Source organism: Protobothrops mucrosquamatus, unplaced genomic scaffold (assembly GCF_001527695.2).
Source record: "Protobothrops mucrosquamatus isolate PMUCROS unplaced genomic scaffold, P.Mucros_1.0 scaffold1852, whole genome shotgun sequence".
NCBI lineage: Eukaryota > Metazoa > Chordata > Lepidosauria > Squamata > Viperidae > Protobothrops > Protobothrops mucrosquamatus.
This window is the reverse complement of record NW_015387982.1, coordinates 42,828-113,313: the sequence shown is the minus strand read 5'-3', so window position 1 is coordinate 113,313 and position 70,486 is coordinate 42,828. Positions and strand designations below refer to the sequence as shown.

The window sequence follows — 70,486 nt, the reverse complement described above, 5'->3', positions numbered from 1 at the left end:
ATTATTTCAGGAAAGGTGGCTATAACACAGAGTCTGCCTTCCTATTTTTGCATATCCATATTCTCCTTCCTTGTGCAGAAAGATTTCCAAAGCCAGAGTATTCCCAGTAGTGGGATGTTGACATTCAATTCACCCCACCCATTCTATCATCTCCTACCTCACTGCTAACACAAGTGGAAAAACAGTTATGAAAATCGTCGACCTGCCTGCCTGATGTCAGATAGCCTAAAAGCAAATAAAACAGCGTCTTTCTTCTCAGCCTTTGGTCCTTATTTATTTAGCGGCCATTAGCCCTCTCTTTCAAGTGGTCTTCTGTGGTCACCACCCACTTCCCCCAAAAGAAAGACTATGGAACATGATAGCTGTTTTTAAAAAAAAGTGCAGAGAAGAGCAACTAAGATGATTAAAGGCCTGGAGACTGAAATATATGAAGAACGGTTGCAGGATTTGTCTAGTCTAGAGAAAAGAAGGACTGGGGGGGGGGGGAGACACGATAGCAGTCTTCCAGTATCTGAGGGGCTGCCACAAAGAAGAGGGAGTCACACTATTCTCCAAAGCACAAGAGGGGAGGACAAGAAACAAGGGATGGAAACTGATCAAAGAGAGAAGCAACCTGGAATTAAGGAGAAAATTCCTAACAGTGAGAACAATTAACCAGTGGAACAGCTGGCCTCCAGAAATCGTGGGGGTTCCATCACTGGAGGTTTTTAAGGAGACTAGACAATTGTCTGTCTGAGATGGTATAGGTTCTCCTGCTTGAGCAGGGGGTTGGACTAGAAGACCTCCAAGGTCCCTTCCAGCTCTATTTTGATTGAATCTCTTCTTGAAAACCTCCAGTGATGGACCATCCAAACTTCTGAAGGCTTCCTTCCTTTTTGCATTCAAAGCTGTGGATTCTGCCTTCTCCAGTTTGGTATCCTCATCATGTTTTGACCCTATAATTAAAGGATTTTCCATATTTAATCAAAGTTTGATTCTACCCTTCTTAAGAGGGACACATTCGGAAGGATTTTAATGCTGAAGCCTCCAGTTCTCCACAATTTCTCCACAAGATAAAACAAGAACCAAACCCCTGCCATCTGGTCTGTCGCACTTGCCACCTTTTTGCTGGCTGCATTGTCATTTTTGTGTGTGTGGCTGTTGTGAGCTGCCCAGAATCATGGGGAGTCGCGAAGCACGTTAAGTTTAACAAATGATTATTCTTATTCAACCCTGAGCTTTGGGGGATCAGCGTACATCCAACATGGCTTGTTGCTGGGGTGTCAAGGCAGGCCCATGGTCCCCAGCCAATCGGATTTTCCACTCCTAAAACAACCTCTTCCCCCCTCCACAAGGCTGTCTCCTAAAAGAGATAAAGAGGGATTTTTTAGAGCTTCTTTCACACCTAGGAAGTGTGAAAGCTCTCCAGACCAGGCCCAAGGAATGTTTGTGTCACGGGTTCCTCCCCCACTGTTGTGGTCCTCGCTGGAGGTTGCTTTCCACCCAAGGAAGATCACTTTAAAAGGGAATCTTCTCCTGGCTCCAGGGTCTGAGATTCTTCATTGAGTCAGGGTGCTGGAATGTGGGGTCCATTCTTCAAGCATGAGCTTTGCCGCCCTAAAGATATAAAGATAGAGGGCATGGAATCGACACGACGACAACGGGCAGAGTGCGGAGACAGGCAGGTTCCTGGAGAAGATGATGGGTTCAACGATTCCTTTCCTGTTCTCCTTGTTCCTTACTGCTCACCTCCAAGGTCCATCTGGGGCCCAGCCCATCTCTGGGTCAGAACTAGCAGATTTCAAGGTAAGATCCATCTGGGGTTGGGTCAAACCTGAGACATGCCTTGGCTAGCTTGGGGAGAACTTCACGTTGTTGATGGCACACTTGCTTGGCATCCCAAGATCCTTGTTCTACCGAAGGGTCCAGAGAGCAGGTGATGGGAAGAAACTTTTCTTGAACCAATAGTCTAGTTGGCCTTCACCTTCTAAGTACAATCAGAATAGAGCTGGAAGGGACTTTGGAGGTCTTCTAGTCCAACCCCCCCGCTCAAGCAGGAGACCCTATACCATTTCAGACAGGTGGCTGTCCAGTCTTTTCTTAAAAACCTCCATTGATGGAGCACCCACAACTTCTGAAGGCAAAATTGTCCTCACTGTTAGGAAGTTTCTCCTTAGTTCCAGGTTGCTTCTCTCCTTCATTAGTTTCCATCCACTGTTTCTTGTTCTGCCTTCTGGTGCTTTGGAGAATAAGTGGACCCCTTCTTCTTTGTGGCAGCCCCTCAAATACTGGAATACTGCTGTCATATCACCCCTAGTCCTTCTTTTCTGTAGACTGGTCATACCAGTCTAAAAAAAAAAGGTAACACTGATTAATCAGACAACGCCCAATGCTATGACTGCTGTCTGACCTTCAAAACCATGGACATAGTCACTGGAAGCTTGTATTCAACCCAGAAAGGACCTCTACTCAATGGATTAGTGTCTAACAAACCACACGACTGTTTATGATACATGTGTGAATTGGTCCAAGATAAGACCAATGTCTTAGTGCAGTTGAGAAAAAGACCATTCATTTTGATCTTGCCTTGCTTTCAAGTCTTTAGTCATCTTCTCTTGACTCAGCTTCAAGTCTCCAAATCTACTACTCAAGGGCAGGATTTCCAGTTGTAAATATTTATTAGATCAAAGCAGACGTAGTTATGGGATCATCGATCCTGCTCCTATTCACCAGCACTGAAAATCTGGCTATGACACCTTGATAGGAGCTACAAAAGTATCTTCTCTTTCCCAAACTAGTACCTGAAACTGAAGAACGGTTGAAGGAATTGGGTACGTCTAGTCTAGTGAAAAGAAGGACTAGGGGTGACAGGATAGCAGTCTTCCAATATTTCAGGGGCTCCCACAAAGATGAGGGGGTCAACCTATTCTCCAAAGCACCACAAGGCAGAAGAAGCAGCAATGGATGGAAACTAATCAAGGAGAGACGCAATCTAGATCTAAGGAGAAAATTCTTGACAGTGACAACAATCAATCAGTGGAACGGCTTAACTCTAGAAGTTGTGGGTGCTCCATCGCTGGAGACTTTTAAGAAGAGACTGGACAGCCATCTGTCTGAAATGCTATAGGGTCTCCTGCATAAGTAGGGGGTTAGATTAGAAGACCTCCAAAGTCCCTTCCAATTCTGTTATTCTGTTAAATTAATCAGCACAGCCTAATGCTGAAAAAAAATGTTGAATTTTCACAACTAATAAGTGGTTGAAGACATACCTGGACAGCCCTAGCTTATTTTTTTTTCCTGGCATATCTCTCCATACCCTAGTGGGAATACAGACCACCACTTCAGTAGAGACCAACTTTAAGAGAAGAGTCTGCAAAACGTGTTTTTTCGTTTCCCCTTTTGCTCTTAGGATCTTCTGCAACGGATTGAAAGTCAAGTGGTGTTGGCAGAAAAGGAGGAAATTGAACGCGATCTGAAGGAAGCCAACGAAGGACCGGCGGGCGATGCAGACCAGCTTATCTCATCCTGGGATGGCGAATACTCAAGACCCTCCAGCGAAGGCGGTGTTGGCCACGTCAACTGGCAAGCCCCCGAAAGAGCCCCAGGGGCAGCCGTGCGAAACAAACTGGGCGGTTTTTTCAGTGCCCCCCGCAGGTTATCCAGCTGCTTCGGACAACGGCTGGACAGAATAGGGTCAGTGAGCGGACTTGGGTGCAACAGAAGACACGTAAGTTGGCAACCTGGAGAGTTTCCACAATGTCAGTTAAATGGCTGGGGGGAGAATCAGTCCAGCATCTGAAGCTCTGTTGACTAGGAAAGCATCCAAACCAGGGTTTGGTCAAGTGGTCAGTATCAACTCCCAAGAGTTGATGGACCAAACCCAGGAGCAGTTAAATGGGAGTTAAGAAGTGGTCCAAAAAGGATGGAAGGGCGAGCTGGGGTCAATTAATCTTCTGTAGTCCCTGGTCCTGCAGATGAGGTGTCTACATCCAAACTAGACTGTATTTTTTCTCTGGGCCACGTATGTGTGTGTATGTGGGTATATGTATAATTTATTTATTTTTGTCATGTTTATGCAGTGTATATTGGAGGTGGTGACCCTTTGAGAGCTGTATGCAACAAAATCTCATTTTAATGTATGCCAATTAGTGTGCATTAAAGTGACAATAGAGTTATTATTCTATTCTATTATAATTCTATTCTATTCTGCATTCTATTGTATCCTATCCTATCCTTCTATTCTATTCTATTCTATTCTATTCTATTCTATTCTATTCTATTCTATTCTATTCTATTCTATTCTATTCTATTCTATTCTATTCTACTCTACTCTACTCTATTCCATTCGATTCCCTCTTCATTCTATTCAGTGGTGGATTCAGCCGGTTCGCACTTCAGCAGAACCAGTAGCTAATTTTTTGTTGCCCAGGCCCAGAATGGACTTCCGGAAGCGGCATCCACACAGAGAACCAGTTGTTCCCATATATGAATCCCACCACTGATTCTATTCCATTCCCTCTTTATTCCATTCCATTCCATTCCTATCTGTCAGGCTTGGTGACCAGATATGGATGTTCAGCTGCCAGCAAGTTTGGCCTTGTCTATATTATTATCCATAGCACTGTTAGTTAAAGTACTATTTATTACATTATTTTCATATAATAAATGTTTGAGGGTGTGTGCGAACAATCTGAAACTCCAGAAAGGATCAATGAGCAGAATTTGGGGACCCCGGGTCTAAATGAAGAGAAGAGTGTTACCTTAAAAGCGTTTGCATTTATAAATTTATCTATAAATGTCAGCTTTTAATGGGTATCTCTCTTTCCGGATAAACGAAAAATGATTGTAAGGAGGGTGGGAGGCCTTGAAAACTAGCTTCGAGAAAGGCAGGGGGAAAAAAGTCAGTTTTCGGCTCCATATTTAATCCTATTATTCATGTGTTTTGATTTCTAAACTGCCTCCTTCCTGTAAAATAAATTCAAAATCTAACTTGGCCACAGGACTGCAATTTCCAAACATGGTAGTTAAGGTAAAAAAAATATTTTTTTTTCTTCTTCTTTTGCAGAAGTGAAACTGTGTGGAAGAAATTACCTCATAAGTCACCCAAAGGTGTTTTTGTTTCATTATGACAAAGATTCTTCCTGCCAACAAAAAAAATTATTACACTGATTCCAGAGTATCAGGATTTTGCTCCAGCTGAAATATACCCCACAGTGCAGTTGTGAGGTCCAAGCAAAACCACACAGCACCTGTAAACCAGCCGTTCTCAGGTCAAGAAGAGGAAACAAATCTAACATTTTACCCTAGTCACATGAATTTAAATGAATTTAAAGACCTACATGCTTTCCCCTCCGATCTATGCATTCAATCTCCTGGATAACTCGCAACTAGGAATTCTTAAATTCAGCACCAAGGACAGAGACAGCGTGAGTTCTTTCCACCCTGCCCAATTTTTATTGATAAATTAAGAGAGTATAACAATATCTTACTTTCTTCCCCATAAATAAAACCACTGAAGTATGAAGATAAGAGACTGTAACGGGGAAAAATATTGTTTTCCAAAATTGTGCAGGCCAAGAAAACAACCTTAAAATGGCTTGTTGACAAAATTCTGTACTAAGGTATTTGTGGGAAAATTTGAACGATTGTGCCTCCTCGTACTTTGAATTATTAAAGGAATCGATTCTGAGAGATTTTCCATCCCTTCTGGTTTGAATGGACGCATGAACAAGCATTGGGCAATTGGTAGGATACAGTGAGAAGATATTTAATTATGGGCTTTATTTAATCTGCACGCAACAAAGGCTTTGTGGAACACCGGTATGATTAAATAAACAAGACTTTAATGACCTTTGTGTGTAGTTATCTTTCTTGTGCGTGTGTAAATGATTTGTGTAAGTCAGCATCTCAACTGACTGTGAATTTACATTTTAACACAGATAAAACAATATATGTGTGTGTGTGTGTGTGTAGAATAGAGCTGGAAGGTACCTCAGAGGTCATCTAGTCCAGCTCCCCGCTTAAGCAGGTGAACCTAGACCATTTCAGACAAGTGACTGTCCAGTCCCTTCTTAAAAACCTCCAGTGATGGAGTGACCACGATTTCTGGTGGCAAGCTGTTCCACTGGTTAATTGTCCTCACTGTTAGGAAGTTTCTCCTTAATTCTAGGTTGTTTCTCTCTCTCTCTCTCACACACACACGTGGGAATCGCAAAAAACCCCCACTTTACTTAAAGTTGTTTGCTCTTTCAGAGGTATCACTAGGATATATTGTTCCTCAGAAGGGAAAATTCCAGTTGACAAAAACTAGGCTCAGACACGCCAAAATGTCTTCAAAGCGGTAACAAAGAGGCTATTTCTGAGACAGAGCATAAAAACGACAAGATTATAAATTTTAAAAAAATAACTATCTTTGCATTAAGTGCTTATTCAGGATGACAAATGACCCAGCAATTGGGCACGCATAATATAGAAAACTCGGCTATAGTAGTTTTAAATGTCTGTCTGTGTGTGTGTTTTTTAATGCATTGGGAATTTAATGCCTTGGGCAAACTCCGGTGTGGACTGTTTTGTGATTTAACATTTGTGCCAATCCACAGAATGGGCTCCTGACGTTCAGGGAGTTAACGATGTCTTACGAACACAAGGTTGCCAGTAGCAATGGGAGAGAAATTTGTTCATTGATGGAAAAACACAGCCGGGTGTATGATAAACCTGTTGCTGTTGTCTCTGGCTAATGTCCATGTGAAGTAAAGTCCAAATGCATCTGGGAGAAAATGAAAGCAAGCCTGCATGTTCGGAAGCACGCTACCTTTAAATATTGTATCGTGGAAACTAAGAGAAAGTTGTCACAGCTCCGGTTTTTTAAGCATTCCAATAAGCTTTAAAATGTCTCTGGGTAGGAAAATTCTCGTTTGCGAATACAGGAAAGAAATAACCAATGTCTCCTTTTTTTTTTTTTTTTACTTTTCCTCCATTTATTGGTAAATAAAATAAAAATGCAACAAAGCTGAACACTGGGGGGTGGGAAGAATAAAAAACAGCAAGAAAGACTCAATGACAAAGATCTGGGCGGACCCCAAAGACATAAAAGAGGATTTTTATTGTGGTGTTGTTTTTTTAAGAGAAGAACCATGGTTATAGTGTTTTTTTTAAAGAGAAGAACCATGGTTATAGAATACAAGTGCTCAAACCCAGAATGCTTTGAAACATTATTCAAAACAAAACAAAACAGTGACGCATACACAAAAAAAATCAGCTCCCCGTGATTTGACTCGCGACAACAAAGGAAAGTGCAATTGGAAATGAAAATATTGATAAGAGCTTATAAAACCCAAGGAACGTCCCGTGTGCTTCTCCCTCCGGGATGGATATTAATACTGCTGAAGTGACGAGAGAGCAGAAATAACGAGAATTCCTAGAGTGTCCCAGGATCCATGAAAATCCCAGAGGGGCCTATCAACCGGGAACTGGCCGGTGAGGTGGGCCCAGCCAATTCCATGTGGAAATGTTAATTAAATCAGAGTCGGGTGGGAAGGCGAGAAAAACCTCTTCATCACCGTAAAGACAGAAGACAATTCTCAACCACAATTGGAGAGATTGGGGTCATTTTATGGGAACCGCTTTCTCTTCATTCAATTCTGAGCTATGATTTTAAGGGGAGGACTGAGCAGGCGTCCCACCACTTCTTTTTACAAACCTGAAAGGTGGAACTGGATTTTTTTTAAAATCTTTGATTATAGTGCACACATTAAAACACGCATATCGACGACCCCTGGGAGAAAAGAGAGATTTGTCATCTGGATCGTGAAACGAAAACAGGCTAACAAAGGTGGCACCTTCTTTTTGACAATGTAGTGTCGCCTGAATTTCTAGGGCTACCTTTTTAAAAATAATATATACATTTACCCCCCAGCCTAGCCAGATGCCAACAATTGGGCAATACAGAGGAACTCAGCCGAGAATGCAAGTTTTTCACCTTCTATTTCTAGAAATGAGGAGGGAAGCTATAACTGGCCAGCAATCCTATAAAACCGCCCCAAAATATTAGCTTGGCATTTTTTTCCTCATCCACTTTTAAAGCATTAAAGTAGATATAGAATGAATTACTTTTATTTTCCTCTCTCTCTCTTTCTCTCCCTCCCTCTCTCTTTCTCTGAATTCTGGAATTCTCAAAGCAAAGTAGAGCAAAACAATTTTAGCTTCCTGGGAAAATAAGAATATCGGTTTCTTTCCCTCACACAAGCACATGGCCATTTATAGACCAAACTTTAGAATCAAACGCCCATCTGCCCAGCACAACAAAGTCAAAAAACCAGCCAGGATAAAGTTGGTCTTGCAGAAGTTCAAAGTTGCAAAGGGAATGTTTGAGGGCTGATGCCATGGAAGACAGGCCTGCCGGGAGTTGCTAACAGCGCTGAAACAGGACCTGTTCTAACCAGAAATGGTTGTACAGAGGGCCGGGGAAGGTAACACCTTGGGAAATGAAAATGACATATATATTTTTTTTTAAGGTCAAGAGCGGGAGGGGGCAAAGGAGAGCTGCAATCTTGTTTGCCTTGAGAAGGGAGAGAAGAAATATTAGAAAAGGGGAGGGGGGCAGATAAAACTGGGTATCCCAGAGAGGTGAACGTGAAAAAAAAACCCTTGCAAAGGCATTCCTGTCTTGAGTAGACAGAACCAGTATTCAATAATTGGACTTCCGCTCGGCGCCCAGACCAGGTCACTCCAAAATAGGTAGGGATAATCTATTACTGGAAAGCAGGAGGAGGGGAAAACAAAACAAAATAAATACGGCATGGGAGACTTAATTAGCATCAAAAGGCATAAAAGCTTTGTAGCCTAAGCCGGGAATTGCTGATAAAACCAGCAGGCAAATAAGCCAGGAATCATTTAAGTTTTGTCACCTTACAAAATTTGAAGTCTTTCCAGATTGCAACCAAGTGCCGTCCCAGCCCCGCTGGTATTTTTGGGGAGAATCTGGCCAGATTTTGAGTGAATGAGCCCCCCATACAGGCATCCTTCTCCTTCTTCTTCAGCAGAGACCCCCTGAGGGCAGTGGCATGGATTAAGTCCTGTAACCAGAGGGGGTGGTGGAAAAATCTAGGCTCTCCCTACAAGCATCAACAACTGTGCTTTATCAAGGCTGCATCAGCTCTCTTCCCAGTCTGAATTTCTGCTTTCCCTCGGAAAGAGATTTATGCAAAGGTTAAACACACACACACACACACAAGCGCACACAAAGCCCGAGCTACAAAGACAGGAGTCTGCCGGAGTGGCCTGTGCAAGAGCCAGTGGGATGAGGCTAGTTAGGAAGGCCAGACCGGTCCCAGCCGGCTCAAGCCTTGTGTGTGTGAGCCAGCCAGGATGGAAAAGCTCTTGAACGTAGCCGCCCCGGACCCCTCCCGGATCCATTCCGGTCCTACCTGGGTATTCCTCATCATTATTAAATGAAATGTTGCAAATTACAGTCCTTCTGCAAAAACCAGATTTGGTGAAGGTGACAACCTGGGGAGAGGGGAGGGGAGGGCTGTGCAGGGAGGGTCATGCCAGGGCAAGGAAAACAGCCACCACCTGCAGAGAACAAAGGTGCCTGGCATCAACAACAACACCTCCCCCCCCAGTCCCCCCCTTCCAGGCAATGTCTGGCTGAAAGGACAGGAAAAGTCAGAAGTTATTTGGGGACACCCTTGCGCAGGGCTCAGATTTCGAAGAATTGGGAGAGGAACAGAGGAAGGGGGACGGGGGGGGGGCTGGCAAATAGCAAGAGAGGAAGCACAGAGGACATGGGGGGGGGATGAGGAAGTGGGGGATCAGCCAAGCTGGAAAACAGCATGCAAAGAGGGGCTGGGTAGCAAGAGGAGCTGAGAGGGACTGAATTGAACATCAATAAGTACCGGTTTGGTCCTGCCAGACAATATGTCCCCCGCCCCCCATGGCTGAAAAAGCTTGGTTCCTTCTGCGCAATGCACTGCCTGTGCATCGGATTAAAAACAGGGCTCAGTTTGAAGATCAGCACCCAAAGGAGGGGAAGGTGCTCGGGAATCAGGTTAAACAGCTCCCCCGTTGCAGCAAACAGCAGCTCCGACGGGATTCCCCCACTCTTGCCAAGATTTCGAGGGGATCCCGAGTCAGGATCCTGAGGACCGAGGGGGCTCCATCCGAATCTCCCCGAAAGCAGAGACTTCCTTGGGCACCCTGGGGTGGAGGGTTGGGGGTTGAACCCAGAAAGACGTCAACAAAAGAGAAAGATGGGAGAGGGGTGCCAAAGTCAGAAGCCCTAGTCGGAAAAATCCAATTTTTTTTTCTGCTTTGTCCTGTTTCAACCGTATCAAAGGTTAAGATGCCTTCATTAAACCGAGAAGCCGGTGGCTCCGTTTGGAGCAGAGATACGGAGTCCCAACCAGCCCAAAAGAGGGAAGTCTGCAATATTGGAAGAAAAGAAAAAAAGTCAGCAAGAGGAAAGATGAGTCTCTTTCTCTCTCTCTCTGGAATAAGGTAGAGATGTAATCCTTTCGGATGCCCGCAGGGTTGGGCAATGAAGCACTGAGATGGTTCGGTCCCAATCCACTGAGAAGGGCACGGCTGCCAGGACAGGACAGCCAGCGTTCAAGATTTTCCACATATTATGCTTCCTCCCCCCCTTAGCTTGAAGGATGTACAGTTTACGGCTCCAAAAAGAGGGCAACAACAGGCCTATTTTGTTGGCTAAAGTGCACACGATGGGCCCAGGAATCCCCAGAAGGAGGAGGAGGAGGAGGGGGGGGCACTGGAGATGGAGGAGGCGAGAGACTGAGGTTAGGAGGTGTGGTAATGCTGGCGCAGCCTGGCCTGGAGGGACTCGTGGGTCAAGTTGTGTCGAGTAATAATGCCCACAATCTGGAAGAACAGGAAGGGGGGGGGGGAGAGAGAAAAAGGCAAGTGAGTTTGTCAAGCGTGAAAGCAAAAAAACAAAACACAAAAAAACGCCAGAGGCTTCGGCTTTTTTGAATCAGGCGGGGGGACATTTTTCCAGCAGGCAGGAACCCTGACTCAATTGCCTTCTGGTTTCGCCCTGCCCCGCCCTCTGCAGTGTTGCAGAATATTCCTTCCCCCCCCAGCAACTTTTTCTAAACTAGCTGGCAAGAAAACAGGGACAGTAATTTGTCAAAATTTGGCTCAGAGGGGATGGCAGTCCTGTTCCGTTGAGGTCTACTCCCAGGAATGGGACAAGGGAAGCCGAACCCATCAAACCGGGGCAAAAAACCCACAGGAAAAGGGCACCCAAATACTCTTCCCTAACCCCCCACCCCCCAAAAAAAGTTATTTTGAAATTTCAAAGCATGCTCTTCTCTCAATCTGAAGCAGGGCTGGAAGGGAAGAAGCAAAGTGGATTCTGCTATCCAGCAACATTCCTCCTGTTTTAGAATGAACCTAAGGTGAAGTAAAGACTCCAAAGCAGCTGTGTTGAAGTCCTCAAATCTTAAAAGTTGCCGAGGTTGGACACCCCTGCAGTCTAAAGTGGCCTTTGCAGCAAGTTCAACAAGCGGTTTCAGGAAGAGTTACAAGCCAGTGACTTTTCTTCCTAGGCCACCTGAGAGCTCCAGCGCCATTTGTGGGCCTGCAGCGCCATCTGGTGGGGAAACCTCAACCTTTTTCACACACACACACACACACACACACACACACACACACACACACACACACACACACACACACACACACACACACACACACACACACACACACACACGGTTCAACTTTAAGCAAGCGCAAAGTACCAATCGGATCAGAAAAGAGGCAAGTTTTGTCCAAACAAGACAAGACTCACCTCCCCGACGGCGTTCACCACCGGCAAGTGCCTCAGCCCCATCGTCCGGAAGAGGTTGAAGACTTGGGAGATGTGAGCATTGGGGGAGATGGTGAAGGGAGAAGGGTTCATGTAAGGCGTGACGTCCTGTTGGGGAGAAAAACGCTTGTGACCCTCGGGTTCAAATTTTGATCAGTTTATCCAAATGTAAAATACAAAAAGAAATGAAAATGCTTTTTTCTTTTCTTCTTTATACCCTCTACCAGTGATGGCGAACCTTTTAGAGACCGAGTGCCGAAAAACCGCCCCGCCCCTTGCCCACAGGGCCACCCGCCACCTCCACCCAGAAGGCCCAGATGGCCCAGGCGGCCCTGCAGCACCATGGCAGCCATGCCCTCCACCTGCACCCCACAGCATCATCGCGAGACAGGGCGCGAGGGCGGAGTCTTGTCCCTACTGCCTGGCTGCCATGTCCTTGGCTGCGCTGCTCCACGTGGGCTGCACCTGGGGCGATTCTCCTCCGGGGGGGCCTGCTGGTGAGGGGGGGGACACAGGGGGAGGTGAGGCTGGGGCAATGGTGCGTGTGCCCACAGAGAGGGCTCTGAGTGCCGCCTCTGACACGCATGCCATAGGTTCACCACCACTGCCTTATACTTTTTCCTCTTCCCCTTTTCCTCCCGTTTTCCCCCTTTGTTTTCAAAAGCTTGCGACTTTCACAGAGGAATTTATTTAGGCGAACGAAGCCTCTCCAAAATCGGCATTCCAAGTCTCTCAGCATTTGTCCTCTGTAGCCTGTTCTGGACAGGCAACCTCCAAAAACAAAACAAAACAAAACAAAACACAGAGGTATGGAAAATAGTCTGGAAAAAATCCAAGATGTGCAGAAGTGTCTTTTCTAGGAAACAAGGTAGAAACTGCAGCAACTGCGAGGAGGAGGCCTTACCACAATCATGCGTGGATTCAGGAGCGTAAGATCCAGGTCATGGATGTCCGGATAGCGTGGGTAATCTTCTGACATATCTGCATACGAGAGACGAGGCTGGTTGGCGCTCTGAGACGGGGTGAAACAAGAAGAAATAAAGACAGCGCTTCTCTTAACGTGCTAAAAGGAAAATCCTAACAGGGCTTCTGGTTGAAAAAATAATAATAATGCAAGGATCTCTCCTGTCCCAGAAAAATCTGCTGGATTATCATTTATTCAGACAGCCCAGCCACTTCTTAGTCAGAACTCACCGACTGACTCTCTGCATAGCAGATTCCTCGGACAAGTAAAGTGACCAGCTGTGAGCGCAAGATCAAGCCGTGGAACGTCAAAGGCCGGAAGCGTTCTTCCATCGTCCACTCCTCGCTGGGGGACTGGTCTGGATACAGATTGGGATAGGGAGTGTATCTGGAAGGAACCACACAGCTTCATTATGGATGGCTGGAGGGAGGGAGAGAGGGAGGGAGGGAGGGAGGAAGGAGAGAGGTGATGGAAGGGGAGGTAAGATGGATGGATGGATGTGATGGAAGGATGGATGGATGAAGAAAGGGGAGATTGGATGGATGGATGGAAGAAGGAAGGAAGGAAGGATGTAAGAAAAGAGAGATGTGATGGAAGAGGAGGTGAGATGGATAGATGTGATGGAAGGATGGAAGAAAGGGGAAATGGGATGGAAGGAAGGAAGGAGTGATGGAAGAGGAGGTGGGATGGATGGATGTGATGGAAGGATGGGGAGATGGGATGAATGGATGGATGGATAGGAGGGAGGGAGGAAAGAGAGATGTGATGGAAGGGGAGGTGGGATGGATGGATGGAAGGAAGGAAGGAAGGAAGGAAGGAAAGAAGGAAGGAAGGAGAGAGGTGATGGAAGGCGAGATGGAATGGATGGATCGTTTGCATTTATCAGCTTCTAAGAATGTCCACATTTGTTCCTTGCGCAGTCAAGCAAGAGCCTGAAGGAAACTTGAGCAAATTAGAATCCATGAAAGATCTATCAAAAATTAGCTGGTTTTTAACTGCCAAACTCTTTGATATATAAGAAGGAATCTACTAATCCTGCTGGCTGGATGTGGTGGCCCAGTGGTGGCAAACCTATGGCACGGGTGCCAGAGGTGGCACTGAGCCCTCTCTGTGGGCACATGCACCATCGCACCAGCCCTGCCTCCCCCCATGGCCCCCTCCTCACCAGCAGCCCCCCCTGGAGGAGAGTCACCCTCGAGCATGGCCCACCCGGACCAGTGCAGCCAAGGACATGGCAGCTGGGCAGCAGGGACATGGCACCGCCCTTGCTCTCTGTTGCGCACAGTTGATGCTGCTGGGCGCAGATGGAAGGCCGCCTGCGGGTGGGGGCGGAGCTGGGGCAGAACGGGCAGGGGCGGAGTAGGGCGGGCGGGGATGGCCGGCTTTTGGGCGCTCGGTCTCTAAAAGGTTCGCCATCACTGCGGTGGCCTCTCCACACAGGCAGCCAAGGGTCCGCACACCTCCGCTTTTCCAGGGCTTTAGTACTTTCAAAGAGGGACCGCGCCGCCTTCCCCATGCTCACTTCCGCTCCAACATCTGCTGCAGCATGTCCTCCGTCTCGGGGGGCTCCTCGGCCGCACTGTGCTCATCGCACACATTCCTCAGCTCGCTGGAGGGATAGGACTTCATGGACTGGCTACGTTTACGCTGCTCGGCCGCCCGGGTGAGGATGCTGGATTTCTGGAACAGGGAAAGCGGGACTCCGTTTACCCAAGGGTCATTTCAGGGGAACATCCAGGATTGTTTCACTCAAGTCAGCCCCCAGAATCAAAGACAAGATCGGCCCATCTAAACACACTGCGGCCATTTTAATTACGCCTAAAAAGATAAAAACGACCCCATTTTGACTGGGCTTGACTGGCACGACAAATGTCCTTTCTCTGCAACACAACAGAGGGGTTTTACTGTTAGATTTTTCTTGAGAATCTTTTCAGTTGAGCCTGGAGATCTGAAATTCTCTCAGAACGGAGCTTGGAATCTCAATTTAAACGAGCTGAAACCCTGTTTGGCTTTCATTTTGCTGATGTCAAACAGGCAACATTCATGCACAACTAACTGACCGAGTTCTTCAGAACTGGGACATCCCTGTGAATGCTGGTTAAGCCCCCCCTGGTTAGTCTCACGGTTTTCCCAGTTGCAATGTATGGCTGTGAAAGTTGGACCATAAGAAAGGCTGAGCACCCAAGAATGGAGGCCTTTAAACTCTGGTGCTGGAGAAGACTCCTGCGAGTCCCCTGGACTGCAAGGCGATCAAACCGGTCAGTCTTAGAGGAGATCAACCCCGACTGCTCTTTAGAAGGCCAGATCCTGAAGCTGAAACTCAAGGACTTTGGCCACCTAAGGAGAAGGAAGGACTCCCTGGAGAAGAGCCTAATGCTGGGAAAGATGGAGGGCAAGAGGAGAAGGGGATGACAGAGAAGGAGGGGGCTGGATGGAGTCCCTGAAGCAGTAGGCGTGAGCTTCAATGGACTCCAGAAGATGGTAGAGGACGGGAAGGCCTGGAGGAACGTTGTCCATGGGGTCACGATGGGTCGGACACAACTTCGCAACTAACAACAACAGTTAGTCTCACAAGCTCACAAACTGAACGCATACTAACACATGATGCAAAATGTGTAAAACTAAAAAAAAATCTGTTTTATCGAAAGCTGAGCAACGGACTCATTAATCGACATTTGCCGCGGTTTCTGCTCCAGAGGAACGAGGACACCATCGATCGAAGCTCACCTTGAACTTAACATTGTTGCTGATCAGCTGGTCCCACTTCATAAACTCTTTCTCGTAGGCCCGGTTCTCGGTCACCACTGGGAAGGCGTGATGGACCGTGGTCCGGAGAATGCTGACCAGGGACTGGATCCGGGTGTGCGGGTAGACGTACATCAGGTTGGGCTCCATGATGTCGCTCGCCCTGAGCCTTGGGTGACAGAAAGGTTGGGATTAAATCAAAAGCAGGCTTCCGAAGTAGCCAGACAACTTGAGTCCGACCTGGCAGAGGTTCCCAGCCTTAAGATCCGCCGACATTACTTGTCCATCTCTGTTCTGACTTCCCACTCCAGCAGGGGGACCCCACGCAAGGCCACGTAGATGTCGTAAATCCCTTGGTTGAAGAGGTCCCCGGTCCACTTGGCCACCTGCAAACAGAAGGGGGGACAGGCTAGAGTTGCTTCCTTCCAATGACTCTCTGCCAGCTCCAATTCTCATTTTGATCGAAGGAGTTACTTGGATGAGTAACAAAATGCCTCAGTTTGAATAAACTTGGGTCCAGTTGCCCTGATTTAATCTGCGCTGTGCTGGCACCATGGTTTAAAGTGCAGATGGTTATGGTTCCGGCTAATGAAACACTTCAAAGAACTTCCAGGCATTAACCCCAAAAATACCAGACAGTTCTGCATATTGTCAAAGCAAGAATATACAGTTATTTGCAGCATTGACAGCGGTATTGCAGGCTGATTCTGCTGACTGCCAGCTGCCAGCAGTTCAGGTCTCACCGGCTCAGGGTTGGCTCGGCCTTCCGTGGTCGGTAAAATGAGGACCCAGATTGTTGGGGGGCAACAGGCTGATTCTGTAAACCGCTCAGAGAGGGCTGTAAAGCCCTGTGAAGCGGTATAAAAGTCTGAGTGCAATTGCTATTCAGATATTTTTGGCCTGGCTGATTGAATCCTTACTTTGATTTTCATTTTGGGGACAACCCCCCCCCCCAGTCTGTATGGCTAGAATTGGCTCATTCCAACAACCCTCTGACTCTCTGCCTACCCAATCTGGATGAAGAAGTTACTTGGATAGATAACGAAACGTCTCAGTTTGAATAAACTGGGGTCCAGTTGCCCTGATTTAAGCCTTTTCAGGTAAGGGAGACAGGTGTCCCAACACGGCTTCCGTGACATAATATAGTTTGATGATGCTGGCCCGTCATTGTTCCCATCTGGGAGGACTTTATAATAATAATAATAATAATAATAATAATAATAATAATAATAATAATAATAATAATAATAATAATAATAAAGTTGGAAGGGACCTTGGAGGTCTTCTAGTCCAACCCCCTGCTCAGGCAGGAAACCCTATACCATTTCAGACAGATGGCTGTCCAGTCACTTCTTAAAAACCTCCAGTGTTGGAGTATTCACCACTTCTGGAGGCAGGTTGTTCCACTGGTTAATTGTTAATTTCTCCTTAGTTCTAGGTTGCTTCTCTCCTTGGTTAGTTTCCCTCCGTTGCTTCTCGTCCTGCCTTCGGGCGCTTTGGAGAATAGCTTGACTCCCTCTTCTTTGGGGCAGCCCCTGAGATACTGGAACACTGCTATCCTGTCCCCCCTCGTCCTTCTCTTCATTAAACTAGACATACCCAATTCCAGCAGCCTTTCCTTGTATGTTTTAGCCTCCAGTCCCCTAATCATCTTTGTTGCTCTTCTCTGCACTCTTTCTAGAGTACTCGTGTTTCCCAAAAAATAAGATCGGGTCTTAGATTAATTTTTGCTCCAATAGACACATTAGGGCTTATTTTCTGGTTAGGGCTTATATTTGGGGAAATACGGTACTAAATGCGTCAGGCTGGTTGATGATTTTAACTGGGGCTTATTTTGAGGGTGGGGCTTCTATTAGGAGCAACCTGAAAAACCATGCTAGGGCTCATCTTCCGGTTGGGTCTTATTTTCGGGGTACATTAAGTGGCTCATAGAACATACAATAACAAGGTTAAGGGGGGACCCTGGAGGTCTTCTAGTCCAACCCCTTGCTCAAGCAGCAGACCTTATACCATTCTGGGCAAATGGTTGGCCAACCAACGAATCCAAAAAGGCCCAGGGGCAAGTCCTAGCAATCCCCAGGTGGTTAAAGCTACCCAGACATTCACGGCTTCAAGGCCCCGAAGGCTGCAGGGACTCACCATCAGGGTGATCATGATGGGCAACCCATAGGTGATCTCGTTGGTAGACTCGATCAGGATCACGGTGAGGCTGATGGACATGCGGACCACCCCGCCCAGGAAGGCGGCTGCTCCAATCAGAGCAAAGGTGCCGGAGTAGACGTGATCCAGGCCGATGTAGCTGGGAGGGAGGGAGGAAGCAGAGCAGAGCGGTTACCAGGGAGGCCCCCGGAGCCGAGGGGGAGCGCGGCGGGGAAACGCAACCCACGAAAGCCGGAGAGGGCACCTTTCCAGGAGGTTGGCCACTAGGCGTCCGTAAGAGGCCCCGCAGAGCAGCGACGGGACAAAAAGACCGCTCGGCACAGAAATCCCGTAAGTCCAGCAGGAGAGCAGGAAGTAGAGGAAGAAAAAGAGGGAGAGGGTGACAGGGCTGAAAGTACCTGGAAAACAGGGGAAAGAAACAGGAGGGGGGTTGAGCAGCAGCCGAAGACAAAAAGCCAAGCCAAGCCAGCCCCTCCCTCCCCCCTCTTTTAAATGTGGAAAGGGTCTGCGTGGCAGGGGTCCAGGTTACTGGCATTGGCCCGTGCCATTCATGCCAGGAAGACCCTCCCCAGGGGTCTTCGGTTCTAAGGTCTGGTTTTAACTCTTTATGTTTTAGATTTGATGTAACTGTAAGCCGCCCAGAGTTACCCTGTGCTAAAATGGGTGGCCAATAAATTTTATGGATGGATGGATACAGATAGGTGACAGAGAGAGAGAATTAGATCTGTGTGAGACCAACAGATGGACGGACGGGTAAATTTGAGAGATGATAGATGATGGATACAGATACATGACAGATAGAGATAATTAGATGTGTGTGATAGATAGATAGATGACAGATTTGAGAGATGATAGATGATGGATACAGATACATAAATAATTAGATGTGTGTGTGATTAGATGGATGGATAGATAGATGGATAGATGGATAGATGGATAGATAGATAGATAGATAGATAGATTTGAGAGATGATAGATACAGATACATCACAGATAGAGATAATCAGATGTGTGTGAGATTAGATGGATAGATAGATACATAGATGACAGATTTGAGAGATGATAGACACAGATACATGACATAAATAATTAGATGTGTGTGAGATTAGATGGATGGATAGATAGATAGATGATAGATTTGAGAGATGATAGATGATGGATACAGATACATGACAGAGATAATTAGATGTGTGAGAGATTAGATAGATAGATAGATAGATAGATAGATAGATAGATAGATAGATAGATAGATAGATAGATAGATAGATAGATAGACAGATTTGAGAGATGATAGATGGATGGATAGATGACAGAGAGGTAATTAGATGTGCGTCAGCCAGCCAGCCAGCCAGCCAGCCAGCCAGACTGATTGATGAATTGATCAGTTTGCAGGCGGCTGAGGCCAGCAAAATTAGACTTAAAGTGGCACTGGTTCAAACTCAGTACGCACATAGGTATGGGTGGAAGCTTATTAAATCTAGGATAAATTCAATCAACAGTTTCTCTTTCCACCATCATCTCCCAGCCAAGAGGGCGATCTGAATGGATCTCCATGAGAAGGCGGACAACGTGGCCATCTCTACAGAAAAGGTCCGTTCTCGTGCAAGAGAAACCAAGACAGGGTAAAATTTAATTGCTAGCCAAGTCCCACAGAGGCAGGAGAGGACGACTTAACCACCTCATTAATTCCGTTTTCACACTCCGTCCAAACGTGAGAATTTGAGATGCCCTCAGCGCGTGTGAACTGCCTGGAAGCTGCTGGCCACCTTGGAGAAATTTATTTGCTCCCGAAGTTTGTTAAAAATGCACATCCCTCAAGCACAGATTCCAAGGCCGCGAAAACCCCAGCTCCCTGAATTTCACCTCAGATTAGACGTCTCCCGATTTCTGACCCAGACCTCGGGAGCCCCTGCCCAGTCCAGCAAGGATAAAAGCGGGGAAATGAGACCCTTCTCTGCCTCGCGGCTCCGGTCGGACACTCACCCTCCTGGTGGAACAGCTGCAAGATGGCGGACTCTTGTGGGTTGAAGAACAAGGTGGCCATGTCATTGTAAGTGTTATTGTGACAGAAGAAGGTCTTGATGCTTGAATTAACCTCCTCCGAGGAAGAATCCTTGACAAAAAGACAAGTGCCCCTTTTGACTCCGGTTCCAAAATCATGTCAAGCATCCCCCAAATTTACTTCCCTAAATCCCAGGCTGTTGACTCTTCAAGATGGCGCCTTCCCTCGTGGTCGTTCTGAGGTTTCCACCTCTTGGTCTTAGTTTCAGTATTTCCCCACTAAGTGGAAGCCCAGATAGTCCTTGACTTACAACAGTTCATCTAGGGCACGGATCAGCAACCCGCGGCTCCAGAGCGCATGTGGCTCTTTGAGCCTTCTCCTGCAGCTCCCAGTCCTCCTCCGCCATTTGCAGAGAGAGAGAGACAGAGACAGGCACTTGCGCTTCCTCTCTCTCTCTCTCTCTGTGTGTGTAAAAGAGAGTGACCTCACACTATTCTCCGAGAAGCTGACAAGCTTATTGGGTGGGGCTCCTACCTTTGCTGCGTCTCCGCAGGAAGCAGCAGAAAGCAGCAGCTCTCTCTCTCTCTCTCTCTCTCTCTCTCTCTCTCTCTCTCTCTCTCTCACACACACACACACACACACACACTCACACTCACTCACTCACTCACTCACACTAAGTGGGGGAAGAGGACTGGCAGACCAAGGGCAGGAGAGAGCCAGCCCAATAAGAATGTGTGTCAGCTTGTCGGAGAACAGCGTCAGGCCAGCTGGGCAGGTAAGCAGATCGGAGAGAGGGGGAGAGAGAGGGGGGGAGGAAGAGAGAGAGAGAGAGAGAGAGAGAGAGAGAGAGAGAGAGAGAGAGAGAGAGAGAGAGAGAGAGAGAGAGAGAGAGAGAGTGGGAGAGGGAGGGAGGGAGGGAGGGAGGGGGAGAACTCATGCACAGCAGCCTCTGTTTCTTTTTAATTAAACCCTTTGATCAAGTGCTTCCTCTCAGGTGCACAAGTTTTGCGGCTCCCAGTGTTTTCTTTTCTGTGGGAAATGGGTCCAAGTGGCTCTTTGAGTGTTTAAGATTGCCAACCCCTGGACTAGAGACTGTTCAAAATTACAACGGCACTTGAAAAAAGCGATTTGTGACCGTTTTTCACACCGTTAGAGCATCCCCATGCTCAGGTGATCAAAATTCAGATGCTTGGCTGCTGGCTCACATTTATGAAGGTCGCGGTGTCCTGGGGTCATGGGATTGCCTTGGAGTGACCCTCTGACCAGCCAAGTCAATGGGGGAGCCAGGTTCACTTAATAACCGTTTCGCTAACTTAACCACCGCAGGGAATCACTTAACAGCGGAAGCAAGGAAGTTTGCGGAAGGGGGCAAAACTCATTTAACAATTGTCTCACTTAGCAAAAGAAATCTGGGGGTCCTCTGTGGTCGTTAAGTCAAGGACTACCTGTATCTATCCTCTAAAATGGAGTCCCCCCCAGTCTCTGAGGGAGACTGTGGGGTTGTGATGGGGCTCTACAAACACTTCTCTGGTGACCTTCAAAAACGGAAGGAAGGGTTTCAAAAGGACTTGGCAGGTCTCGGGAAGAGAAGGACCAGGGGAGACATGACAGCAGCCTTCCAATATTTGAGGGGGGGTCTCACAGAGAGGAGGGGGTCAGCCTATTTTCCAAAGCACCCGAAGGCCAGACAAGGAACAACAGATGGAAACGGATCAAGGAGATAAGGAGAAATTTCCTGACAGTGAGAACAATCAACAGTTTGCTTTTAGATGTTGTGGGAGCTTCATCACTGGAAGCTTTCAAAAAGAGACTGGACTGCCCTCTATCAGAAACGGTGTCGGGTCTCCTGCTTGGGCGGAGGGTTGGACTAGATGACCTACAAGGTCCCTTCCAGCTCCATTCTATTCTACTGCAACCAGTTTTGGTCACCACATTGTAAAAAAGATGTTGAGACTCTAGAAAAATGGAAAGAGAAGAGCAACCAAGAGGATCAGGGGACTGGAGGCTAAAACATAGGAAGAACGGCTGCAGGAACTGGGCATGGCTGATCTAGTGAAGAGAAGGACCAGGGCAGACAGGACAGCAGCCTTCCAATATTTGAGGGGCTGCCACAGAGAGGAGGGGGTCAACCTATTTTCCAAAGCCAGACAAGGAATAACGGATGGAAACTGATCAAGGAGAGATTCAGCCTAGAAATAAGGAGGAATTTCCTGACAGCGGGAACAATCAACAGTTTGCCTCCAGATGTTGTGGGAGCTTCATCACTGGAAGCTTGCAAGAAGAGACTGGACTGCCCTCTGTCAGAAACGGTGTCGGGTCTCCTGCTTGGGTGGAGGGTTAGACTAGATGACCTCCAAGGTCCATTCCAACTGTTAGTCTGTTACTTCAAAAAAACCAGAGGTGACAGGGCGACGCGCGTCCTTCTTTCGAGGGTTCTCCTCTCTGCATCGACATGAAACGTTCTCCGCTCACCTGCGGGCTGAAGGAGGAGCTGTTGTCTCCATGGTCCGCAGAAGAGAGCGGCCGGCATTCCCCAAGAAGCATCGAAGCGACAAATATCACAAGGGTGGTTGTCAGGCACACCAAAAGGCTCTCCAGGACTCTGCAAGCAACACAAAGCACACGAGAACCGTTCATGGTCAGGAACCCCACACGGACGTCCTCAAAGCCACGGAGGCTGAGACACCCGCCGTCCCCTCTGCCGCTGAGCCAGGGGACCCCAAAAAACCTTGATTTGAGGCACAGGCAGCCCTCGACGTACGAACACAACTGAGCCCTGAATTTCCATTGTTAAGTGAGACGCTTGTTAAGTGAGTTTGGCCCTGTTTTACGACCTTGCTTGCCACGGTCGTTAAACGAATCACTGCAGTTGGTAAGTTAGTGACAGGCTGTGAAGTGAATCTGGCTTCTCCCATTGACTTTGCTTGTCAGAAGGTCGCAAAAGACGCCACAACGGTCGTAAGTGTGAGTCAGTTGCCAAGCATCTGAATTTGGATCATGTGACTGGGGATGCTACAAAGATCGTTAGGTGTGAAAAATGATCGTAAATTGCTTTTTTCAATGCCGTTGTAACTTCGAATGGTCACTAAATGAACTGTTGTCAAGTCGAGGATTCGCCGTCCTGAACTTGAAGATGCACGGATGATTTTTCTCCTTGTGGCGCCCGAAGCAATCTGAGAATGGTGTCCCTCACGCTGACCCACAGGCCCCCCCTTTGCACAGAAAACAAAGTACAAGGCAGTCCTCGACTTACAGCCATTTGTTTAGTGGCCATTCAAAGTCACAATGACTTACGACCATTTTTCACACTTACAACCCATGGTCACCTGATTCCGAATGCTCGGCAACTGATTCACATTTACGGCGGTCGCAGTGTCCCGGGGGGGGGTTTCCTGCGATCCGGGTTCACTTTAGAACGGCGTTACTCACTTAACAACTGTGATAATTCACTTAACAAGCATGGCGAGGAAGGTCACAAAATGGGGCCAAACTCACTTAACGTCCTGCTTAGTGACAAGAGATTTGGGGCTCAATTGTGGTTGTAAGCCGCAGACTAGCTGCGTGGCCCTTTCCCCTTCATCCACAGCCAGTGTCACCCCCACACACCCTGGCACCCCAACACCAGCTATTGTCACAAACGGGTGTCCCATCTTCTGGTTTACACGGAGTGAAGCCGATGCCCATCATGCACAGCAAAGGCCCCGGTACCTGACCAGCTTGGGCTTGGGGTGGACGTTCCTCATGCGGTATTTGGCCAGCCTCTTGTTGATGCAGTTGAAGGTGGCCCCTAAGAGGCCCCCACCGACCCCCATCAGGATGAAGAAACCCAGGTCCACGACGGTCCACAGGTGGCATTTTTTGTTAGACTCTGGACACTGGAGACGGGGTGGGGGGAGGGGGGGACACAGGGAAGACAAAGGAGGGCGGTGCAAATTCCTTGCATGTTTTAGGGTCACAATCCAGCTTTGTCTAACCTGGCCCTGGAGACCTGCATGGAGGCTCTGAGGAGCCACTGTTGCTTGTCTGGAAGGCCCTGTCATGGTTACGACTGACGAACGCAACCAAGCAAACATTCTGATCTCTTATCGTAAAACTTTATTGAGTACATCAATTCGGCAGGCATGAAAGCGAAACCAGCTCTGGCAAACCCCAAGCCAAAACCCTAGAGTAAAAGTATAGAATTCCCCCCTCCCATCGCTGCACAGGTCACATTGCCCCAGTTAGGAGCTATTATACTGTTATGAGAAACTGTCTCTAAGTCGAGTCAGACATCTGGTGAATCGTCCTTGATTCTCATGGTCTGCCTTCTTTATCTTTGTAGCCTGCATTATATTTCCCCATCTCCCCCTCCCCCAAGTTTGTTGGCAAGCTAAGAAGCAATAAATGTTGCACCAGCAAAGTGAGCTTCAAGCTTGACAGGCCCCCGATCTGGAAACCCCAGCGGAAGGAAAGAAGGCTAAATGACTCTTAGCTGAGAACATTTTTCTAAATTTGTTTTAGGAAAAAACGAATGGTTTTCTAATCAAGGGAAAGAGACTCAAAGTCAAGTAAGGCCTACCTTGAACTCTCCAAAATTCAGCAAGCCCGGCAACTGGAAAGACCCCCAGCTTCCAAACTGAATGCCGGAACGGAAAAAGTTGAGGGTGAAGGTGGCGGACATGGAGCAGAAGAGCTGGAAGGAAAAGACACACACACACACAACCCAGGTCATTCCCAGGTTTGAGGTCCAAAGCTTGCCTACAGATCCTCCTTGACTTACAACAGTTTGTTTAGTGACTGTCTGAAGTTACCACCGCACTGAAAAAAGTGACTTATGAGCATTTTTCACACTTAATTCATCGTTGCAGCATCCATTCGTGGTCACATGACCAAAATCCAGACACTTGGCAACTGGCTCATATTCATGAGCCGGGGGGGGGGGGGGTTGTGTGCGTGTGTGTGTGTGTGTGCCACGTGTTCCCCTTTTGCAACCTTCTGACAAGCAAACTCAATGGGGAAGCCAGATTTCGCTTAACCATCGTGTTAATAATTTAACGACTTTAAGAAACGTCGTAAAAGGGGGGCAAAATTCACTTAACGAATGTCTCGCTTAGCAACAAAAACCTGGGGCTTAATTGTGGACGCAGGCCAATGTTCAGAGTGAAAAGGCTTGCTCAGAGCCCACCAGGAAGCTGTGAAAACGGGAGGGCAGGGTCTCCCATCGCAGCCCCAGCAAGACACCCCCCCCACACACACACATCCCAGGCGGAGCTGAGAATTTGGCCTCACCACTTTCCACGTGAGGCCCTGATTCCAAAAGGACGACCCCTCTTCCAGGCTGAACAGCATCCCTCCAATGGGGGCCCCGAAGGCTGCAGCCACCCCAGCGGCTGCACCAGCAGAAACGAAATCTCTTTTGTCCCTAGGAGGGGGAAAAAAAACCACAGGCAGCGTCTCAGGCAGAAAGAATGGACACGGGAGCAGCATCGTATTTTCCATTTGGAAAGGCAACAGGCATGTTTTAAGAAGATAATAATAATAATAGTAGTAGTAATAGTAGTAGTAGTAGTAATAATAATAATACACGCCTTGGGTGCAATCCCAAAACAACTGGAGCACCACTTGAACACCATTGGCATTGACAAATTCACCATTAGTCAATTGCAAAAGGCGGCCTTACTAGGAACTGCTTTCATCCTGCGACGAGATCTGTAATACCATCAAACATCCACATCTGCCTATCCCAGGTCCTTGGGAAGGACTCGATAGATAGACAAAAATGCCAAATCCAGTCTGAACATCTGGCTGACTGTGCGATGATCAATAATAATAATAATAATAATAATAATAATAATAATAATAATAATAATAATAATAATAATAATAATAGTAATAATAAAGTTGGAAGGGACCTTGGAGGTCATGTAGTCCAACCCCCTGCTCAGGCAGGAAACCCTACACCATTTCGGACAAATGGCTGTCCAGTCTGTTCTTAAAAATTTCCAGTGTTGGAGCATTCACCACTTCTGGAGGCAGGTTGTTCCACTGGTTAATTGTTCTCACTGTCAGGAAGTTTCTCCTTAATTCTAGGTTGCTTCTCTCTTTGGTTAGTTTCCACCCGTTGCTTCTCGTCCTGCCTTCAGGTGCTTTGGAGAATAGCTTGACTCCCTCTTCTTTGGGGCAGCCCCTGAGATATTGGAAGGCTGCTATCATGTCCCCCCTCGTCCTTCTCTTCCTTAAACTAGACATACCCAATTCCAGTAACCGTTCCTTATGTGCTTTAGCCTCCAGTCCTCTGATCATCTTTGTTGCTCTTCTCTGCACTCTTTCTAGAGTACTCGTGTTTCCCGAAAAATAAGATCGTGTCTTAGATTAATTTTTGCTCCAAGGGACACATTAGGGCTTATTTTTCCAGTTAGGGCTGTCAGGCTGGTTGATGATTTTAACTGGGGCTTATTTTGAGGGTGGGGCTTCTATTAGGAGCAACCTGAAAAACCATGCTAGGGCTTATCTTCCGGTTGGGTCTTATTTTCATGGAAACACGGTACATTAAGTGGCTCATAGAAAATACAATAACAAGGTTAAGGAGGGACCCTGGAGGTCTTCTAGTCCAACCCCTTACTCAAGCAAGAGACTTTATACCATTCTGGGCAAATGCCTCCATCTGGCTTATTAACTGGGGCTTATTTTGGGGGTAGGGGCTTATATTACGAGCGCTAGGGTTTATTTTCCAGTTGGGTCTCATTTTCGGGGAAATATGGTAGTAGGGCCCTGAAAAACCAAGGGGAAAAAAATCCAGGTGGTTTTATTCACCTGTGGACTAGCTGGAGACTTTTTAAGAGGCAAGCAGATTGCCCAATTAGACATTTCAAAAAGAAGAGGAAGATAAAGAACTCCTCCATCCATCAGTGTCAGTCGTGGCCCGCTGGCTGATTGGCAGCCAATAACGAAGGCACCCATTGATCTCAACCGCTTCTCTAAGAGACCCAGCATTACAACCTTATCCCACAGCAAAAAAACAGCTACATTTTCACCACTGGGCAAACAGCAAATTCATCCTTCTCCTACAGAGATCTGTTGTCTTCTCCACTCAAGGAGCCAGCATACCTGTCACTTCGGAAATAGGGGAAGTTAAACTGGATCTTCCTTAAAGAGATACTCTGGAACTGCAGAACAAGAGAGAGAGAGAGAGAAGGAAAATGTGAATAATTCCTGTTTTGCCAAGTATTCTGCATTTATTTATTTATTTATTTTTGTCATATTTATGTAGTGTATATCGGAGGTGGTGACCCTTTGAGAGCTGTATGCAACGAAATTTCATTTTAGTGTATGCCGATTAGTGTCCGTTCAAAGTGACAATAAAGTTATTATTCTATTCTATTCTTCATTCCTATTATTCTATTGTATTCTATTCTACTCTATTTTTCATTCCTATTATTGTACTGTACTGTACTCTGTTCTACGTCCTATTCTATTATTCATTCCTATTATTCTATTGTATTCTATTGTTCTTCATCATTCCTATTATTCTATTCTATTGTATTCTACTCTATTCTAGTCTTCATTCCTATTATTGTATTGTAATGTATTCTATTCCTTATTCCTATTATTGTATTGTATTGTATTGTATTGTATTGTATTGTATTGTATTGTATTCTATTAAAAAAAGCAGACAAAATTCACAGGGAGTCATAGTATTCACGTAGTCCTCGACTTACAACAGCTCACTTAGTGATCGTTCAAAGTTACAACGGCAGTGAAAAAAGGCACTTAGGACCGTTTTTCACACTTGCGACCATTGGTCGCATGATCAAAATTCAGATGCTTGCCATCTGACTCATATTTACGACGGTTGCAGTGTCCCACGTGATCCGCTTCTGCGACCTCCTGACCAGCCAAGACAATGGGGAAGCCATATTCGCTTAACAACTCCTTGTTAATAACTTAACAACGGCAGGGATTCGCTTAACAATGGTGGCAAGGAGAGTCGTAAGTCGAGGACTTCCTGTAATTCTATCTAAAGCGTCCATTGTTGGGGGGGGGGAGAAAAACGAAAAGGTGTTTTTCACTCTTCTTAATCTCACAGCTGTTAAGAGCAGATGCAAAGATCGGAGCGCACACCTGGGACCCAGGTATCGGTGGCCGTTCTAGGTTGGCCAAATTCTGAAATACGCAGGTGACAGAACTGGGATTTTCCTGTCAGAAATGTTTGCCCCACATGAAACCGCCGAAAAGCGTAAACTGGGTTGGAACACACCAAGGACAGATGTGGAGAAGCTTTTCCGAAAAAGCGTTCTTGCGCTTGCACTCACCTGAGGTAGGCCAGCCCCCACGACAGCCCCGCTGTGGATCATGGGGCCTTCCTTCCCAACAAAAAGACCTGGGGAGGAAAGATAGAGCCGGTTAAGGGGATGGGGATGGGGGGAACCAGCTACCTTCCAACGCCAGGAGGAGGGCCGGAAAGACCGAAGCTTGAGAATGAAGGAGGGTGTTGGCAGTTACCTCCAGCCACGCTGCAAAGGACCCCCAAGGCTTTGCAGATCAGAGTCCGAAGGCGCACGATCCCAGGGACCTTGACTCCGTTCAAGTAACACTTGATCTCCGGAATCCCAGAACCGGCAGCGACTGGCTAGAAAGGAAAGCACAACAGGAGGCTGTGATGGGCCAGAGAGGAGAAAACTAGACCCAGCTCAGAGGCCACAGCGCTGATTAGGCCTGCTTGAACAGGGGGTGAGGGGGGGGATGGACTAGAACAGAGGTCCCCAACCTTTTGGGCACCAGGGACCGGTTCCACGGAGAGAGGTTCTTCCGTGGACCGGAGGGTGAATGATTTTCTGTGCTGTGTGCATCCCGCAGATGGGGCTGTGTTTGTGCAGACCGGTTGCTGGCATGCCGAGGCCTGGCACTGGTCCCCAGACTGGGGGTTGGGGACCCCTGGACTAGAAGACCTCCAAGGTCCCTTTGGAGGTTGTTGACCTGCACCTCTAGTTGAGAGCAAACTAGGAAACAATGGCAGTAGGAAACAACAGCTCCCATTTATCTGCCTAGTTCAGGGGTAGGCAACCTTGGCTCTTTTATGACTCGTGGACTTCAACTCCCAGAATTCCTGAGCCAGCAGGACTCAGCTTGGAAACCTCTCCGTTTCCCCTCAGCGTGGCTGGCTCAGGAATTCTGGGAGTTGAAGTCCACGAGTCATAAAAGAGCCAAGGTTGCCCACCCCCCTGGCTCTTTTATAACTCGTGGACTTCAACTCCCAGAATTCCTGAGCCAGCATGGGGGAACTATGGCCCCCTTCATGACTCGTGGACTTCAATTCCCAGAATTCCTCAGCCAGCATGGGGGAACTATGGCCCCCTTCATGACTCGTGGACTTCAATTCCCAGAATTCCTGAGCCAGCCACCCTGAGGGGAAAGGGAGAGGTTTCCAAGCTGAGCCAGTCAGAGCTGAAAAAGCTTCTTGGCTGAGAAGCGAAACGTCTTCAAAGAAAGAACAGGAAAGTCCAGTTGCCTCTTGGAAAAAGCCCCTTTGGGACAATCCTCACCTGGAGGACGGAGCATCTCCACAGACCTTACCTGGATTAAGACACAGAGGCTGGCCAGGAAGATGAAGGTGAGGTTGAAGCCCAGAAGCTCAAGCAAGGAAATGGCCAGACAACCTTTCTCGCTGCAGTCCTCCACAGCTTCAGAGACGGAGTCAAGGAAAGGAAGGAGAGGCACCGAGCGAAGGGCATGAAAAAGCACCTGGCCCAAGGGGAAGGTCATTGCTTCGCCCCCACAAACTGGGCCCTCCCAAGGCCAGCAGGACTCCCCCAAGAGAGTGACCGGCACTCTCTCCCCTGTCCATTTTCAGCTTCCAAGACCAGCATCCGAACTACAAAAGATACAGTTCTGGACCACGTGGAATTTGAATCGGGTGAAGAGGCGGACAAAGAAGTCAACGAAAAGACCTACCTGCAGAGGGAAGAGGGAACAAAGTGGGCTTTAAACAAACAAACAAACATAACCCCCCCACACCAGTATAGGTGATCGATTTACAATAGTTCACTTAGTGACAGTTCGAAGTCACAACGGCACATGATTTACATCCGGACGCTTGACAACTGACTCACATTTACGCCGGCTGCAGTGTCCCGGAGTCACGCGATCCCCCTTTCGCGACCTTCCCACAAGCAAAGTCAATGGGACAGCCGGCTTCACTTAACAACCGGGTTACTCGCTTAAGAACTGTAGTGATTCGCTTAACAAACGTGGCCAGGAGAGTCGTAAAATGGAGCAAAACCCGCTTTAACAAATGTCTCACTTGGGAACATAATTTCTAGGCTCAGCTGTGGTCGTAACGTCGAGGACTGCCTGTATCTTGCTTACTGACTTTGTGGTTTACTTGTTAGCAAAGTGCAGACTGTATCCTGCATGCTAAGGCAAAGGTAATTTGGGCAGGCCTTTCTCGACTACCGGAGCAGGCCGCCAGCAACTCACCATCCCCGTGCAAACTCCGATGGCAAACACCATCATCCACTTCACCGCTTCGTAGCGATGGCCTCTCTGAAAGGGAGAAAGACAATCCTGAGGCAGGAGGAGAGACGGGTAAAACCAGATTCTCAGGCAGAGACACACAGATATCAAATACAGAGCAAGACCCAAATGCCTCATCTTCTCACTTCTAACCTGCACCCGACGTTTATTTATTTAGCGTACGGCCTATCACACATGGACTTGCAATCTGTATTAATGTTTTGCCTAGATCGGGGATGCCCAACCGGGGGTGGCTCACACCCCCCTGGAAGTCCGAGACAATATTCCAGGGGATGCAAAAACTTGGGTTTAGAAGTTTCAAAATTATAGTGTATAGGCATCATTCGTTGCTGTTATTTCGAACTTTTGCGAGGGGTGTGAGAATATATCAGAAGCGTTCTAAGGGTGCCGGGTGTAGGAAAGGCTGGAAGCTGCTGGCCTAGATTTAAAAAAAAAAAAAACATAATAAAAAGATCCTAAAGGTACTTTTTCACAAGGCAACTGGACTTTTCACAAAAGCCCGGTTGCCTCGTGAAAAAGCACCTTTGGGATAACTGTGACCTGGATGACTGAAAATCTGCACAGACATAATAAAAAGATCTATATTCAGATATGAAGGTCTCTAGGCCATCTAACCATTCAACTGCAGCAGATACTGGACTGGTATAGAGCTTCAGCTTAAAGCTGCTCATGGTGTGATCTACAGTTTGACGTGGGACCCCCACAGTCACGCCGAGGGGAGGATTCTAGGCCCCATTTATACAGTGAGTCCCGGCAGACGCTGTCTGAGGTGCAACTCCTTTTCAGGGTGGTGTCCATTGATGGCGTGGTAGTTCAAAGCCAAGCACCTTTTGCACGGGGTCATTTATAGGTCTTCCTATGTCTGCACACCTTACAAAAATCAGGTTTCTAGACCTCATGGCTGCTTTGGGAAGATGTGGTAGCTTACATAACTTGCTTAAACAAATGGTCTAATGCTTCATTTAAAAAATAATAAAACCAGAATTGTGTTTCACTTTCAGCACCAAATCATGCTCAGAGCACTGTGATAATAACCACATTGTGCCAAATGATGATCTGAGTGTTTTTCCTTCATCAACTTTTCCTGGGCAAAGGTCTGATGGGGCACCTGGGGCACGGAGGATAAAGCTACACGTCGGTCAAATCCACGCCACAACACACAGTTCAACTTTGGAAGTGCTTGCAATCAGACTTTGCCTCAGCTGCAAAGATTAGATTAGTTTACAAAGGGAAAAACTATCAATAGCAACCCATGTTAAAGGTTTTATACTTCCAGATCTGTAAACATTAGCTATTTACTAAAAGAATAAGTGGACCTTGATTTAACAACAGTTCATTTAGCGGCCAAAGTTACAAAAGCGCTAAAAAAAGCAACTTACAATCGTTTTTTCACACTTACGACCATTGCAACATTGGCAACAGACTCATATTTATGACGGTCACAGTGTCCCGCGATCATGTGATGCCCTTTTGCAACTTTCAGACAAGCAAATTCAATGGAGAAATCAGATTCACTTAATAACTGCGTTACTAACTTAACTGCAGTGATTCACTTAACAACTGTGGTGAGAAATGTCGTAAAACGAGGCAAAATTAACTTTACAAATATCCCACTTAGCAACAGTGGGCTTAATTGTGGCCATAATTCTAGGACTACCTGTTTCACTGTTGCTCTTTACCTGGATTGAGAATATGGAAGGAAGTATGTATTTGAAATGTACTGTATCTCTCACGTATGGCTGTAAAAGTTGGACCCTAAGAAAGGCTGAGCGCCAAAGAATGGAGGCCTTTGAACTCTGGTGCTGGAGAAGACTCCTGCGAGTCCCCTGGGCTGCAAGGCGATCCAACCGGTCAGTCCTAGAGGAGATCAACCCCGACTGCTCTTGAGAAGGCCAGATCCTGAAGTTGAAACTCAAGTACTTTGGCCACCTAATGAGAAGGAAGGACTCACTGGAGAAGGGCCTGATGCTGGGAAAGATGGAGGGCAAGAGAAGAAGGGGACGACAGAGAATGAGGTGGCTGGATGGAGTCACTGAAGCAGCAGGCGTGAGCTTAAATGGACTCCAGAAGATGGTGGAGGACAGGAAGGCCTGAAGGAACGGTGTCCATGGGGTCGCGATGAGTCGGACACGATGAGTCGGACACGCAACTAACAACAACAACAACATATCTCTCACAGACCCAACACGCTTTGAAGAAAATTCAAATATTCCTGCGTTCCCCGGAATGCAAGTGGCCTTTCACCATTTGATTTATTAAACCTATAACCCACTGCAGTCAAGACTCTCGTTAGGTCTTACCTTGTTGTCGAAACTTTCTAGGACTTCCAAGTACGGTTCATTGAGGCAACGATCATAATCCAAACTCTGGAGAGGAAAAACAAAAAGCAAATATTTTCAGAAAGGCTTCCCAGCCTGAAGAGACAAGCAGGCTATAGCCAACTTTAAGCAAAAGCCACTTAATGTGATAAAGTAAATAAAGCCACCCTCTCTGGAGTAACTGAAAATGCCACCTTAAAAATCACTTCATGGCGATTAAACCTACTTGTTCAAGCCATTTTCTTTCCAACAGCATAAAAGAAATTTGCCACTGTTTCAGGCTGTTGGTTTCAGGCTGTTGTTTTGACCCTCCTGTCCTGCCTACAATATTGAGATTTCTTTGTGGTCTCCATTCCAAGGATACTTCACTCTGGCCTTGCTTAGTTTCCCAACATCAATTAAAATCACAGAGTTTGGCAAAAATACTCATTTAAAAGACTTGAGGAGACATACTCGGGAATAATACAGCTTTGGGCAACTACTCTAACTTTATTTTTAGGCTTTTAGGGGCGAAGCAACAGTTCCCAGCAATCTCTCTCTCTCCTCTTTTCTGGAATGCTTCTTCCTAACAAATCAAGCTCATTTTTGAGGTATTTCACCTCATAGTCTTTACGTGGCAGAATTTCATCATCTTCTTCCTCGGTCTCTCCAAGGATGGTCTGCAAAATAAATAAATAAAAGATCAACAAGGTAAAGGCAAACCAGGTATATTCACAACGGACCAATATTCAGGGGGGGGGGGAACCCTAAAAAGCAAGATTTTGCATTAAAATGCATTTTGCATTTTGGAAATCCAGGCCACGCTGAAGTTGTTGCTTCGCAAATGCCACCGTCCAAGACTTCTCTTTTTATTTCAAGTTTTTTGTTTTTATTTCAAGCTTTTATTTCTGTCGTTCTCTTGTGCCATGCTCTTATTGCACGCTAATAATAATTTATTTCTTTCATTTAAAAAAAAAAAATTCTCCTCCCCTTCCAAAACCCTCAGAAAATCGGCAGCACCTTTTCAATTTTCACCTCTGGATTCAACAATGAACTCTGTACGTGCTCAGAGGCACCCTCTTCGCTTTGCCATTATAGAGTAAATAGCAAAAAAAATGTTAGCACACCCAGCCTAATTTGCATATGCAAATGTATGCGCCCCCCCGTCAATCTTCTGAAAGGGGGGGGTCCAACAAGGAAAGCCCCTCCCAGGCTACCCCTCACCAGCTCTTCCGGGGTGCGGCTCTCGCTTTCCCCACAGCAGCAGCAACAGCACCCGCAACAGCCCCCCCGGCACCCCGCCGCCATCGTCGCCCCTCGAGGAACCCGCTCCGGTGGCCCCCCAAAAAGCAGCCCGCCTTCGCGCATGCGCCGGCGCAGAAAAGCGGAAAAAGGGGGAGAGGTTCCTTAAGAAAGCTTTCCGCTCATTGGAAACGGCGGCTTCAGGGCGGAAGTTGTTCGTTCCGCCATCTTGAAAGTGGGCCGTGAAACAGGAAGCGGAGCTGTAGAGATAGGAAGGGAGAGGAAAAAAAGTGAAGAGATGCATACTTTTGTGTACAGGAGCCTTCCTCAAGATTCAAGAATGACCATAAAGATCTTTTTAAAATAAATAAATAAATAAATCTATTATTAGTAGTGGCATTTCTTATAGAGTCGGCAGCAGTCGGGAGACCAATACATTTAAATAAATAATACTAGTAACAGCAATATGTCCATATTTGCTTTTTTTTTTCTCGAAGAACTGAGCTTGGGTTTATATTATCCCAAAGCAATATTGCTTTTCCTGTGAGAAAATTCAGAGCGATTTACAAGATGCATGCAATGTTAAAAAAAAAACAAATTTTAAAGCAATGAACAAAAATCCAAAAATCCCCCCTAGCTGACAAATTGACAAATCAATTGCAACAATAGATTTTGTTTTTTGCCCTTTTTAATTCACGTTTGTTTTGTTCTTGTCTAGTTTTGTCGGTGTTGATTTTTTTTGTGTGTTTTGTATTTTAATCTTCTGAATAAAATAAAAAATGAAGTAAAAAAAAAACCCTAAGAAAATAAAAGCGATGCTCTGATGGGGGCCTTTGTGGCAAATTAAACCGTCATACTATCAGCACTAACGAAGGAGCGCGAAGGAGGAGTTTCAGCGATATATGTTTTCAGTAGAAACCACCTAAATCCTATGGTACAATGTCACAATAAATACAAATACAATAAAACAATAAAATTTTAATTCAACCTTGAAAAACATCCATTTGGCTGTTTTCAGTGCCTTCCCTTAATGCAGGGCAAGCTGTCTCTTCTGTGACTTTCCAAACGCCCCATTCAGACATATTCATTTCCACCAATTTGCATGTCTGGATTGCTATGGAAAATAGGCAAAAGGTTTTCAGACAGGCAGAGCCTGCCTACACTTCCAGCCAGACTCCAGATGTCGCAACCACTGAAGGCTTATGGCACATTAAAGAGCGATAAGCCTGTCTTATCTGGTTAATCAGTGACTAGAACGATTATTATTATTATGTTCTTGTGGGCTGAGGTTGCCCCAATCCTTTTATTTTTAGCTCTCTTGCAATCCTTTTATATGCGGGCTACGCATTAAAAACACTGGAGGTGGTTTGCAAAAGGAATTTGCTACCTGCTGCCCAGACACGTGGTGGCTGAAATGAACAAAGAATAATTCATGCTCCAAAATTAAGGCAGATTAAGGAAATAAAATTATTTGGATTAGATTCTTGGCTCCTTGCTTGTTAAGCTATGATGCAAAGGAGGGGGAAAAAAAAACAGACTTGTGGTTAATGAAGCAACCACGTGCCAACAATAATAACAACGAATGAAAGACGTCTGGGATTTAAAAGAAAGGATAAAATGACGCCAGCGCTGCCATCTTGGAAGCGGGCATCACGCCACTAATACAGAAGGGGCGCGGCTGTAGTCCCGAGGGGGCGTGGCTCTGCCATTGTATTTAGAAGCGGAGATTTAAAAGAGGGAATTGCTGAAAGGTGGCCGCGCATGCGCTCCGTCTCTCTCTCTCTCTTTTTTTTCCCCCCTCTCTGGTATCCACGCCGGCGCGAGAGCCCCGCAGGTGTGCGCGTGAGGGAGGGAGGGAGGGAGGGAGTCGCCGCGAGGAAGGTGAGTGGGGGCGCGCGCACGCGGAGCGTTCCATCTGTCCGGGCCGTGGGGGGGGGAGGCGAAGTGGAGCCCCTTTCTGTAGAGGCGACTGGCAAGGGAAGGGTGGAAGAAACCATTAAGAAATGGGAGGGGGGGGAAAGCACTACTTTCGGGTTTTTTGGATCTGGGTCTGGAGGGGGGGCGGGGCGAAGAGGGTCCTAAAAGTTTTTTTCCCAGCGGCCACAAAATAATGAATTTAAATAAATAAATAAATAAATAAAGCCGAATCTCCTTCCCTCGCTGCGCATCCCCCCCCTCCCGCCTCCTGGGGAATTTAATGCCTTTAAATTCAGTGAATGGCCCCGTTTTGCATGCGAATGAATCAAAAGGCTTGGGAGAAGCGTGCAATTTTTCCCTTGCAAAAGTTTTGCACCTCCCTCCAGCGCTGCCTTGGGGTGTTTTCTTTAACCAGCGTAAATGAAAATAAAATCCATTTTACCCTTTGCAGGAGCCAGTTGCAAACTAAAGGACCCTCGTGCAATTTAACGCCCCCCCCTTCCCTGCTCAATTTCCATAACTCAGCAAGGAAGTTAAAACCCTAATGGGGATTGCAAAGAATATTTATTTCCTTCTGCCCCACCCTAAAAGAAAATATTTCCTTACTATAAATCTCTCTCCCTCCCCCAGGTTTATAAATAGGCACCAGATTTTGCCCCCTTATATGGGTGGGCTGAGATAATGGAGGGCAGGGGCCAGATTTGGGGTTGACCTCCAACTTTCAGGACCTCCAACTTCCTTTCCTGCTGCGATACAAAATGCCACCCTCAGTGGGTGGACCGCAAGTCCCATCACCAGTAACTACAAGTCCCATCCTCGCCACCCACCTATCTTATGGGCCAGATGAATGGCAACTGCAGTCTTAACAGGGGAGAGCAGTGCGGTGTAATGATTAAAGGCATTGGACTAGTCTTCCCTTGTACAGGAAAAACAAAACCTGGGGGGGGGGGTTGGACCAAGCCCCCAAACCATTAGAATTAACAGTGACCCCAACTCACCATAACTAGTCTCTAAAAGGAGAGAAGATTCTGGATCAAATGTTTATTTTTTCCTGCAATTTTGCCATCGGCTAAAATAGGATTGAAAGACTTTAATGATGTTTTATTAATGAATAATAAGATTGTGATAATTTTTATCATTATTATTACTATTATTATTACTATTATTACTATTAGTACTATTCCTACATGAAAGATCGATCCCTTCCACCATGCCTGCTGCGGAAGAGGAATTTAAGGAGATCTGACACATGCACACACCCTCCAGCTTTTTTGCTGTTGTGATTTGCGGGAGCCAAAACTTTGGACTTGACCGATGGAGTTGGCCGAAAAAACGCCCATTGCAAGGTGAGTTAAAAAAAAAAAAACAAAGAAAAAAAACCCCCAGCTTTGGGATCCAGTTTCCTGTTGTTTCTTTGTCTGAGAAATAATCTCACCCTCAAGCCGCTTTGCTTTCTCTTGGAAACCCACCTCCCCATTGGTAGAGAAGCCCGGCGCTGATTGGCAGGGACATTTAGATAAGGGGCTGCCTGCACATTGTGTCCCTTGTAAGCGAGATTGTGACACCCACAAGGTGTGACTTCAGGCATCGGGCGGCTTGCATTTCTCCAGATTGCTGGAGAGGATCAGATCCAGCAGCATGGACCGGGTCCAATCCACCGGGCAAATGCTCGGGTGAACCTGGTCCAGGAGCCCCCAAAATTAGCAAACTGGAAGGCCTGAATCGGTCAACCAAACTGGAGGGATCCTCCAGACCCCGGTGGAAAATTGCCCAGAGGGACAGCACCGACACCAGGTGAGTGAATGCTTAAGGACCCCTCTCTGGGCATCTCTTCCCTTCCTCCTCTGATGGGACCCTGAAAACTAGCCGTGCCCCCCCCTTCCCCAATTGGAAACTGGCGGTCTGCACCATTTACAAGCCCAGTTAGCGGCCGAGTGACACCAGGACGGAAGTGTAAATCCATCGCGGCTGAAATTTCTTATTAAATTTTGCTGCTCCTTCCTGCCTTTTCTGTTTGGGGTGCAACCCATCCCCCCTCCTTCCCATTCTCTCTTCCCTGTTTTGTTTTAGTTCCGATGTGGCCGTGCCTGGGGAATTAATCCCATCACTTGCAGCGGAGATTTGGGGCTGGTTAATCAGCCGAGCGCTGATCTGTTGCAGAATAATTTGGCTCTCCTGATAGGCAAAGTTCGGGCTGCCTTTCCCCCCCCCCCCATACCTTCCTTCACAGGGTCATGAAGAAGTCATGCCTGGTGTCCAGCCCAAATTGCTTTTTTAAGACTTCCAGTCCTTTTCAGACAAATAAAAATAAAACCCAGAGGGCTCTCCCAAACCACTAGCTAGAAAAACCTGCTTGAGCGAAGGCTGGGAGAAATTATTAAGCCCCTTGGAGTTGCTTGACTGCGAGTTGGGCAGTGTATAAATTTAATACTTAAACAGTTTTGTTTAGTGACCGATTGAAGTAATAATAATAATAATAATAATAATAATAATAATAATAATAATAATAATAATAATAATAAAAAAATGTTGGAAGGGACCTTGGAGGTCATCTAGTCCAACCCCCTGCTCAGGCAGGAAACCCTATATCATTTCGGACAAATGGCTGTCCAGTCTCTTCTTAAAAACTTCCAGTGTTGGGGCATCAGGTGGTTCCACTGGTTAATTGTTCTCACTGTCAGGAAGTTTCTCCTTAGCTCCAGGTTGCTTCTCTCCTTGCTTAGTTTCCATCCGTTGCTTCTTGTCCTGCCTTCAGGTTTCTTTGGAGAATAGCTTGACTCCCTCTTCTTTGGGGCAGCCCCTGAGATACTGGAAGACTGCTATCATGTCCCCCCTCGTCCTTCTCTTCATTAAACTGGACATGCCCAATTCCAGCAAACGTTCTTCGTATGTTTTAGCTTCCAGTGCCCTGATCATCTTTGTTGCTCTCCTGGTTGAGCAGGGAGTTGGACTAGATTATTATTATTATTATTATTATTATTATTATTATTATTATTATTATTATTATTATTATTATTAATAATAATAATAATAATAAAGTTGGAAGGGACCTTGGAGGTCATCTAGTCCAACTCCCTGCTCAGGCAGAAACCCTATACCATTTCGGACAAATGGCTGTCCAGTCTCTTCTTAAAAACTTCCAGTGTTGGAGCCTTCACTGCTTCTGGAGGCAGGTGGTTCCACTGGTTAATTGTCCTCACTGTCAGGAAGTTTCTCCTTAGTTCTAGGTTGCTTCTCTCCTGGATTAGTCTCCATCCGTTGCTTCTTGTCCTGCCTTCAGGTGCTTTGGTTAACAACCACACTGCAAAAAGTTACTTGGGACCATTTTTCCCACAAGGGTTGAGGTCTCCCCACGGTCACGTGATCAAAATTCAGGCGCTTGGCAACTGACTCATATTTATGATGGTCGCAGTGCTACGGGGTCAAGCGATTCCCCCTTTTACGACTTTCCGGCAAGCAAAGTCCAGGGAAGAAGCCGGATTCACTGAACAGCCGTGTTATTCGTCCCCGACTTAACGACCACAACGGAGCCCAAATTTTATGTTGCTAAGCGAGACATTTGTTGAGTGAGTTTTGCCCCGTTTTACGACTTTCCTGGCCACAGTTGTTAAACGAACTGCTGCATTCGTTAAGGTAGTCATCACGGATGGCTAAGCGAATCGGGCTTTCCCATTGACTTTGCTTGCCGGAAAGTCGCCAAAGGAGATCCTGTGATCCCCCAGGACGCGGCGACCATCATAAATACGAGTCACTTGCCTAGCGTCAGAACTTTGATCCCGTGACCACAGGACTGCTGCGACAGTCGTAAGTGTGAAAAAATAGGTCCTAAGTCGCTTTTTTCAGTGCCGTTGTTAACTCTGAACGGTCACTAAAAGAACTGTGAGGATTACCTGTAAGCCCAGGGATTCACTGAACGATGGCGACAAGAAAGGTCGTAAAATGTAGACAAAGTCGCTTCACAAATGTCCCGCTTAGCCATAGAAATTTTGGGCTCCGTTTTTGTGGTCGTAAGTCGAGAACTACTTATAAAGAAATAGGCTTAAGATTCATACATGGTTGGAAAAGACTAAAATACGGATAGAATTTAAACCAGAACTGTTTCTGTTAGGAATACTAGGAGCCAAGCACGAGAAGGAGAAGGAGTATTTAATACTGCATATATTGACAGCAGCGAGAATAGCATTTGCCCAATACTGGAAAAAATGAAAATTTACCATCTGAAGAGATCATAATTAAGAAAATCTTAGAATGTGCAGGAATGGACAGATTAACCTTAGATATTAAAGAGAAAGAGGACTCAGTTTACATTAAAACATGGGATAACTTTTACCAATGGTTAGCAAAACGAACCAGTGAGAAATGACCGTGATATTTAATGGTGAATATATTTTAATAAGATGAAGGATATGTATTGATTAACTGACACTGTTTATGATCATTGTTTCTCATATTCACTATAGCTATTTACTATTATATTAATTCATGCTATTGAACATACTCATATTCACTATAGCTATTTACTATTATATTAATTCATGCTATTGAACGTATGTACCCGGACAATAGTCTGTTTGCTAAAGCTTGTTCTTATCCCTGTCCCAACCCCAATCCTGACTCCTACCCTGAACCCCAATTCCCATACTGATCCCATCCCTTCCCTAACCTTATAAAACTCAATAAAACTCTTCTATATATCTATATAAATAAAAATGTAAATGTTCGTTTGTTCAAAATCTTAAATCTCCGAAAGTTCTTCACCGATTGCTTTGAAATTTTGACACAATGTTGCATTCGAATACGCACGTGTTTTTATATACCTACTATTATATAGATGTCACACCTGTGACAGGTAAAAACATGCTTTTTTTGAAAAACAGCGCCATCTGTTGGATGTAAAAGCAACACACGCCAGACTGAGCCACAGCAACGCGTGGCCGGGTACAACTATATATATAAATAAATAGGTTTCTACCCAGAATGCAAGCTAAGCACGACTGCTCGCTCACCTGGAGCCTCCTGGCCTCCTTCTCATTTCTCCAGGGCCTTCACCATGGTCAACGAGTCCCACGGCGAGCTTTCTCCGGTGAGCAACGGCCTCGGTGGGACCCGACTCGATGGCGGCGGCAGCAGCAGCAGCAGCAGTGGGGAGAGTTCCCAAAACAGCTCCCGATGCTCCACTCCCGTCCTGGACACGGAGCGTCACGAGCGCCTGCGGGAGAAAATGCGTCGCCGGCAGGAATCCGGGGACAAGTGGTTTTCCCTGGAGTTCTTCCCTCCCCGGACGGCCAGCGGAGCCGTGAACCTCATCTCCAGGTGAAGAAGCAGATCGTGGAGGCTAAAAGTGGGTTATTCCAAGCCGTGGATTCGTTTAAAATCCTGAGTTGATGGACAAGGTCTATCTGTTGTAGAACATCAGCTCCACACTCATGTCCGCTGGAGCTTTGGGGTCTCCTTCACCCACATTTCCTCCACTTCCGTCGGCGCTGGGTTGTCTCAACCCAATAAACCCTGAATCTGGGTTAAGGGAACACAATGGCCTAGCGCCCTCTTTCCAATACAGGTAGTCCTCGATTTAACGACCACACAGTGGAGCCCAAAATTTCCATTGCTAAGCAAGACAATTGTTAAGACAGTTTTTCCCCATTTTACGAGCTTTCTTGCCACAGTTGTTAAGGGAATTATTGTAGTTGTTAAGTTAGAAACAGGGTTGTTAAGTAAATTTGACTTCCCCATTGGTTGTTAGAAGCTTGCAAAAGGGGATCAGGTGTCCTCCCCCCACAGGACACTGAAACCGTCATAAATACGAACCAGTTGCCAAGCGTCTGAATTTTGATGGCGTGACCATGGGGAGGCTGCAACAGTTGTAAGTGTGAAAAAGGGTCATAAGTCACTTTTTTAGTGCCCTTGTAATTTCAAACAGGCCCTAAACAAATGGATGTAAGTTGAAGACTACCTGTAAACCCTGAATGTGGGTTAGGAGAGCACAGTTATTACATATCCTGCTTTTTTCCAATAATGAGAGTTTAATGCAATGTCTTGATGGACTGATAAAGCATCTCACTCCAATTTCGCCTGGGTGCCTCTCTACTTCTTCTTACTCTTTCTGCAGAAGATTTTTTTGGGTTGCTTTCTGATGACCCAGCAGCTGAAGATGGCTTGTTTGTTTTGTCCCTCGCAGGTTTGACCGCATGGGGGCAGGTGGCCCCCTTTTCATCGACGTCACTTGGCATCCAGCTGGCGATCCGGGCTCCGATAAGGAGACCTCGTCCATGATGATGGCCACCACCGCCCTCAACTACTGTGGTCTGGAGACGATCCTCCACATGACCTGTTGCAACCAGAGCAGGGGAACCATCACCGCCCACCTGCAGAAGGCCAAACGATTGGGGCTGAAGAATATCATGGCACTGCGAGGAGGTGGGGAACGCCTACAACAGACATGTCAAACACAAGGCCCGGGGGCCGGATGCGGCCCGCGAAGTGGTTTCATGTGGCCCGCGAAGCCATCCTGGAAACAGTGAGGGAACGGCCCCCACTGCCTTGGCCCTGGCCCAGCCAGCCGGGAGCCAATGTACAATTTTGTGGTGGCCATCTATGCTGAAAGGCATTCAGTCTTAGCTCCACAAGGCCGTCCAGAAACAGCGAGGAACCAGCCCCTGCCGTGTCGGCCCTACCCCCTGGGTGCATGCTTGGGGGGGTGTCCCCCTTTGTGAGGGATGAAGAAATGCACCATCGCCTGGAAGTGGCCAGCAAATGGGCCTCGCCTACTTCACATATCCGGCTTGATGGGCTCCAGGGGAGGGGTTTCGGCAGGCAGTGGGGCGCTCTCCTCATAGCGCCGAGAGGCTGAGCCGGGTGGACCATGCCTTGGCACTTGCCCCGGTCCCACCCTCTTCTGCCAGAGACCCTCAGATCTGTCCCACTCCTGCCCAGGCCCCCACAGGCACCCTTGACGCGAACGATGTAGAGCTGGCCATGCTCACCTAATAGGCCACACCCACTCCATCCATGCCCACCCAGTAGGCCGCACCCACCCTGGCCAAACCCACCCGGCCCCCCGAGGGCAACCGCAATGCTGATGCAGCCTTCAGTGAAATTGAGTTTGACACCCCTGGCCTACAAGGTGGTCTTTCCATCCATGGGAAGGAAGGGCCGTGTTTTCTTAACAATGAGGTCTTCTTCTCCCGCAGATCCCTTTGGGGAAGAATGGGAAGAGGAACTGGAGGGCTTCAACCACGCAGTGGACCTGGTGAAGCACATACGTCAGGAGTTTGACGATTATTTTGACCTCTGCGTGGCAGGTGAGTAGACGGGTTTCATCCAAAGCTCTCCTGATCTTCTAAAGAGGTTCCTCAAGAGCCCGTCCATCTTTTCTAACCAGTGGTTGGTGCTTCTTCAGGTCATGTTGGACTCGGCAATGGCCTGGCCCAGTCTCTGCAATTTTGGGGGCAAAGTTTTCATAACCTGTTGACCTGTTGGGTTTGAGGGAGAGAAACTGGCTTTGTGTCTAACGAAGAAGTAATTCAGGTTTCTTCATTTCTCGAGTTTCTCTTCCCCCATGGTGCTTTTTATGGGCATGAAGTGAAATTTATCTTTTGTTACCTACCCAATGATATACACCGAGTCTCCATCTCCGTTCTGGTATGTTATGACTCTCTAAGACAGGGGTCTTCAAACTTGGCTCTTTTATGACTTGTGGACTTCAAACTCCCAGAATTCCTCAGCCAGGCACGTGTGCCTGGCTGAGGAATTCTGGGAGTTGAAGTCCACAAGTCACAAAAGGGCCAAGTTTGAAGACCCCTGCTCTAAGAAAACCAGACGGCACAGCCAATCCGTACGCAAGTCTCTAGGGAGAGATTTGTGAATTTCACCCAGGTTTTGAAGTTTTAATTCAGAAAAACCTCCCTTCTGGATTCTTCTTGGGTCCCGGATGACCTGGGGGAAAAAAAGAGGAGCCCTTTGAGACCAAGAAAACTAGGGCCCCCCAATCACAAGGTCTCTGCTTCTGGAGGCCGAGTGGAGGAAAATAAAGACGAGGTCCCAGAAACCACAAATCAAATCTTGTAAAACGGGTTTGTCCTAACTGTCAACGTGATTGTGAATTACGTGGAGGATATTTTGATAAGAACAAGGGTGAAACCAGCCTGGAGCTCACTGTTTCTTTCTTTTATTTGGAAGGCTATCCTGGGGGCCACCCAGAGGCCGAGAGCTACGTGGAGGACTTGAAACACCTCAAAGAAAAAGTCTCCGCCGGAGCGGATTTTGTCATTACTCAGCTATTTTTCCGCACGGAGACCTTCCTCAAGTTTCTAAGGGATTGCCAGGACATTGGGATCAGCTGCCCGGTGGTGCCAGGAATATTCCCCATCCAGGTAAAGGTGTCCCACATACAGGTAGTCCTCAACTTACAACTGTTCATTTAGTGCAGGGGTAGGCCACCTTGGCCCTTTTATGACTCGTGGACTTCAACTCCCAGAATTCCTGAGCCAGCCTGGCTCAGCTTGGAAACCTCTCCCTTTCCCCTCAGCATGGCTGGCTCAGGAATTCTGGGAGTTGAAGTCCACGAGTCATGAAGGGGGCCATAGTTCCCCCATGCTGGCTCAGGAATTCTGGGAGTTGAAGTCCACGAGTTATAAAAGAGCCAAGGTTGCCTACCTCTGGCCTAGACCTAGGCCGCTTTATGACTCGTGGACTTCAACTCCCAGAATTCCTGAGCTGGCATGGCTCAGCTTGGAAACCTCTCCCTTTCCCCTCAGCATGGCTGGCTCAGGAATCCTGGGTGTTCAAGTCCATGAGTCATAAAAGAGCCAAGGTTGCCTATGCCTGGTTTAGTGACTGTTCAAAGTTGCAACGCCACTGAAAAGAGAGACTTATGACCGTTTTTCAGACTGATGACCATTGCAGCATCCCCACGGGTCACGTGATCAAAATTCAGATGCTTGGCAACTGGCTCGTACTTATGACGGTTGCAGTGTCCTGGAGGGGGATCACGTGATCCTCCTTTTGCGACCTTCTGACAAGCAAAGTCAATGGGGAAGCCAGATTCGCTTAATGACCACGTTACTAACTGAACAACTGCAGGATTCACTTAACACCTGGGGCGGGAAAGGTCGTAAAATGAGGCAACGCTCACTTAACGGCTGTCTTGCTTAGCCAGAGAAGTTTTGGACTCCGCTGTGGTCGTAAGTCATAATATACCTGCATTAGAAAAGAGGAATTGTAATACCACAAGGCCAGAGTCACCTTGAACCACGAGATGGGAGGTAAATGAATTTAATAAATTAAATAAATAAACCCATTCAGGCAATCTCTATATCAGGGTTTCCCAACTGCAGCCATTTTAGAAGTCTCTGGAGTTTCTCAGTCATTCGGGTCATCCTTGTCCCAAAGGTGCTTTTTTCAGGAGGCAACTGGACTTTCTTGTTTTTCCTTTGAAGACGTTTCGCTTCTCAGCCAAGAAGCTTCTTCAACTCTGACTGGATGGTGGGGGAATGGAAGGATTTATACTCCTTGCAGACAGCCGGTCATTTGCATCCTTTTAGAGCCCGGGTCTTCAAACATGGCCCTTTTAGGGTCAAGTTTGAAGACCCCTGTTTTAGAGAGGCCATTTGGAGGTATACCTGTGTCCTCAGGGTCACCTGAGTGGTGCAAATGGGTGTGGAGCCTTCTTGGGTGCAGGATGTTTTCTGCCCTGGATCTCTTCACGATTGAAGACGGGCGCAAGCCATTGGGGATGAGTCTGGGTGGTCTGCCTCTCAAACTGAAATGCAAATGGTTCCTGGAGTCCGCCATGTTTTCTGGAAATCTGTCCAAACCACTTTAACTGTAGTCATTTTAAGAGACGTAGCCTTTTCCACTCTCAGCCAGGCATTTTGGTTCCTTTCAGGGCTACCATTCTCTCCGCCAGCTTGTGAAGCTCTCAAAATTAGTGGTGCCTCAGGAAATCAAGGACATCATTGAGCCCATCAAGGACAATGATGCGGCCATCAGGAACTACGGCATTGAGCTGGCCGTCAGGATGTGCCGAGAACTCTTAGACAGCGGCCTGGTCCACGGTCTGCATTTCTACACCCTGAACCGCGAGGTGGCCACCCTGGAGATCCTCCGACGGTTGGGCCTCTGGAAAGAAGACCCGAGGTGGGTCTGTCCAGAAGATGGGATGGCTGGACACCTGAGGCCCAGCCTTGGCTTGGTGAACAAGTCACAGTGGTCTCATTTGCAAAGCACGTTGAGCCGTAAATCATGGTTAATCACCCTAATGTCTGGATTGGCCTATTCCACCCGAGCCAAAGGAAATTTGATCTTGGCCAGGGGTCTCCAGGCTTGGCCACTTTAAGACTTGTGGACTTCAAGCTGTGTGGGGTATTCTGGGAGTTGAAGGCCACAAGGCTTAAAGTGGCCCAGTTTCTGAGGAATTCTGGGAGTTGAAGTCCACAAGGTTTAATGTGGGCCAGTTTCTGAGGAATTCTGGGAGTTGAAGTCCACAAGGCTTAAAGTGGCCAGGTTTTTGAGGAATTCTGGGAGTTGAAGTCCATAATGTTTAAAGTGGCCCAGTTTCTGAGGAATTCTGGGAGTTGAAGGCCACAAGTTTAAAGTAGCCAAGTTTCTGAGGAATTCTGAGAGTTGAAGGCCACAAGACTTAAGGTGGCCAGGTTTCTGAGGAATTCTGGGAGTTGAAGTCCGTAAGTCTTAAAGAGGCCAAGTTTGGAAACCCCTGCTCTTGGCTATGGGGAATAATACCTAATCACTTTGACCTCACTTCCCCTTTAAGCTGAGTTTTGAGTCAGCTTGATTTTAAAAATGTCACTGTTAACATGTAGGGGAAGGCAGGGAGGATTGCAAAATACAAATTAAGGAAAACAGAACCAGAATTTCCAAACCCCGAGGGAAGATTCCAAGCTCGACTTAACTGATTTCTCAACCACCTGTGGTTCAGGAGAGCCCTCCCTTTTCCACCAGGGTTAGTCAAGGTGAGCTACCTTAAGAAAAAAACCCTAGAAAGTCTGATCCAGAGTTTGAACCATTTTAATTTTTCTGCCCCTGATCTCTCCCACGCCAGGCGTCCCTTGCCCTGGGCCGTCAGCGCTCATCCCAAACGGCGAGTCGAAGACGTCCGGCCGATTTTCTGGGCATCCCGGCCAAAGAGCTACATCTATCGGACGCAGGAGTGGGACGAGTTCCCCAATGGACGATGGTGAGTGTAGTCCTCTGGCAGGCAGGCCTCGTTGAGGCAAAACGAAATAGGTGGCACGGCAGAACGGTCGTGCTTAAAACAAATTCACGTCACAAGATTTGGTTGCCAAATTCTATTTTTATACACATTACATATAATCCGCAGGATTTTAGAATAAATTATGTACAGGTAGTCCTTGGCTTATGACCCGCAATTGAGCCCAAAATTTCTGTTGCTAAGCGAGACATTGGTTAAATGAGTTTTGCCCTTTCTTGTCCCGGTTGTTAAGTGAATCACTGTGGTTGATAAGATGGTAACACGGTTGTTAAGTGAATCTGGCTGGTCCATTGCTGGGCAGAAGGGAATCACATGACCACAGGACACGCAACCATCGTAAATATGTGGCTGAGCATCTGAATTTTGACCGTGGGGATGCTGGAACGGTCGTAAGGGTGAAAAACTGTCAAAAGTGACTTTTTTCAATGCCATTGTAACTTTGATCGCTAAATGAATGGTTGTAAGTCAAGGACTACCTGTATCTAGCTTTCTGCTAGTGATGGACATGAACACTGCTCAGAAAGCCCATGCCCTTAATTTAAACAACAACAACAATAATAAAGTTGGAAGGGACCTTGGAGGTCATCTAGTCCAACCCCCTGCTCAGGCAGGAAACCCTATATACCATTTCAGACAAATGGATGTTCAGTCTCTTCTTAAAAACTTCCAGTGTTGGAGCATCCACCGCTTCTGGAGGCAGGTTGTTCCACTGGTTAATTGTTCTGACTGTCAGGAAGTTTCTCCTTAGTTCTAGGTTGCTTCTCTCCTTGGTTAGTTTCCATCCGTTGCTTCTTGTCCGGCCTTCAGGGGCTTTGGAGAAGAGCTTGACTTCCTCTTCTTTGTGGCAGCCCCTGAGATACTGGAAGACTGCTATCCTGTCCCCCTCGTCCTTCTCTTTGTTAAACTAGACATATCCAATTCCAGCAACTGTTCCTTATATGTTTTAGCCTCCAGTCCCCTGATCATCTTTGTTGTTAATGTAAAGGTTCTCCAGCCACAATCAACCCGAGCAGGCAATGATCATGGCGCAGGAGGCTAGATTCTGCACAGCAGCATTGGGGATTCGCCAGAAACATGAATAAAATATTTTAGATCTTTTAAATAATCTTCTATAATTAATTTTATTACGTGTTTTTATCCAGCATTAGACTATACTCAGTGTATTTTTATTGTCAGGTCAGTATGATTCAGTTTTTCTGAAGGTAGCTGGGTTTTGTTATACTATCTGTAAAACTAGGCAGACTTTGGTCACCCATTGATTACATCATTGATTGTAATATATTGCTATGTCTTATTGTGTTGGTTCTGTTTAGTTTTGTTTTATTTGAATGTTTAATTTATGTGTTGGCCTATGGCTGTAATAATAATAAAGGACAAGGACACCATCAACCAAAGCAGTTGAGAATGTCCTACATTGGTTCTTCTTTCTCTTAAATATGCCAATTCTCCCCAAATCTCTAGGGGCAATTCTTCATCCCCGGCCTTTGGGGAGCTGAAAGACTACTACCTTTTCTACTTGAAGAGCAAATCTCCCCGAGAAGAGCTCCTGAAGATGTGGGGAGAAGAGCTGAGCAGCGAGGAGAGTGTCTACGAAGTCTTCAGGTGCTACATTGCTGGGGAGTCCAACAGAAACGGACACAAGGTGAGAATTCGTGAGGAGCATGGACCTTTTCTGGTAGAAGGAGAAGAAAGATGCATGTTGGCCATGAGAAGACCAAGCCAAAGTGGGCTACTTTGATCTAGTGTTCCTTCTCCAGCAATGTAGCTCAACCTTGGCCACTTGAAGACGGATGGACTTTAACACCCAGAATTCCCTGGCTAGTTGTGCTGGTTGGGGAATTCTGGGAGTTGCTGTGAAGATTCTCCATCATCCAGGTCATGGTTGTCCCAAAGGTGCTTTTTTCAGGAGGCAACTGGACTTTCTTGTTTTTCTTTGAAGACGTTTTGCTTCTCAGCCAAGAAGCTTCTTCAGGTCTGACTGGATGGTGGGGAATGGAAGGATTTATGCTCCTTCAGACTGCTGTTCATTTGCACCCTTTTAGAGAGTCGTTGAGGCCACCTGGAGGTTTATCTGTGTCCTCAGAGTCACCTGAGTGGTGCAAATGAAGCACATTCACCTGAGCACACATTTGCACTACTCAGGTGACCCTGAGGACACAGGTAAACCTCCAGGTGGCCTCAACGACTCTCTAAAAGGGTGCAAATGACCAGCTGTCTGCAAGGAGTATAAATCCTTCCATTCTCCAACATCCAGTCAGACCTGAAGAAGCTTCTCTGATGCAAAGCGAAATGCCTTCAAAGAAAAAAACAAGAAAGTCCACCTTTGGAATTCTGGGTGTTGAAGTCCACCCGTCTCCAAATGACCAGGGTTGAGGAACATCCTTCTATAACTTTGATCTCTTGTCCTTTTCCACAAGGTCACCTGTTTGCCGTGGAACGATGACCCTCTGGCTGCTGAGACCAACCTCATGAAAGACGAGCTGGTTAAAGTCAACAGGAGAGGCATCTTGACCATCAACTCCCAGCCTAGCATCAACGGAAAGCCTTCCACGGACCCCATCGTGGGTTGGGGACCAGAAGGCGGCTATGTCTTCCAGAAGGTAGCCTCCTTCACTGACGCGGTTGATTCTTTGTTTCTGTTCCTTTTTGTCAGCCTTGACCCCTGGAAAACTCCCAGGAGTTTCCTTTGGAAGTGGTTGACCATTGCTTGCTTCTCAGGGCTGAGAGAGGGGGACTGGCGTAAGGTCGGCCAGCTGGCTTTGTGCCTAAGGAGAGGGAACCTCAAAGCCTCAAACGATCAGCCATTCAGAAGACCAGGGAAAAGGGGATTTCAGTTATTCTTAAAATAATTAAAGCAAGCGGCACAGAGATTAAACAGTATTAGAGAACCTCAGAGAGGAATCAGCCCTCATTACAAGCCTGTTTTTGCTACTGGGAGGCCCATAAATGACACCCCAGAGTAGGGGTAGGCAACTTTGGCTCTTTTATGACTTGTGGACTTCAACTCCCAGAATTCCTGAGCCAGCATAGTCCCCAAGTCATAAAAGAGCCAAGGTTGTCTACCCCTGCCCCAGAGGATACAGCAAAAAGATATCCCAGATTATCCCTGTTGGCAATCTCCTCCCCCTATTAAAACAATTAAGAAAAAAGCAGTTACAACCTCAAAACACAATCAGTACGGGCTTAATTGTGTGCATCCATAATTCATAGTTCAGTTCATCCCTAATTTCCATCACCAAACAATGCAGCACAAAATAATTGTGTTCTCGCCGTCTCTGTCCTTACAGCTTAATGAGATTAAGAAGAAACCTCGCTGCTTAAATATCTTTTACAATACACACACACAGAGACGCAGAGAAGCTGTGTTCACGCAACACCCTGTGGGAAGTCAGCCCCCCCCCCCCCGAGAAGGAAATATTAAAAGGGCTGAAAAATATATTTCCTCAAAGGATCTTGAAGAGGCAGGAAAGCATGCCCAGGTTTTCTTAATAGCCCCAGGTCTCCCTCCCCCAAGCAGAAGCCAGCTCTATAGAGATGCAGATGTAAATCCAGGGAGCTAGGAGATTAAGAAGACAAAGAGCTAATATCTACATACTCCATCCAAACTCTTAAGAGTCATCAGCCCCAGGGAAGCAGGAGATGACCTTTGGACATAATAAGATTGACCCATCACCATCAGAATACCAGCAAGGCACACTCAGACTCAGGTCAAAGTTCATGCCACAGGAACAACTCCAAACAAAAGGCTCCAGAGGGTATAAAAACCCACCCCCTACATGTGCTCAGTCCTTTTTTTTTCCAGTTCTCTTTGCTGCCAGAGCCATCTTTCTGTCTGGCTCTCCTCTCCAATAAACTACAACCTTCTTCCCAAAGCAGTTGCCATATTTATCCCCGGCTTGGACTGAACCACGATGAAGACTTTTCTTCCAACAACCCTTAACCCAAATTTGTTTAGAGCGAACCTTGGCTAGGATTATTATTTCAGCTTGTCGGTTGTGCAAACCCAGACAGTTTGGTGGGTCAGCAGAGCGGGAGCTCAGGAAATTGGTTCGGTCAGGAAGCAGCTGGAAAAATACATTTTTTTAATTTAGCTTTCTTAAAAACAGCGGCCACTTGCGAGGTTGTTTCAGCTTCATCAACTTTAAGATGTGTGGACAGAATTAAAAAATTGCTGTCCTTTTCTCTCCTCTGATCTTTAGGCTTACCTGGAGTTTTTTACCTCCACTGAGAACATCAAAGCTCTTCTCACCGTTCTGAAAAAATACGGACAGCGAGTGAATTACCACATCGTCAACGTGAAGGTATTTGGGGATTTCTCAGCCCCCTCCCTCAAAAGCGAGCATCTCCCATTGATCAGAGAATAGAATCAGCTCAGCTCAGCTCAGCTCTGCTTGGCTAGAAAAATAATAATAACAGGATAAGAGAGTTGGAAGGGACCTTGGAGGTCTTCTAGTCCGACCCCAGCTCAAACGAGAGATCCTATACTATTTCAGACAAATTGTCTCATATCTTCTTGAAAATATGGTGAGGGGTCCTTGCTGCTCTCTGAGCTTGCTTTTTTTCTTGCAGATGTTTCATTAGCCTAACTGGGTAACATCATCAGGGCTAGTAAGGAGTGCTGTTTGCTGCCTGTTTATATTCTTGTGTCTTGCCTGTCTGTGTGAGTGGGGGACGAATTCTTTGGTTTGGCTCTTTGGCAGCTTCTTGCTTGCTTACTGGTCTGGAGGTGACCTTGGAGTTAATCTATGCTGATCTGAGTGCTGATGGAGAATTGCTGCAGTCTTTTTGTTCTCTTTTGGGCTGGTGGATTGTCTCTGTTGTTAATATCTATGTGTCTGTTGATGGCTGATTTGGAAATATATTCCCTGATGTATATTTATATAGAACCGAATAGAATAGCAGGGTTGGAAAGGACCTTGGAGGTCATCTAGTCCAGCCCCTGCTTGAGCAGGAAACCTGAAACCATTTCAGACAAATGGTTGTCCACTCTCTTCTTAAAAGCCTCCAGTGATGGAGCACTCGCAACTTCTGGAGGCAAGCCGTTCCACTGGTTAATTGTTCTTATAGTCAGGAAATTTGTCCTTCTCTCCTAGATTAGTTTCCACCCGTTGCTTTTTGTCCTGCCTTCAGGGGCTTTGGAGAAGAGCTTGACTCCCTCTTCTTTGGGGCAGCCCCTGAGATACTGGAAGACTGCTGTTATGTCCCCTCTCGTCCTTCTCTTCGTTAAACTAGACCTACCCAATTCCAGCAACTGTTTCTTGTATGTTTTAGCCTCCAGTCCCCTGATCGTCTTTGTTGCTCTTCTCTGCACCCTTTCCAGAGTCTCAGCATCTTTTGTATATTGTGGCGACCATAACTGGATGCAGTGTTCCCAAAGATGCTTTTTCAAGAGGCAGCTGGCCTTTCTTGTTTTTCTTGAAGACGTTTTGCTTCTCATCCTGAAAGGACCGGGTTGTAGACGTCCATCTATATCCCTCCCCCTCTGTTGAGAGAGGGCTGTTCAGTTTTGATCTAAATGGCGTCTTTGACCCCTCTTTCAAACCAGCGGTGCTTTCTGTCCAAAATGTGGACTTTGCTGTCTTCGAAAGAGGGGCCTTCAACAATTCCAAGAAGGCTCCGCACTCATTTGCACTATTCAGGAGACCCTGACAACACAGATAAACCTCCAGGTGGCCTCAACGACCCTCTAAAACAGGGGTGTCAAACTCAATTTCATTGAGGGCCGCATCAGCATTGCAGTTGCCCTGGGGTGTGTGTGTGTGTGTGTGTGGCCAGGGCAGGTGCTGCCTACTGGGTGGGCATGGATGGGGTGGGTGTGCCCTACTGGGTGGGCGTGGTTTTGGCAGGCAGCGGGGCGCTCTCCTCACAGCGCCGAGAGGTTGAGCCGGGCAGTGGGAAGCTCACCAACTTTCCACCTTGCTGCCTGCTGAAACTGGGCAGGCTGGGGGCCAGGCAGCATTGCACTTCTCATCAGATTCACACCACCCAGCTCAGCTCCTGGTGCTGTGAGGAGAGCGCCCCACTGCCTGCTGAAACCGGGCAGATTGGGAGCTGGGCGGCCTCACGTTTCTTTTTGGATTTGCGCCGCTCAGCTCAGCCTTTTGGCGCTGTGAGGAGAGTGCCCCGCTGCCTGCAAAAACCTCTCCCCCAGAGCCCATCAAGCCGGATATGTGAAGTAGGTGAGGGCCACTTTCTGGCCACTTCCAGGCGATGGTCCATTTCTTCATCCCTCACAAAGGGGGACACCTCCCCAGCATGCACCCGGGGGGGGGGGCGACGTGGCAGGGGCTGGTTCCTCGCTGTTTCCAGACGGCCATGTGGAGCTAAGACTGAATGCCTTTCAGCATAGATGGCCACCACAAAATTGTACATGGGCTCCCGGCCGGCCTGGGCCAGGGCTAAGGCAGAGGGGGCCATTCCTTCACTTTTTCCAGGATGGCTTCACGGGCCACATGAAACCACTTCGCGGGCCGCATCCGGCCCCTGGGCCTTGTGTTTGACATGTCTGCTTTAAAAGAAAGCAAATGACCAGCTGTCTGTAAGGAGTATAAATCCTTCCATTTCCCCACCATCCAGTCAGAGCTGAAGAAGCTTCTTGGATGAGAAGCGAAATGTCTTCAAAAGAAAAACAAGAAAGTCCAGTTGCCTCTTGAAAAAGCATCTTTGGGACAACCATGACCTAGAACTGAGAATCTCCATAAACATGTATGCAGTATTCCAAGTGTGGTCTAATAGTTAGGTGATCACACAGCTCTCCACGGCATTGACCTATAAAAAATCAAATCTCTGGCCCTTTTCCTCTTCTCCAACACTTTCCTGTTGCTTCTGCAGGGAGAAAACGTCACCAACGCTCACGAGATGCAGCCCAACGCTGTGACGTGGGGGATCTTCCCGGGCAGAGAGATCATCCAGCCCACAGTGGTGGACCCAGTTAGTTTCATGTACTGGAAGGTAAACCTCCGTTTCGTTTTCCCCACCTGCATATCTCTGCTTAGCCTGTTTCTCACAGTCCAGCCCGCGATCAGGGGGGAAGCTACCAACTAGAGTAGGAGTCCCCAACCTTTTGGGCGCCACGGACCGGTTCCATGGAGAGAGGGTTTTTTCCGTGGACTGGAGGGGGCGTGGTTTTGTGTGCTGCCTGCATCCCGCGGATGGGGCTTTGTTTGTGCGGACTGGTTGCTGGCATGCCACGGCCCAGTACTGGTCCACAGGGGTTGGGGACCCCTGAACTAGAGCAGAGGTATCAAACAGGTGACCCGCGGTCAGGCCACACCCGACCCAGCTCTGCGAAGGCAAAAAACATCACAATACATCATGTGACACGATCAGGTTTGATACCCCCATGGCCACAATTGAGCCCAGAAATTACATTGCTAAGCGAGACATTTGCCAAAGGGAGTTTTGCTTTTCTCGCCACGTTTGTTAAGTGAATCACCGCAGGACTTAAACTAGTAACCCGGTTGTTAAGTGAATCTGGCTTCCTAATAATAATAATAAAGTTGGAAGGGACCTTGGAGGTCATCTAGTCCAACCCCCTGCTCAGGCAGGAAACCCTATACCATTTCTGACAAGTAGCTGTCCAGTTTCTTCTTAAAAACTTCCATTGTTGGAGCATCCACAACTTCTGGAGCATCCACAACTTCTGGCTAATTGTTCTAACTGTCAGGAAATTTCTCCTTAGTTCTAGGTTGCTTCTCTCCTTGATCAGTTTCCATCCGTTGCTTCTTCTCCTGCCTTCAGGTTTCTTTGGAAAATAGCTTGACTCCCTCTTCTTTGGGGCAGCCCCTGAGATACTGGAACACTGCTATCATGTCCCCCCCTAGTCCTTCTTTTCGTTAAACTAGACGTACCCAATTCCAGCAACCGTTCCTTATATGTTTTAGCCTCCAGTCCCCTGATCATCATCCTCATTGACTTTGATTGTCAGAAGGTGTCAAAAGGGGGGGATCATGTGACACACCCCCCCCGGGAGGCTGCGACTGTCAATAATTGTGAATCTGTTGTCAAGCGCCTGAATTTTGATCACTTGACCGATGGAATACTAGAGTGGCCGTTAAGTGTGAAAAATGATCATAAGTCACTTTTATTCACTGCCATTGTAACTTAGAACGGTCACTAAACGAACTCTTTTAACTTAAGGAATACCTGCACTCTTCTTGGAAAAAAAATAATCAGCAAGCCTTATTTTTCCAACGCTCCCCCAGATGAACACATTTATGAGTTAATCTCTGGTTTGATCCTCATTAATAGTGCAAACGTCTGGGGACATTTAATTTTGAAAAATGTGTACAGGTGGTCCTTGACTTACGACCACAACGGAGCCCAAAATTTATGTCGCTAAGTGAGACAGTTGTTCAGTGAAGTCTGCCCCATTTTACGACCTTTCTTGCCTCGGTTGTTAAGCGAATCACTGCAGCTGTTAAGTGAGGAACACAGTTGTTAAGTGAATCCGGCTTCCCCATTGACTGTCAGAAGGTCACAAAAGGGGATCACGTCGTTAAGCGAATCACTGCAATTGATCAGTTAGTAACTTGGTTGTTAAGCGAATCCGGCTTCCTCCCCCATTGACTTTGCTTGTGAGAAGGTCGCAAAAGGGGATCATGTGACCCCCGGCAACCGTCATAAACGTGAAGCAGCTGCCAAGCATCCGAATTTTGATCACGCGACCAACAGTCGTACGTGTGAAAAACGGTCGTTAAGTCACTTTCTTCAGTGCCGTTGTAACTTTGGTCACTAAACAAACTGTGGTTTACATTTAAATATTTTCATTTAAACCTTTCGGTTTCTTACCATGTAATTCCTGTCTCCTTTTCTTCGGACCTTAGAAAGGTGTTCAGGCTCGGTTCTCCCTTCTGAAGGACCCTGAAGTTTGCAATTTCTACTTTGCGACTTGCTTAACGGGATTGCAAACTGCAGCCTTGCAGAACTCCGGATCTGGGATCTTGCAGTAACTTCAGACAGTTTTCCTGCAGGCAGGGGTGGATGAAAGCTATAGGTAGTCCTCGGCTTACAACATTTAGTGACCGTTCAAAGTTACAGCAGCGCTGAAAAAAGGTGACTTATGACCGATTAGATTTTTAGATTAAATAACCTTTGTTGTCATTTTTTTCCTGCGGGCACAATGGCACACGTTAAAAATGAAATTTAGTGGCTTGCTCTCAAGGTGTACACATACATAACACACACTTAAACATACTATATACATGTATAGGCCTACACCCTTACATATAAGTAAGATATAAATATTAGTCGCTGTCCATCTTGAATACGCAACGGAAGGAGGAAGCTTGAGCATTCACAAGGTTAATACTGTATGGAACAAAACTGTGGCTGAGTCTGGATATTCTGCTCCGGGTACCACGAAGCCCCCCTCCCAGGAGATAGCAAGGAAAACAGGTCGTGAAGAGGACGCGTAGTGTCCCAAACAATCCTGCAGACCCTGTTCAAGCAGTGCTTATATGCTACATCCTGGATAGAAGGGAGTGAATTGCTAATAATCTTTTCTGCCGTCCTCACCACTCTCTGCTCCGCTTTCCTGTCTGAAGCAGGGATGCTTCCACACCAGACTGTGATGCTGTAGGACAGGATGCTCTCAGTCGTCCCTCTGTAGAAAGTGGTGAGGACAGGGGAAGGAAGATGTGCTTTTCTCACGCGATGCAGACCGTTTTTCACACTTAACGACCGTTACAGCATCCCCGTGTTTGCATGATCCAAAATTTGGACGCTTGGCCACTGGTTCACATTTATGACAGTCGCAGCGTCTCCCAGGGTGTGTGTGTGTCACGTGATCCCCTTTGGCGGCCTTCCGACCAGCAAAGTCAATGGGGGGGGAAGCCGGATTCACTTCACAACCGTGTGTGACTAGCTTAACAACTGCAACTGTGGCAGGAAAGGTTGTAAAATAGGGCAAAACTCACTTAGCAGCATAAAAGTTTGGGATCAGTTTTGATCGTAAGGCGAGGACTACCTGTATTTTTAAATTTGTCTCTCCTCCCCCCCTCCCTCCAGATCCTTCCCTTAACAAATGAGGCAAGGAAAGTTGTAAAATGGGGGCAAACCCACTGAACGAACTTTTCATTTTGCAACATAAATTTGGGGCTCAGTTGTGGTTGTAGGTTTGAGGACTACCTGTATGCATTTCGGAAACAGCTCCCAGGCTGAATCCTGTGTTCGAGTCTTGCCATCTTCTGCTGCCTCAGGCCTCTTTAAAATGTGCAACCCTAATGGTATAGGACAGGGGTCCCCAACCCCCAGTCCATGGACCTGTACCGGTCCGTGGCATGCCAGCAACCAGTCCACACTAGCAAAGCCCCATCCGTGGGATGCAGGCAGTACACAAAACCACACACTCTCCGTTCCATGGAAAAACCTTTCACCATGGAACCAGTCCATGATGCCCAAAAGGTTGTGGGCCTCTGGTATAGGAGATTGAGCAGGGACTGGACTAGAAGATCTCCAAGGTCCTTCCAGATTCTGTTCTGTTCTATATTCTATTCTCTTCTATATTCTCTTCTCTTCACGTGGTGGTGAACCTATGGCACGCGTGCCACAGTTGGCACTCAGAGCCCTCTCTGTGGGCACATACACTGTCGCCCCAGTCCTAGCCCTTCAGGTGGGTTTTATAAAACCTTTTCACTTTAGGCCTCCACCGCTGTGTGCAAACAAAAAAAAAAGTTCAATCAATCAATTTCAACTTCTCATGGGAAAAAAAAGATCTTGCAAAGTTGGAATTGATTGAACTTTTTAGTCCCACAGTCTGCCGTTATCACCGCAGCCACACCCACCCAATGGACCAAGCCCACCCAATGGGCCACACCCACCCAATGGGCCACGCCCTCCCGGCACCCGACAATATATAAGTGGGTTTTGGGTTGCAGTTTGGGCACTCGGTCTCTAAAAGATTCGCCATCACTGTTCTATTCTCTTCTATTTTCTCTTCTCTTTATTCTCTTCTATATTCTCTTCTCTTCTATTTTCTATTTTCTCTTCCATTCTATATTCTATTCCATTCCATTCCATTCTATATTCTTATATTCTCTTCTCTTTTCTCTTCAATTGTCTTCTCGATTCTATTCTATATTCTCAATTCTATTCTTTTATTCTTATTCTTATTCTAACCCGTCTGTCTCCCCCCGGCAGGACGAGGCCTTCGCCTTGTGGATCGAGCAGTGGGCGAAGCTGTATGAAGAAGAATCCCCTTCTCGCATGATCATCCAGTACATTCACGACAACTATTACCTGGTCAACCTGGTGGACAATGACTTCCCCATAGAGAGTTGCCTCTGGCAGGTTTTGGAGGACACCTACGAACACTTGAACAGTCCAGGAGAGGAGCGGAGAACCTCCGGGTTTTGAAACGGGTTCTCCAACTCTTTTTTACCTCCATCTCAACTCTTGGCAGCTAAGAAACCCAGCAGAATCCTCCTGCTGGCTTTCCCACTTTTTAAAAAAACACTTTGTGATGACCAGTGCTCTGAACCGGTGGCCCCCAGTTTTTGCAGCTTGGCGGCCCGGCCTGGCCGTGTGTGTTTGTGTGTGCGAGTGCGAGTGGCAGGCACACGCACGCTGCTCCATTTGTGCGAGCGGTGTGTGCGTGCGCCTTCATGCAAATGGAGCTTCGTGCACCAGTTTGGGTGGGGGGGTGTTTGTGCTGGCGCGCCCTCCGCTCGTGGGAGCAGAGCTTCGTGTGCGTGTGTGCGGGCTTGCTTGTCACTTGTGCAAATGGAGCTTCACACATGCACGCTTGCCCATTTCTCCCGCGGCCCGGCTTCGAACAAACTGAGGCCCGGTAGTGGGCCATGGCCCCAGGGATTGGGGACCCCTGGTCAGCACGGCCAGCTTGGCTGAGACTTGCAAGCCACCCCCTTTTTTAGTTCACCCCCTTCCCACCCCCCACCCCTATTTATTTTGAATTTTGTAAGAGGCAGACCCCGAGAGCTGCCTCCCACGTTTTGTTTCAGGGGAATGGCAGCCCACGAAACCTTTGTAAAGGAAGGAAAAATGAAATAAAATGACTTGAACACAGGACGTCCCCGGGCGTGGCATCACAAGAGCGGCCTCGTCCGAAGGGGGTGGCGCTTTGGGGTCTTCAGTGCCAGGGAGAAAATTGCCCCCCTCCTGCCCAGCAGAGAGGGCACCGTGCCCACCCGTCTCCACCCCTTGTATCTGCACACGGCTCGGGTTCAAATCCTCCGCCTCAAAAATGGGCCTTGAGGTTTTGCTCTCCGCCCCGGGAGGGTTCACTCCCAGCCTGCAGGGCGACACCCTCAGGAGCAAGGGAACGATGGGAGTTGTGATCCTACCCCTCTTCTCATCCTGTGTTTTAACCTGTTTGCGTAAAATTAGGCGTTTCTGTTCTTCCTCCAGGCGGAAAGAATTGAGCAGCTTTGAAAAGAAAGGTTTGTACAGCTCAGGGGTAGGCAACCTGGGCTCTTTTATGACTCGTGGACTTCAACTCCCAGAATTCCTGAGGCAGCCACGCTGAGGGGAAAGGGAGAGGTTTCCAAGCTCAGCCATGCTGGCTCAGGAATTCTGGGAGTTGAAGTCCACGAGTCATGAGGGGGCCATAGTTTCCCCCATGCTGGCTCAGGAATTCTGGGAGTTGAAGTCCACCAGTCATAAAAGAGCCAAGGTTGCCTACCCCTGGTATAGCTAGTCCTCAACGTACAACGGTGACCGTTTGAAGTCACAGCAGCACTGAACAAAGTGACTTACTGTATGACCGTTCTTCACAGTTATGACCTTTGCAGCACCCCCAGTGGCCACATGATTAAAATTTGGGCGCTTGGCAACTGTCTCGTGTATATGACGGTTGCGGTGTCCCAGGATCTTCTGACAAGCAGACTCAACGGGAGAAGCCAGATTCACTTAACAACCGGGTTACTAACTTAACAACTGTAGGGATACACGATGTAAAATGTAAAAAAAACCCCTCACTTAACAAATGTCTCACTTAGCCTGCCTGTCCATCTCTCTGTCCCCAAAGGTCCAGAAGGAAATAGCTGATGGGAACTTTCCTGCCTGAGCAGGGGGTTGGACTAGATGACCTCCAAGCTCTTCTTCCAACTTTATTCCTAACCTGAGATGAACAGAGAAAAGTCCCTTGTGAGGGATGTTTCTGCGGGGGCGAGATGGTGACCCCCCCACCAGATTTGTTTCTTGCTGCTTTAACGGGCAAATACAGGTAGACTTACAACCTCAACGGAGCCCCAAATTTTGGTTGTTAAGTGGAACATTCATTAAGTGGATTTCACCCCATTTCACGACCTTCCTTGCCTCAGTTGTTAAGAGAAATCCCTGCAGCTGTTAAGTCAGTAACCCGGTCCTTAATCAAATCTGGCTTCCCCATGGACTTTCCTTGTCAGAAGGTCGCCAAAGGGGGTCACGTGACACCCACCCCCGGAACGCTGCGACCGTCATAAATACGAGTCAGTTGCCCAGTGTCCGAATCTTGATCACGTGACCCTGAGGTTGCTACGACGGTCGTTCAGTGTGAAAAAGGGTCCTAAGTCACTTTTTTTCGGTTCCGTTGCAACTTTGCAAACGGTCACTAAACGAACCGTTGTAAGTCGAGGACTATCAGTGGGGGGGAGGGGGAAAGACTGCTTGCTCCATTGCTGAACCCAACCAGGCTTATCCTCTGGAGGGGGGGGTTTGCCCCACACAAAGGGATTTTCCTGAATTTCAGAGGGGCCTTGACAAATAGGGGCCGCCCGTCGCAAAGCAGCAAAGAAGGAACTTGAATTTTAATGATTGTCTCAGAATGAACCAGCTGGGTTGATCCTTGGCGCGGCTCAATTTTTACACCGTCTTCCCCCCCCACACCAGTCCAAAATGTGCAAATATAAGTTTGTAGTGCAAAGCCCTGTTTTTTTGTGAGGTTGCTGCGTGTCCCTCGCACCGCCGTCCTGCGGTCTGTCCGTCCTGCAGCCGGTTACAAAAAGGATCCAGCCAGATGTTCATTCGATCCGGACACGAGAGACGGCCGCCAGACGACGCCACTTCCCGAAAGCCTGCAAAGAGATGGCCCAGGGTAGACTGTTTATAGAATAACAGAGTTGGAAGGGACCTTGGAGGTCATCTAGTCCAACCCCCCCCAACCAAGCAGGAGACCGTACACCGTTTTTGACAGAGGGCAGTCCAGTCTCTTCTTGAAAGCCTCCAGTGATGAAGCTCCCACAACATCTGGAGGCAAATTGTCCCATTGGTTAATTGTTCACACTGTCAGGAAATTTCTCCTTTAATAATAATAATAATAATAATAATAATAATAATAATAATAATAATAATAATAATAATAATAATAAAGTTGGAAGGTACCTTGGAGGTCATCTAGTCCAACCCCCTGCTCAGGCAGGAAAACCCATACCATTTCAGAGAAATGCCCGTTCAGTCTCTTCTTAAAAACTTCCAGTGTTGGAGCATTCACAGCTTCTGGAGGCAGGTGGTTCCACTGGTTAATTGTTCTCACTATCAGGAAATTTCTCCTTATTTCTAGGCTGAATCTCTCCTTGATCCGTTTCTATCCATTATTCCTTGTCTGGCCTTCGGGTGCTTTGGAAAATAGGTTGACCCCCTCCTCTCTGTGAAACCCCCCCTCAAATATTGGAAGGCTGCTGTCCTGTCTGCCCTGGTCCTTCTCTTCACTAGATTAGCCATGCCCAGTTCCTGCAGCTGTTCTTCCTATGTTTTAGCCTCCAGTCCCCTGATCATCTTTGTTGCTCTTCTCTGCACTTTTTCTAGAGTCTCAACATCTTTTTTATAGCATGTAGACCAAAATTGGTTGCAGTATTTTAGGTGTGCCTTACTAGGGCTTTATAGAGGGGTACTAGTAGCTCAAGCAACCTTGATTGGATCCCTCTGTTAATGCAACTTGGGATTGCATTGGCTTTTTTGGCTGCTGCCGCACACTGTTGGCTCATCTTTAATTGATCGTCCACTAAGACTCCAAGACCCTCGGCACCACCCAACCCCAGAGCGAAGGGAAGGGCCAGGGAATGGGGAAGGGGTACTAATCCCCCCCTGTACCCTAATTGCATCCTTCTTACTATTTTGAGCAATTGTTCCTCTTCGGCTTCGCGGAAACGCTGGGCCACCTGAAGCTGTAACCAGCGCCGTCTCCATATTTTCCAGCCCCACTGAGCCCGTCTCTGCCATACCTGTGGGAGGAGGAACAACACCGATAAAGAGCCCCCAACCCTGGTTAAAACCCTCCCCAAATCTGGCCCGGAGTAGCCAAGATAGGGGATTTTAGCAGCTCTCACGTTTGCAGAAGACCCACGCTTGAGAAAGGAAGGACAAGCATGCTTATCCAGCATCCTTCTGTGAGTCTTTAACTTTTAGCAACTTTGAGATATGTGGACTTCAACTCCCAGAATCCCCCAGCCTGCATGTCTATGGAGATGCCCAGTCATCCAGTCACGGTTGTCCCAAAGGGGCTTTTTCAGGAGGCAACTGGACTTCCTTGTTTTTTCTTTGAAGACATTTCGCTTCGCATCAGAGCAGCTTCTTCAGCTCTGACTGGATGGTGGGGAAATGGAAGGATTGATACTCCTTGCAGACCGCTGGTCATTTGCCTTCTTTTAGAGAGTCGTTGAGGCCACCTGGAGGTTTTATCTGTGTCCTCAGGGTCACCTGAGTGATGCAAATGGGTGTGGAGCCTTCTTGGAACTGCTGAAAGGACTGTGTTGTAGACTGGAGATAGAGGGCATTTTGACCTAGTTGGCCTCTTGGATCCCTCTTTCAACCCAGCGGTCCTCTCTGTCCAAAATGTGGACTTTGGCATATGGCATAATATTGGAGAACAAACGGATCAGGACAAGATTCACCAGTCCATCTGCATTTGAAAAGACGAAGGCCCCTCTTTCGAAGACAGCAAAGTCCACATTTTGGACAGAGAGGATCGCTGGGTTGAAAGAGGGGTCAAAGAGGGCAGGTGGCCTCAATGACCTTCTAAAGGGATGCAAATGACCAGCTGCCTGCAAGGAGTATACATCCTCCCATTCCTCACCATCAAGTCAGAGCTGAAGAAGCTTCTTGGCTGAGAAGCGAAACGTCTTCAAAGAAAAACAAGAAAGTCCAGTTGCCTCCTGAAAAAGCCCCTTTGGGACCCCAGCTTGCAGGCAAACCCAGAAACGGGGTCTGCTCTCTAGCACGAGGGCAACTATCTGAACCACCCTTCCATCATGCTGCAAATAAGGCGTGTCCTTTTCCCACTGCTTAATATGGACTAGAAACATAAGGGCAGTTTAAAGCAAGGGCCCAGATTCCCGCAGCTATAATAATAATAATAAAAGTTGGAAGGGATCTTGGAGGTCATCTAGTCCAACCCCCTGCTCAGGCAGGAAACCCTATACCATTTCAGGCAAATGCCCGTTCAGTCTCTTCTTAAAAACTTCCAGTGTTGGAGCATTCACCACTTCTGGAGGCAGGTAGTTCCACTGGTTAATTGTTCTGTTAGGAAGTTTCTGTGCAAGCTACTCACCAACGTTTGCACCACCAGCTCGGTACTGCAGGCGTCTTTCCAAAGCTGCCAGGCCTTCGCCAGTTGACGGGCGTCCCGCCTGCCCCGGAAGTGATGCAGCTGGACTTTGTGTTTCCACAGCCTTCCATATTTGCTCCTGGGAGGGGGGAAGGGCGCAAGGGGCAGAAGAGTTAGCCACACAAGGAGGCGCATAACTCCTTGACCCAGGGTTTAAATACACACATCATCTGCAGACACCTGGATATAATTTTGCTGGTGGTGCTCCTACCCATCCCAGGGAATTCCTTCATCTGTTCTGTTTTCATTTGTCACCCCTCAGGTTTCTAGCTCTCAAGAACCAAAAACAGACAGTCAAAATTAATTGGGTTTGCTTTGGAAAAGCTTTGGGTCCCCAAGCAGGCAAGTGGTCATTTTTTCCACTTGCAACCATCGCATCGTGGGTCACCTGATCGGAATTCGGACACTTGGCAAACTGGTTCCTATTTGTGACGGGCGCAGCGTCCCCGGAATCACGTGACTCCCTTTTGCGACCTTCTGACAAGCCGAGTCAATGGGGGAAGCCAGGTTCCCTTAACAAACGCGTTGCTAACTTAACTGCAGGGATCCACTTACCGACTATGGCAAGGAAGGCCGTAAAACGGGGAAAAACTCACTTAACAACTGTCTTGCTTAGCCAGGGAAATTTTGGGCTGGATCGTAGTCGTAAGCTGAGGACTGCGGTTTAGGGAGAGCTAATCGCATCCGGCCCTCTCAATTCCTGGCAAATAGATGGGGAAGAAATGGAGGTAGTGACAGATTTTATCTTCCTGGGCTCCAAGATCACCTCAGATGGGGACTGCAGCCAAGACATTAAAAAACGCTTGCTCCTGGGGAGGAAAGCTATGGCAAATCTAGACAGCATACTAAAAACCAGAGACATCATCCTGCCAACAAAAGTGCGTAGAGTCAAGGCCATGGTTTTCCCAGTTGCAATGTATGGCTGAGAAAGTTGGACCATAAGAAAGGCTGAGCGCCAAAGAATGGAGGCCTTTGAACTCTGGGGCTGGAGAAGACTCCTGTGAGCCCCCTGGACTGCAAGGCGATCCAACCGGTCAGTCCTAGAAGAGATCAACCCTGACTGCTCTTTAGAAGGCCAGATCCTGAAGTTGAGACTCAAGGACTTTGGCCACCTAATGAGAAGGAAGGACTCCCTGGAGAAGGGCCTAATGCTGGGAAAGATGGAGGGCAAGAGAAGAAGGGGACGACAGAGAATGAGGTGGCTGGATGGAGTCCCTGAAGCAGGAGGCGTGAGTTTCAATGGACTCCAGAAGATGGTAGAGGACAGGAAGGCCTGCAGGAACGTTGTCCATGGGGTCGCGATGGGTCGGACACGACTTCGCAACTAACAACAATCGCTGCTGAATCTTTCACGCTGGGAAACTCCCGAGTGGGGAAACCGGAAGGGCTTACGCTGCCTGCCAATTAAGCCGAAGAGAAGAATCCTGATCCGCGACGTGGGGAGGATTTTCACGGTAAAAACTGCATCTCGGACAGCGAGAGGCGGGAGCAGGAAGGCCGCTGGGCTCTTCAACAGTCCCCAAGGAGGGCAGGCCGATGAGGCTGGGCTCTACCAGTTGAACCACCTGCCCCCAGTAAAGAAAGAACACACCCTTAATCCAGAAGGCCGACCTTTGCAAGGCTAATGAAAAATTTGAAGACAAATTTCTTCTTTTATTTAGCAAATTTGGGCTTGAAGACCTGGAGGGGAACGCTGCAAGTTTGCCAAGGATGCGACGCGCAACACAAACCTGACAGGCGCTGGGCAAGGCAGAGGAGGAAGAGGGAGATTCTTGCAAATCCGCCGACGCAAGGAGAGAGCCCTCAGTGAGCCCAAGAGGACTCAGAACCCGGGTCCTCCGGCGCCATCGTGCAAGAGCCTCCCGTAGCTGCCGCAGGGTCGCATCTCGATAGAAAGCCCTGTGGGACGAAAGAGATGGCGAGCATCCATGAGAACTAGAAACCTGCCTTTTAGAGAAGGGCGAAGAGCATACATTTGGGAAGCTGAAAAACCAGCCACTTACCCAGCCCACCGCGCTTCCCGGCATCTCGTCTTCCAAGTTAGAAATGCTTCCTGCAACATCCTCAAGTGGAAAAGAGAATCTAAGGTATTTTCTGCATACTTTGGGGGCCACTTCCTTCTGTCGGGGTCCCTCTGGGGCCCTGGAGCATTTGGAGACAAAGAGCCTGGCTGTGCTTCTTCCGTGGGTCACCCCAGGAAAGGGCAAAGAGCAGGGCAAGGGCTCCCCCCAAAAGGAGCACCTAGCTGTTATCATGATCACCCTTATTTTACTTACCATGGGAGCTTGGTCCCTTGGCCCACAGCAGCTCAACCACCGCCCTCTTGGCGCTTCTCCTGGCTTGCACCATTAGGCACCACTGCCGGAAAGACACCCTCAAGGATTGGGCCCACAGGTCCTCCGTGGCTGCCTTGCTGTCCCGTTTCCACTGGGCCAAACTCTGCCAGGCTTTGAAGCATCTTGAAAGACCAAAGACAGCAGAAAGATCAATCAATCGGAACAGAGCCGGAAGGGACCTCGGAGGTCTTCTAGTCCAGCCCCCCTGCTCAAGCAGGAGACCCTCTACCACTTCAGACAAGTTATCGTCCAGTCTCTTCTTAAAAACCTCCAGTGGCGCCAACTTCTGGTGGCAAGCTGTTCCACTGGTTATCTGTCCTCAGTGTTAGGAAATTTCTCCTTAGTTCTAGGTTGCTTCTCTCCTTGATTAGTTTCCATCCAAGAATTGAAAACAGGCAAAGAAAGGACCAATCCATCAATCAGGGTTTCTTTTTTTGGGGGGGGGACAAAAAAAGGAAGGAATGTCTGGATAGCACCCCATGTTAACCGTCAGGTTTAGCAAACCACCATTCTTATTCATTATTTACTTATTAAATTTATATCCCGCTCATTTTTACTCTCCAGGGCAACTCTAGCCAGCTCACCCTGCAATAAAAACAAGGGATACAAAACAATTCTGAAGATAGCAACACTTAAAAGTTACAAAACTGTTTTGCACTGTGGCCACCATGCCAGGTTCTCCATTCCGGTAAGCCATCCTAGTTTGTTAGGTTTAACCTAGAATAGCCAGCCAAAGGCTCAGGCCAACAAACCACGGTTAAAAAGATCAGCAGCAGAAGTGAGACGGGTTGAAATGCTGGTCAAAGGGGAACGTGAGAAGCGACGGGACAATAACCAGGTTTAGTAAAAGAGGAGAAACACCATCAAAGACAGGCAGTCCTCGACTTACGACCACAATTTGAGTCCCAAATTCCTGTTGTTAAGCGAAACATTTGTTAGGCGAGTTTTGCCCCATTTTACAACTTTTCTGGCCACAATTGTTAAATGAATCCCTGAAGTTCATAACGGTCGTTAAGCGGATCTGGCTTCCCCCATTGACACTGCTTGTCAGAAGGTCCCTGCGACCGTCCTAAATACGAGTCAGTCGCCCAGCGTCCAAATTTTGATCATGTGACCCTGGGGATGCGGCAAACGGTCGTAAGCGTGAAAAACGTAAGTCACTTTTTTCAACCCTGTTGTAATTTCGAACGGTCGTCACTAAATGAACTATTGTAAGTCGAGGACTACCTGTATTACCATGACAGCCACTCACCGCCTGATCAGCCCACTCTGGATTCGAAACGCCAGCAGACGAACCTGCTGCTTTTTCTCATGGTGGGAACGCCATCTGTTGAAAGCATTACCCAATTTCTTATTTTCCAGAAGGACAAAATATTCTCGGAGGAGACCCCCGTCTTTCCGAAGGTGCGGTGGCCAAACAGGCTGGAAACCTTTTCTGGGACCCTTCCAGATGGTTTCCTCAAAGAGGTGGACCTTCTGATGGGTTGACAACAGACTGGCCTCCTCGACAGAGGAGGTGGTGATGGGGTCTCCGCCAGCTTCTCCATACTTATCTCCAGCTTCGTGCGTGGGAAGATCTCCAACGTTCTTCCCAAAGGGGTGACCTAACGGGACCTCTGGGGCTCCAGAAGGATCAAGAGTTGGTGGCTTCTCTCCGCGGGTGTCCTCCATGGACAACCTTTGGTTCGGAGAAGACTCTGCACGCAAGGTCTTGAGGGAATTCTCCAAACTCCTGAGGGAGAAGACATCCAAGGGAAGGTTCTTGAGATACAACTCAGAGCCACAGAAGGTTCCAGAATGACGTTCTTCTGGGTCAAGTGTCCTCAGGTAACCCTGGTCCCTCAACTCATTCAAGGTAGCCATTTTATTTGTAACCTGTGGTGTCCCTGAGCTGCTCCTGGAGCAATCTTCCTGACATGTCAACAAGGTGGAACTAAGCATAGTCCGCCATTTACTTCTCACTTCCACCAAAGCCTGGATCTTTCTCACAGCCAAGGTGGAGATCTGTGGCCCGCCTGCTGGTTGAGGAACCCAGGAAGGTAGCCGGGATTCATAAGAGAAGGAAGACCTTTCCTTCTGACGCCCACGGAGGGACCGGCACTGATCAGCAGAGCTTTGAGAAGACCTTAGGAGAATCTGAGTTCCCTCAGGAGAAGAATGACCATCAACCACAGCAGAAGACTTCAGACTGTCCAAAGTCATGGGCGGTCCTGGCGGTGAGGAGTCACCGACCCCACTGAAGGTCATCGAAAGAGGACAACGCTCTGGTGAGGAACGAAGAGATGGATCCCCTGAAAACCTGGTGGGTGAGGAGGACTCCCCACCGGCCTTGAGGTCCTCATAGCTTCTTCTTGACCCAGCGAAGAGCTCGTGTGGTCGTTTCAGCAAATATCCTTCTCTATTTTTCATTCGGGATGGATTCCTGGGAACGTCACGGGGTCTCTCCAGGAAGCCCCTCAGAAGGGTCCTCTTTAAGTTCCCATCTTCCCACCTTCTCCTGTGTAGGCTGGACTCAAGGTTGTTTTGCTGATGGACCAAGGAGGCTTTGTGGGGACCCCAGGGAGGGCAAGAGAGATTGGTCTGACACGGGCCGGGGGTCTCTCTCCTTCCACATGTGACCCGTAAACCTCTTTGAATGTTTTCTCCAAGATAATTTGAGCCACGGATTCTGGAACCAGAGCGGGTCCAGAGTTCTCCAAGATGGCTTCCCCAGGACAACGGGAAGAGATCAACGTTGACGTTTTTCTGGATATTTCTCGGCTCTGGAGAGGTGAAAAATAGAAGTTAAGGAGTCAAGGAGATGGACCTCATTGTCTCTTCCTTCCCCAAGAGTTAAGACTCTCCATGAATACGACGTGAACCCCCCCCCTCAAAGGCTGGAATGTCTGCAAGGAGTCCTCCATTTACGACCGCAACGGAGCCCCACATTTCTGCTGAGGGAAACACGGGTCAAGCAAGTTTTGCCCCATTTCACGACCTTTCTTGCCACAGGGGTTAAGTTGTGAAGTTAGTCGCACAGTGGTTAAGCGAATCGGGTTTCCCCCATCGGCTTTGCTTGTCAGAAGGTCGCCAGAGGGGGAATCACGTGACCCCTGGGGACGCTGCGACCGTCATAAATGTGAACCAGTCGCCAAGCGCCTGAATTGTGATCACCCGAACTTGGGGTATGCCGCAACGGTTGTTAAGTGTGAAAAACGCTCCTAAAGTAGCTTTTCTCAGTGCCGTTGTGACTTCAGACGGCCGCTAAACGAAACGTCGTAAGTCGAGGACTACCTGGTCACCGTAATAAACTGTTTTCGAGAAGGGTTTGGCATGTTTATCCAGCTCTCACGTTCTTCCCAAGGACCCAGGATAGGCATGATTAGTTCATCCCGGCACCGCATTTCTGACAGAGCCTCCATGTTCAGAGGCAGTCTACCTCAAACTCCCATAAGTTACCTCTCAGCAAGAAAAGAAAGCTGGTTCCAGGACGGGTGTCCTGCCTCCGTCTGAGCCTGAGTCGGAAATGGAGTTGGAACAGGACCCTATGGAGGCCCAGGAGGGGGTGTCTGTGGCTCCGGAGGACTGTGGGGAAGGGCAGGCTGAAGCAGGCCAGGGCCCTTCAGGTTTGGAACAGGGAAGGCAGAGCTCAGGCGAGGAGCAAGGCCCCTCCCCACCAGATCCCAGAGCAAGGAGAGCAGAGAGGAGGAGGGAACAACGGAGGCAGGCTCACTTGCTCAGGAGGAGAGCGTCACGCCCCACTTCACAAGGCACACCTGGGGACTGAGATATAAGGAGCCACTGTGGGGTGGGGACTTTGTCGGGAACAAACTTTGAATCTTGGGAAAGTTGTGTATTGTTGCTCTTGTTCTGTGCCTTTGTTGGAAAACCTGGACACCTTGACGACCGGACCGGCTGACCACGTGGGTTTCCTGAATTATTACGACCTCAGACTGCATTTTGACTTCTCTCTTTGCAAGCTGAGATTCAAACGGACTCATTAAGTTGACGTTTGTTTTGTTTTGTTATCTTTATGGCCTTGAGGACACTTGTGTACTAATCAGGCTGTATTGAAACCGCCTTCAGCCAGAGTTGGCTGGAAGGTAGGTGTGTGTATGTGTGTGTGTGTTTGGGTTGGAGGCTTGCCAGCAAATGGGGGAGCATTTGGGGGAAATTTGCAGCCATTAAAGAACTGTTTACCTTGCCAGCTGACTGCATTGCCTTTGTGCTGGGCCCTGGGTCATCACAACGGGCTGGAAAAGCCTATACTTGCTAAGAATAAGGCAGAAAACTCTTCAAAAGCCTTTGAAGGCAGCCTATAAATTCTATTTCCCAATCGCCTTTCCCCCCCTCCTTCCAAATTCTCCCCAGGGCTTACCTTTGGGGGCCACACAGCAACTTAAAGACGGGGGTATGTTTTCTTTTCTTGCAGCTGTCTGGATCCTTTGGGGCCATTCCATCTCCGGCTTAGAAGCGTGGCCTGAATCGCAGGCGGGCCCACCTTGCAGGATTGTTGGGCTGCAATGCGGTTTCGGGCTGGTGGGATGCCAGGAAGGTGGGGGGGTGGGGGGGCTGTGAGCTGTAGCAACTGGGACCTTCCCTCTCTGCAAGTGGGGGGCAACCAGGGAGGCAAACAGCCTTACAGTAACATTCCAAGTTCTTTCGTGCAAACCACCAGGACTAGAAACTTGGGTGCGTTGTATGATTTCTTCCTAGCTGTCAAGATGTTACCTAGGTGGGCAAATGAAACGTCTGC

The 70,486-nt window shown here is 47.7% G+C and overlaps 2 protein-coding genes across 2 annotated transcripts; one reads left to right on the top strand and one right to left on the bottom strand.

The window, feature by feature from the left end:
• Positions 1–10,776: 10,776 nt before the first annotated feature.
• CLCN6 (chloride voltage-gated channel 6) lies at positions 10,777–33,794 on the bottom strand. Its single transcript, XM_029285554.1, has 23 exons — positions 33,711–33,794; positions 33,107–33,166; positions 32,490–32,555; positions 30,133–30,198; positions 29,541–29,607; positions 29,230–29,336; positions 28,159–28,285; positions 27,969–28,036; positions 26,764–26,822; positions 24,946–25,078; positions 24,236–24,349; positions 23,386–23,552; positions 22,150–22,279; positions 19,659–19,788; positions 17,920–18,073; positions 17,655–17,814; positions 15,795–15,901; positions 15,498–15,684; positions 14,293–14,450; positions 13,001–13,157; positions 12,711–12,818; positions 11,789–11,914; positions 10,777–10,857 (listed from the first exon to the last, which is right to left on the bottom strand). The coding sequence occupies exons 1-23, from the start codon at positions 33,792–33,794 to the stop codon at positions 10,777–10,779; spliced, it is 2,616 nt and encodes an 871-aa protein (XP_029141387.1).
• A 6,901-nt stretch (positions 33,795–40,695) lies between these two features.
• Positions 40,696–58,294, top strand: MTHFR (methylenetetrahydrofolate reductase). Its single transcript, XM_015823377.1, has 11 exons — positions 40,696–40,958; positions 41,824–42,062; positions 42,836–42,946; positions 43,824–44,017; positions 45,532–45,782; positions 46,705–46,839; positions 48,337–48,517; positions 49,293–49,475; positions 51,075–51,176; positions 53,707–53,826; positions 58,015–58,294. The coding sequence occupies exons 1-11, from the start codon at positions 40,696–40,698 to the stop codon at positions 58,228–58,230; spliced, it is 1,995 nt and encodes a 664-aa protein (XP_015678863.1). The 3' UTR covers positions 58,231–58,294.
• The last annotated feature ends 12,192 nt before the right edge of the window (positions 58,295–70,486 follow it).

Coding starts and splice junctions, on each gene's coding strand:
- CLCN6 (XM_029285554.1), bottom strand. CDS start 33,794: ATGGCGGCGGGGTGCCGGGGGGGCTGTTGCGGGTGCTGTTGCTGCTGC. Junction 26,823..27,968: donor TGGGGGCTGGCCTACCTCAG/GTGAGTGCAAGC, acceptor CTTGTTCTGCAG/TTCCAGAGTATCTCTTTAAG. Junction 12,819..13,000: donor GCTATGCAGAGAGTCAGTCG/GTGAGTTCTGAC, acceptor ACCCCGTCTCAG/AGCGCCAACCAGCCTCGTCT.
- MTHFR (XM_015823377.1), top strand. CDS start 40,696: ATGGTCAACGAGTCCCACGGCGAGCTTTCTCCGGTGAGCAACGGCCTC. Junction 51,177..53,706: donor ACCACATCGTCAACGTGAAG/GTATTTGGGGAT, acceptor TTGCTTCTGCAG/GGAGAAAACGTCACCAACGC. Junction 53,827..58,014: donor TTAGTTTCATGTACTGGAAG/GTAAACCTCCGT, acceptor TCCCCCCGGCAG/GACGAGGCCTTCGCCTTGTG.